Genomic DNA, 72089 nt, shown 5'->3' with positions numbered 1-72089 from the left:
GGGTCTATATTTATAGCAAAATACTGAGGGGTTTCTAAAAGCTTCTTCAAGAAACTGTAAGTTCAAATTTCGAATCAAGTAATGGGGGGAAAATTCTGGGAAAACATTTTCAACAAATGAGATGATGAAAAAGGGTGGAAAGTCTCACCTTTTCAGTTAGGATTTGACGTGTTGGAGCAGTTGGCCAGAGGATTTGCTATTATCTGTTGAGTCGAGCGAAGATAGGTACAAAACCCACGAGATATTTGCGTTCTTTTCGGGTCAAAGGTGGAAACATCTTAAACAGTGGGGGGAAAGGATTGGTCAGATATGAGAGGTCGATGGTGTAAGGGATACGGTGGTGGTGGCAGTGTCATTAAGGGTTGTTTTTAGTTGTAATGAAACTAGGGATTAGGATTCTAGTTGGGTTGGGTTCTGATTTTGGATGAAAATGAATTGCGGTCTTAAGGACTTAGTTGGCAATAGTGGGCCAGGTTAGGGACAAGTTGGGGCTGGGCGGTTTGGGCTTAGAGTTGTGGCTATTTGAGAATTAGTTTGGCCATTTCAGTAGATGAATTTAATCATCCTAATTCCTTTTCATTTTTGAACTAATTAAAATATGCTTCTTTGTCCTAATTAATTCTCAAAAATGTGTACATATGAAAATTATTATATAAGTAATTTAATGTACATATTTAGTTTTAAAAATAAAGTAGTAGTAGTATGATAAAAATTATTAATTTAGTTAGCTACAGTATTTAAAGAAAAATGTCAATACCAATATTAACATATGAATATCAATACCAAGTTCGAGCGAATTTGGTTATAAAAATATGATTTTTTTTTAATTTTTTTTTTTTTAGTTTTTTACAAGAACTAATTGAATTGATCTTAAATTTAGAGAAATGATTTCTCAAAATTATGTAGAAATTAGGGTAATATTCAAAAATTCATTTTGGGGGATTTTCAGGACTGAGAAGCATAGAAATTAATTAAAGGAAAAAAGAGGGCCAAAATTGGGTGTCAACAATGATTTTGATCGCCTTTATGATATTACTCATTTGGAAGCTGAAGACTTCTTTGGAGATCAAAATTGAGATTTGATCATTTTACTGGGGAAATTATGTTGTCATATTTGTGAGTTTTAACTTATCAAGTTCTTCCTTATGTTGTTTTTATTTTCAAGAAGTACTTATATTTTCTGTTGTTAGTTTCCGTGTTTCTCATGACGTACTTTTATTTTTATGAAGATAAATAAAATTTTCCAGTCTTCAATTGGATCAAAGATGAGTAATCGAGATATGTGCCTTCTGGATAGTGCTACAACTCACAATATACTAAGAGAAAAAAATATTTCTCTCATTTGGTTTTGAAAAAGGCCTATGTTAATACAATATCTAGTAGTACAAAACTAATTGAGGGCTCTGGAAGAGCGGCCTTATTACTACATAGAGGAACGGTATTGGCCATTAATAATGCACTATATTGTAGTAAGTCTCAAAGAAACTTATTAAGTTTCAAGGTTATTCGTCAAACTGGTTATCATGTTGAGACTGCTAATAAAGAAAAGGTTGAATACCTTTATATTACTACAATAAAAGCAGGGGAAATTTTGTGCATGAAAAATTATCTGCACTTTCTTCTTGGTTGTATCATACAAGTATTGGTTTTGTTGAAACACATGCCATAGTAAACAAAAGGTTTACTGATACTAATGATTTTATCATTTGGAATGACGGGTTGGGCCATCCCCGCTCTAATATGATATGCAAAATAATTCAGAATTCAAATGGGCATACTTTGAAGAACCAAAAGATTCTTCAATCAAGGGAATTCTCTTGTGCTACTTGTTCTCAAAGAAAATTGGTTATCAAACCATCAGCAGCTAAGGTTAGGATTGAATCCCCTGCATTTCTGGAACATATATAGGGTGATATATGCGGGCCAATTCACTCTCCATGTGGACCATTTAAATATTATATGGTCTAGATGCATCTACAAGATGGTCACATGTGTGCTTATTATCAACTCGATGGCTTTTGTGAAATTGTTGGCTCAAATAATAAGGTTAAGAGCACAATTTTCAGATTATGCAATAAAGACAATTTGTCTTGATAATGCCGGTGAGTTTACATCTCAGGCTTTTAATGAATATTGTATGGCCACTGGAATAATAGTTGAACATCCAGTTGCTCATGTTCATACTCAAAATGGTCTAGCAGAATCATTAATTAAACACCTCCAATTGATAGCTAGACCATTGCTAATGAGGACAAAACTTCCTGTTTCGATATGGGGGCATGCTATTTTGCATACAACAACACTTGTGCGCATAAGACCAACCAGTTATCATGAATTCCCCCCATTACAGTTGACTTTTGGCCAGGAGCCAAATATTTCCCATCGTAGAATTTTGACGTATGTATATGTTCCAACTGCCCACCACAAGGTATAAAGATGGGCCCCCAAAGCATAAGTTGCAGTATATGTCATATGAATCTCCTTCCATTATTAAATATTTGAACCTATGACTGGAGATTTATTTACAGCTAGATTTGCTGATTGTCATTTTGATGAATCATTATGCCCAACATCAGGGGGAGAACATAAGCAGTTGGAAAAAGAGATAGATTGGAATGCATTATCACTACCTCATTCAGATCCTTGAGCAAATCAATGTGAACAAGAGGTTCAAAAGATGATTTATTTGGAAAATGTTGTAAATCAACTGCCAGATGCATTTACTAACCTTTAAGGGTTACTAAATCTTATATTCCAACTGCAAATGCTCCAGTTCGAGTTGATGTCCCTGTAGGACAAATGGTTAATGCAAATGAGTCTAGGCCACATATGAAATGTGGTAGACCAATCGGTTCCAAGGATAAAAATCCTCGAAAAAGAAAAAGAGTAAATGATCATAATATAGAGGTAATTGCTCAAGAAGAGCCCTGAGACATAACAATTGATAAGGCCACAAAAGAGGTCTAGGTACCTGAAAATATTGAAAATGAAGAGATCTCAATAAGTTATGTCGCGATGCGAAAAAGGTGGAACCGAAATGATATTGTGGCCGATAATATTTTTGCTTATAATGTTGTTCTTGAAATAATGCAATAAGATGAGGATCTTGAGCTAAAATCTGTCGATGAATGTAGACAGAGAAATGATTGACCAAAATGGAAGGATGCAATTCAAGTGGAATTAGCTTCACTCGAAAAACGTGAAGTTTTTGAATCAGTAGTCCGAACAACTGAAGATGTCAACCCAGTGGGTAGGGCTGTTCACGATTTTGGTTAAAACCAAAAACCAAATCGAAAATTCCCCTAACAAGGGTTTTCCAAACCGAATAAAAAATCGACATTTGGTTTGGTTTGATTTGTGTTTTAAATTTTAAAAATCGATAAAATTTGGTTTTGTCACGAAGTATTAAAAAATAACCGAATAAATAACCAAACCAAACCGATAAATTATATACATAAATTTTATAATTATTTATATGTATAATATTAGTTTTTCATAAATAATTATAAATATTTTATACCTTTTAATCATTAATTTGATTTTTGGTAACTTATTTCATCCCGTTTAAGGCCCCGTTTTTAAGAATATGTCCAAGCCCATGTCTTTAAGTCTTTTAACTCTTTAAGTGTTAAGCGTAAACCTACTAGTAGAAGCTCATGAAAAGTCTAATGTCTTTAACTTAAATTTTTGGCCTTTCTTTGTCAGACCGATTTTAGTTGTTTCTTCTTCTTTATTTCGAATTTATACCTTATCAATCAACATGGTCCTAAACTTCTAATATTTTTCATATAAAAAGGACAAGATTTGGAGGTTCCTATTAAGATACTTGAACAATAAAGCATTTGCCGCAACTCAAGCACATGGTAATGCCCTAATACTTGTTCCGTGGGTAAATCTCATAAAAGCAAATATAACAACTCGTAGTCGAGATCCTAGCCTTTGGGATAATGATAGAACAACATCCTTTTTTGGATCGTTACACAAAGTTTTTTTAATAAAATGGGAGAATTGAGGGCAAAAAGCATATATATTCCCAAAGTTTGGGATCATTACACAAAGTTTTTTTTATTTCATATATTTTCATTTTAATTTTACGTAGTCTTTATATTTAATTAATATGTATGTTTGTAACAGCAACTAAAAGCTCCTATGCTATACTTTATTTCCAGATATGTGTATTAAGATGACAAAAATGGTGCAGCCACTACTTAGTTAGTATTTAGCTCTATATGTAATAGTTTAGCAACTTTAGGTAACTTGAGTACGACACAATCACTAATAGTGAAAATGTTTCTATGATGTATGTTCCACCTTAAACGATAAATAAAAGCTATCCAAAGGCAACAAAAAAAAGACATGTCTTTTTCAACTTTTTAATATTTTAGAAAGATCTTCAAAATAAAACCGAAAATCTAACCAAACCAAAGACAATAACCAAACCGGTGCGTTATTATTTTATTTGGTTTGGTTATGGTTTTAGACATTTAAAAAGTTGACTAAATTTTGGTTAAGTGATTTTAATCAATAACCGACCCAAACCGAATCTACCAAACTGGACAAAGGGGGTGTTTGCGAAAACGAAATAAAAAGTGCGAAGTCGTAAGAAATAAAGCACGACTTCGTGGCACAAGGGTTTTCACAAAAGCCTTTTTGATTACATGGAGACATATTTCCGTGATGCAATTACATATCTTATAATGAGTAATATATGTCCAAAATATTGATACGCATATATATGGATGTTATCACGAATTATTTATATGGCTCACTGGACAACGATATTTTTATGAAAATCCCTGAAGGATTCAAACTGCCTGAAGCATATAAAGAATCTCGGGAAGCTTGTTAAATAAAGCTGCAAAACTCTTTATACCTGATTTAAAACAAGATCAAGGAGCATGTGGTATAATAAGTGAACACCTATTTAATAAGAGATCTTCTTGTTGACCCAATCGCCCCTTGTTTCTTTATGAAACGGTAGATCAAAATTTGTCATAATCATATGTTGATGTTTTGAATATCATCGAACTCTTGAAGCGCCTCCAAAGGCAATAATGTTTGTAAAAGGAATTTGAAATAAGATCTTGAAAGACAAAATTTTGTCTTGGTCTATAGATAGAACATTTTACTAATGGAATATTTGTCCATCAATCAACATATACTAAAAATATTTTGAAGAGGTTTTACATGGATAGAGCACATCCATTGAGTACCCCGATGGCTGTAAGGTCACTTGATATTAATAAAGATCCATTTCGACCTTGTGAAAATGATGAAGAGCTTGTTGGTGCTGAAATACCATATCTTAAAAATGAACCAATAATTCTAGACTAGATATAGCTTTTTCGTAAGCTTATTAGCAAGATTTAGTTCTTCCCAACAAGAAGACACTCACAACTAATTAAGCATATATTCGTATACTCTCAAAGGAACCATTGACATGGGATTGTTTTATTCAAATAAGTCCAACTAACAACTAATCGTTAAGACAGATATTTGTCCGATCCACATAAAGGTCAACGCATGTGTTATTTATTTACATGTGGAGGTACAGCCATATCATGGCGTTCAACGAAACAAACTATGGTTGCTACTTCTTCAAATCATTCAGAGATAATAGCCATTCATGAAGAATGTCGAGAATGCGTTTGGTTGAGGTCAATAACTCAACACATCCAGAAGACATGTGGTCTTACTTTTGAAGGGGATATTCCAACAACATTGTACGAAAACAATGTTGCATGCATAGCTCAACTAAGAGGAGGATACATCAAAGGAGACAGAACAAAACACATTGCACAAAAAATATTTTTTACTCATGATCTTCAAAATAAGGGTGAAATAGATGTTTAACAAGTTCGCTCAAGTGATAATTAGCAGATATGTTCACTAAGGCATTGCCAGCTTCAACATTTGAGAAGCTGATATACAAGATTGGAATGCGTCGTATCCGAGACATTAAGTGATGTTTTCATCAGGGGGAAGATAATACACGTCGTACTTTTTTTTCCCTAAGCCTAGGTTTCGTCCCATTGGGTTTTCCTTTAATGAGGCAGCTATTAATGCGTATTCACGGATATGTGTACTCTTTTTCCTTCACTAGGATTTTTCCCATGTGGTTTTTCCTAGTAAGGTTTTAACGAGGCATTATCTAGTCTAGTAATGGAAAATATATCCAAGGGGGTTCACCCGAACACTTCGGCAAAAAATTACAGTCAATTTTATGTTTCATGTACATATATAAACAATATATTTGTTTATATATCCGCCACTGTATATGTATGTCCATTTTATATTGTAAATATATATATGAGTATATGTACATCTTATATTACTTGGAGGGTAAGAAGTTTTTCTCCTATAAATAGGAGAGTGTTTTCTTCTATTATGGACACGACCAAAACAAGAAGTGAAATACAAAGTTTCTCCCCTTTCTCTAAAACTTTTCTTCTTTGCAATTATTTAGTTTTATAACAGTATTCAACTTTTTCTCTCCTTTCTTAAATATTCATGAACAATAATTTAATAAGAGATCTTCTTGCTTTGAAAAACCTAGTCGCGGTCCTTACTTACCAAAATTATCCGCACGACATTACTAAATGAAGTCCAAGTAAAAATCAACTCTTACTCGAGATGAAAATCCACTCGATTACCAATACCAGTTAGGATTAGAAAATCATTAGACTCTTTCAACATTAGTAAGGTACGAGCAAACTCTAACCAAATTTTAGTCTTCAGTTTTATCATGATACTGAGCAACTTAGTCTACCTGATCGTGCATACTTTCTCATTATGTACACTCCAACCAAGTCTAATTTTAATTCCTTAACTACAATCCATCACACAATTTGTTAGTCAGAATTCACTCCAGGTTTAAGGTCTATGAACTACACAAATAATCTTCTTTTTTCTTTTTTGGTAGAAACGGTAGATAATATTATATATTAAGGTGCTAAACTATTGCAAGTTGCATGGGTAGCTGCATGAGCAGTAGTAGTACTTCCACAAATATTCTTGTCTCAACACAAACTCCCCTAAATTCTTAGCATCGAAACACAAAAATCGTACCACATATGAATGACGATGAATATTTGGGAATTATAAGGTAAGGCTGTCAAGTGGACCGGACTGGACCGGATTGGCCGAGCTATTTAAACGTGGGCCACAAGGGGTCAATGGCCGTAAGTTAAGGAGCCGGGCTTGGAGAGGGAAAAGAGTGTCCGGCCCTACCCCTACCAGATAGTACACCTCCAAGCACCTCGCCGGTCAAGTTATAGTTAGTGGGCCGGTCTTTTTTTTTTTAAGTTCTAATACAAAAATAGACATTTACACTTACTACTAATAATAAAATTAACATTTACAACTAATGATAAAATTGCTAAATTAAAAAAAGTTTAGTCATAGTCAAATTCAAAAAAGCTAGCCATTGTAAATTTAAAAACTAGTCGGTCAATTTTATTTAACCCCTAAATTTATGAATAACCGCACTTTGGTCATATTTTCAAACTATAAATACCCCTCCATTCTTCTTCATTTTCACACAATTCTCTCTTTATCCAAATTGTCATTGCTCAACTAGTGTACATTACTTCACCTCCACCTTCTCCTTTAAGTTCAAGATCAACTTCAAGTGCTATAGATGCATTTTGAGCGAGTAACGAGGAACATGTTAAATGTCAACATCGTGGTATTTCCATGCCTCCGAGCTGCCGGTATTAGCCTATTAGGTGGGTGGGGGAGGGGGGGGTACCCGTGTGTTGCGAGATAGACACTTGTGAAAAGGCACGAAATTGAACTTTGAAGTTTATCTCTTCTTAAATTTGTCCAACTTTGATGTTAGCCGTTTAATTTGTATGTTTTGAACTTTGCAATGTTATCAATTTAAGTTTTAAGTTTTATTTTAAATTATTTACGTAGATGTTAATACGTCTATTTGACTGACACGAAGTTTTTTAAGAAAGTTATAAGACTTTCAAACTTGTGCAAGGTTTCAATGAGTCACATATATTTTGTGCGCTTATAAATCATTGCATAAAAAGGTAAATCGTTTCAAATATAGAAAGGGTCACTTTTTATCACCGATTACTAAAAGAAATAGGTTCACGTAAATTGGAAACGGAGGGAGTATTATATTTGATATAATCTACGTATTCACCGTATTTATGACATGCCAATGAAATTTTACTTTATATAAAAATATCACAATCTAATATATACTATATAATTAAAAATGTATCAAAAGTATATTTGTTGAGAAAACAAGATTGTCTAGCTTTAAAATACAATTTTAAAGAAAAACTAAAGTGCTCGTAAAAAAGAGACTCCTAATTTATTTGATACAATGTTTTTAAAATACTTATTATTAGTAATAAATGTAGTAATTATCTCTCTTTTTTTTTTTTTTTTTGGAAGTGGGCCGAGCGTGCAGGCCTCCGAGCCATCACCCGAAGCACGGCGCCGGGCTTCGGGCGATTATCCACCTTGTCCCGGCCCATCCCCCTAATACACTAGCCCACTGCCCGCCCCTTACTTGAAGCGGGTCCGGGCCTCTGTGAGTGGGTCGAAGCATCGGGTCGTGGGTTCGGTCGCCGCCCACTTGGGATGTGCTTTATTATAAGGTGCAGAGATTTTAGTATATTTTGTTGTTAATAGGCGTGAGAAAGAAAGAAACAAGGAGAGAGAAAGGGAAGATCGAGGGTAAGTTTACCAAAATTTGAGCATAAATCAAGAGATACTTATCCTTTTTAAGTTGCTATGACTTGAAATTATACTTTTAGTGGTTTTAAAAGGGTAAACAAATGCCCTTAAACTATTCGAAATCAATAAAAATGTCCCTATTGTTACTTAATTGGGTCAAAATTTGTCCGCGCTTACTTAATTGAGTCAAAATGTCTTTTTCCTAATAAAAATATTATTTTAAAATCCCTTTAACAAATAAAAAAGTGAGAAGTGATATTTTTTGCTTCTTAATCTCGTTTCATCAATTAAAATAAAATAACTCCATGTACTTTTTTAACTCATAATATATGTTATATCCCATCGTTAATTTTCATTTAGATAATGATTTCTTTTCCCTAATAAAATATGAAATTTTTTATTTCTTTGAGCAGGATAAATATTTGCTAAAACATTTGCCAATATTATTCAAGCAAGCACTATTCTTCACTCGATCCAAACATCGCTTTTGTTTATTTTTAAGTTTTATTCACTATTCTTTAAACATCGATTTTGTTTATTTTTAAGTTTTATTCACCATTTTTCACTCGATTTAAACTTCGCTTTTTTAGTTTTAAGTTTTCTTCTTTTATCCTACAATCGATTAGAATACTTTATCTTATGAATTCCAGCACTGTCCGGTGGAGTTTCTTATATACAAAATTTAGCATATAGTGTTGGAGTTTCGCCTATAGGGAATTTTTGTACTCCAAAGATAATGTGTGAATTTTCACTTGTACAATTTTGAACTCTAATATATTATTGTAACACCTCATAAATTAGGATTAGGTTTAAACACGCTAAATGCTTGTGATTAAATCCGATTGGTAATTGATATGTAATTATGTGGGAAAGTCAATATCTAAGCATGTATAAAATCTACAAGAAAATTGGAGTCGAAAATAATTAAAAAGAAGCAAAGTTGGAAAATTGGGTCAAGATATGGTCGACTTAGGAACCGTATGTTCAAATACGGCCATAGATGCTACACCGTATCTTAGAACCAAGATCGACTCGTATCGCCGAGTTCTAGCGGAAATTTTGCAGTTTGATCATTTTACGAGAATGCTTGATAGGCCTACTTAGGGCACTCGTAACCCTGATTAGTTAACAACGGGAAAAGGTTCCTTAATAAAAGTCAAGAAGCATAGAAATATCTTTCCATCTATATAAAGATTAGGCCAAATCTGAGATCGAGCAAGAAGGCGAACGTCACAAAATCACTCGCAGGTTTCCGTACATTCGCATTTGCCACGCGACGCGGAAGCACTTCCACGTTGGCCACGCGTCCCGGCCCGCAGCGAAAATCGCTCTCGCACTGAGGTCCAGACAGACTCGCATGAGTCGATTTCCGGTAAGATTTCTAAGTTTCGCGTTTTAAATGTATTTAAGCTTGGCTTCATTCCCTAACACCCCCATATTCACGAAAAAATCATCCTAAGGCAAGGAGAGAACAAGTCCCAAGCCTCAAGAACCCTATAAGGTAAGTTCTATGATGATTTCAAGATAATTCCAACTCTCCAACATCTTATTAACTTGATTAAACCCTTCTAATCCATGTAACCTCGAATCGAGACGTTATTGGGGACGGGGAAACCCTAGCATTAGAATTCTAGACGATTGAACTTCAAAAAGGTAATGCTTCTACTCTTTAATCATTTATAGTTGTGAATTTATAAAGTTCTTGGTGTAATAGTAAATGGGTTTGATAAAGAAAATTACACTAACTATAAAGAGGGTTTGGATTGTTGACTTGAGGTTGTTGTAATCATTTGGATGATGAAAAATGGTGCGAGTATATCTATTTGGGATTGTAGAATCGGCTAGAAGCAAGAGGATGAGAATTGGAGGGAAAAAACACCATTAAATAAGGACTATGAAGCTTTACGCCCATAAGGTGTTTGAAAAAATGCTTAGATGACCAAAGCCTGAATATTAATGTTAATATTGAATCACTTTGACTTGTAATGCTATAGATTAACGAGGTTGACGAATGTCGTATTACACTCAGAAAGCAGGAAGTTAAGGTATGTGAGGCTAACTCTCTACGTTGGGAATGTTAATGATTCTCCCTATGCAACGTTTCTTTTACAATATTACGAATTGCCTCAGAAATATAGTTCAGCTTAGTCTCCTTGAATAGTTGCAGAACTTTTATTCCCTAGTTTCGTAGTTTGTTCATGACTTTCATTCCTAACGTTGTGAACCCAGAGCATAATCTAATTAGACTCGTGTTTTATACCCATAAGTCTCAGTCTAGAAACTCAGCATGTTTATAAACTAGTTAAAGTTTAAGTTCTCATAATCAGTACATAAATTTATGTCTCTGCTAGTATAGTAATAGTCAAGACGCATAATGCTCGCATCTCATATCGCATTTCAAGATGACTCTCAAAGCCATGTTAGTATGAATTCATGTCTCAAGATAGTAATGCTCAAATTACTTACCAACAATTAATGCTTTAAACTCCATAATCAGTTCATGAATACATGTCTCAGACTAGTTCTACTTAGTATTCCAGTATTATGTAGTCCATCATGATTTGGTATTTCAGTATTATGCATTACAGTATGACTTTCTGCCTTTGATATTCCATGAGTCTCACCATGAAAACTCGCAAGTTTATATTCCATAATCGCTCCGAAATACATGTCTCTTGAAGCCGTTGTACCGCAGTTCAAAGATCATGTATTACACTATGATTCTCGCTCCTCATTTTAAATTCTTTAAGGCGTCAACACTTGTATTTGGGCCTGAGGCCGTAGTTTATGCTTTGTGCATCTTGGGCCTGAGTCCATAGTTATGTATACGTATATTTGGGCCCGAGGCCATAGCTTGTGCACTTATATATTGGGCCTGAGGCTGTAGCTTATTTACTCAGATAAATAGATGGTTTCTCATTCGGTATCAGGAGTACTTATGTTCGCTCGCACTTATTACATGTTTATCGATTTAGGTTGCCCTTTTCCCCGAGCAGCCCACTTACGCTTCTTCTTTCATTCGCTTGCTTTACATACCAATTCAAATGTACATCGACGTCCCTTTCGCCTCGGGCCTCGCATCTCACCATACAGAAACGGTTTGCATAAAAGTCGATGATTCAGAGCGCTAGGATTCTCTTACCAGCTATATGGTGAGCCCCAGTTCTTTTATGGCATTTATTACTTTATAGTCTTTCAGTATTTACAGACAGTCAGTGTTTTCAATACTTCATTAAAGGCTTCATAAACTAAAGTAACAATTAGACAGAGTCGCAAGCTTTTCATGTTAAGTTATGTTGGCTGCAGTTATGCTTCAGACTTATATTAGTGTTTCCGCACTTTGATCATGTATCATTCGTACTTTCGCATATCAACATACGGTAGTTTATTTTCCGCATTCAAAGCATGTTATGATACCACATGTTGATTCACGCCATTGGTTCGCCTTGGCCATATGTAGTCGCACCGGGTGTCGTGTTACGTCCAGTGCCTGTGTTCGGGGCGTGACAATATATCAAGCCATATGTGGGGTTCTAAAAACCACTAAAGGTTGGGGATATTTTAGGTCTCTCGGTTGTCTTACGGAGCCACATACGGACCATATATCACCGCATATCAATCATATACCACCGTCTATTGAAAGTACTGAAAGCTGGGAAAGTTGGGTTGAACCGTAGGTACAACATGCGAGTGGTATATTTCACATACAAACTGTATATTATCCGTATGTTACAGTTACGATCTATATATCGTCTGTATATCAGATGTAAATCCAACATAGTAACCTTCAGGAAGTGACATACGAAACCGTAGATCCAACATACGAACCATATGTGGTGGCCGTAGGACGATAATGACAAAAACTCTATAAATATGACAACTTTCTAGATTTCAAATCCTATTTCATTTTTGTGAGTTCCTATTCAATTCTCATGATTATTAGATCGAATTAACAAAGATTAACACTAGAATCATCATTTTAATCCTTAGATTTAAAGAATCGAATTCAAAAGCAATTGAAGAGAATTTTTTTTAGGGAATCTTTAGAAGGTAAGTCTCTTGATTAATTGCAGCTATTAGAGGGTTATATTGGGTTCGTGTAGGCAATCAAAATGTGTTGTTGACAATGGGTAACTATTGAACTTTCCTATTAATATGAATTTGACCTAGACCCTAGTTGTTAAAAAATGATGGGAATTGATAGGAATTGATCAAAATTATAAAATTTATCATCACAATAGATTGTAGAAATATCATTGAACGTTGTGGAATACGTTTAGGGCATTTCAGCGAGATTTGAGGTTTGTCTCTTTTTTAACATACTTTGACTACAAAGTTGGTGTGATATGGCTTCATGGGCATGTGGACAAGCTCGCATCGAGCTTTCATACTTTGATCATATACATGTATGAAAACGTAGTTTCCTCTTAATGGGATAGTTGAAGTCGCATTTAAAGTAGTGATCTTTAACATGATTTTTGCTTTGTGAACAAGTCATTGAGTTGAAACATGATTTAACGAATTTGAATATGATTTCTAAGTTGATTCATGGTTTTTGATATATCCCTATTCATGGGATGATGAACATAATTGATGATGAACGATTCGGCTATTATGCCATGATTTATCATTCTATTTTTATGCAATGATTGTTATTGTTTGCGTTGGGCCTATGTTGATAACCTTGCTATTCAGGAGGATGTGTGGCCTCACTGAGTTGCTTCTCTGGTGCATCAGTTTTGAGCACTACTTGGGCCTGTATAGATATTATGGATTGGGCTTGTATTGGCATGACTGATTTGGTTCACCCACAGCTGGAGGAATAATCACTTGACTTGATATTTTCTTTCATTGACACGATATAATTTTTTTTTAACATTATGAACAAAAATTGACTAATTTCTTCATTAAAGATCTTACTGAATTCCATGATTTTACTCTACCACCGAATTTGGACTATTTCATCGATATTTTTTTATTTATTATTACTATTACTATGATTATTTCATTATATGTGTTGACACCTAATTTTTGACCTTCCCGTAATTCATTTTAAAAGCTCGGAGTCCTTGGACAATAAATAAAATCAACTGTGCACCTTAAAGGGTTTAGGAAATTTTTAGGAAATTATTTGGAATAATATTTTACCCTTTTAAATTGATAAAGCAACCTCCAGGGTAAATTTAAATTTTTTGTGGAAATTAATGATATTCAAAGAATTGTTTTTGTTTAAATTAATCAAAGGGGGGAAAAAAAACCCATTTTAGATAATTATTTGCTTAATTAATTAGATCAAAGAAAATTAGATTAATGGGTAATTTTATTCCATTTTATTGTCCAACACACTTTGAGTAATTAAAAGAATTGATCATTTTACCCTTTAAATTTTGATTCTGTGTGCGTTTGCATAGTTGATTAATTTTCTTTTATCTGGTTAATTAATTCAAAACCATTATCTGCAAAATGATTTTTATTTTTATTTATGAGTCATGTTTTAAATTAATTAAATGGACTAAAAATTAGTTTTTCTTTATTTATGTAATACTTTATTTTTTCCCGACCCTATATATATATATACACACACCATGTATATATGGTGTGTGTATATATATATATATGATAAGAAAATGGGCCGGCTTTTTTTTTTTTTTAAAAAATAAAGGACCTCGTACCCAATCCAAAGCGACTGTGAGCTAGTCCAATAGCAATAATTAAGTGGAGGAGTATATACTCTACCCAACCCGTCATTTTAGACACCCTAAAGGTCTGTGGGCAAAGAAAGAAGAGGGGAGGCGGCTAGGGGTAAAACCCTAGCGCCGCCCCCTGTTCCACCACTTAGCCCACCTTTTTTTTTCGGGCCGTATCTTATCGTCGGAGCGTGTAACCTCGAAGGGGAGAGGACAAAGCATTAATAGCTTCGTCCTTCTCTCACCAAAAAACTAGCCAAACAAAGTTCCTTAAAGGTACACCCCCCCCCCCCCTCCCTCCCATTTTATATGTATTTTCTCCATTAGTGTTAATATTAAGGTATTTAAACCGTTGATTTCATTTACTACTTTAGATCTGGACCATATGTTGAACTTGTGAGTGAGACTTGCATAAATTTGCAAGTCACACATCGTTGGTTGTAGTTCTAAGAGGCATTCTGGAGTTTCTATAAATAAAAACCCCCATTTGTTCGAGAAAAGGGGGTTGTTAACCAAAAAGAGGTATCGAAAATCATTATTTTAGCCTTAAGAGTTCCATAAGTTAAAAATTTTAGTTTTAAAACCTAAGGGTTTCAGTTTGTTTTTTTGTTTAGTTCTAAAATTTGTTTTTCTCATTTGTTTGTGTGGTGTTGTGGTGGTCCGAGTTTGGCATTGGAGCACAAAGGCCTCCAAATCCATCGCTTTACCCCCGTTACACTCATAAAAGGTAAATACCTTTTAGTTTAATGCCTTATATTTATGTCATGTTTAGTTAATAAGATTATGTGTGGTTTAAGTTAGTGTTTTAGTCCATTGCTTTCATACTTAGATTTTGCTTATGTTGTGTTTAGTTAATAAGATTGTTGGGGTTTTATGATAAGGTTTAAGTAGTTTTATTGCTTTTTTATTCTTAGATTCTGTTTGTGTTATGCTTAGGTAGTAGGATTGTGTGGTTTATGATAGGATTCAAGTTGGTGCATTAGCTTATCACCTTTATATCTTGATTCTGTCTACATTATACCTAGTTAAGATGATTGTGTGTGGTTTAGGATAGATGTTTGAGTCAATGTGCTGGTCTATTCCTTTTCTTTTCAGTTTATGTCCATACTATGCTTGGTTAATATGATTGTTTATGGTTTAGGACAAAGCTCAAACCTGATATGCTTGTTATGATTCCCTTTTAGATTCTGCCTACATTATGCTTATTTAAGGAGCTTCATGTGGGTTAGAGGTAATTTCAAGTAGATAGGTTGTTTTAACTTAATCTTTTATTCAGAATTTCTGTTCATGCTTTGTAACTAGTGGTTTCTCTTTTCTTTACATATAATTAGACTATAACATTAAGCTGATGAACTTGCTTGACTTAGACTTCCATTTGACTTTAGTGCTTGCACCATTGGTTGTTCAGTTGTGACTAAAGGTATTTAAGTGTGGTCTAGACTATGGTTTTGAGTTTGAGGAGTTTTATCTGGTCTAGGTGTCCTTTTTGTATTTTTTGTTCTGTCATGATTATCTAAACACCATCAAATCCCTATGCGAGGTCAGGATGTAGTCTAAGTTAATATATAAGCCTGGGTGAAAGCATGTGTTACAGTGAACCAGGTCAAGGTAGGTCTGTTGAAATCATGAGTGGTCTAGTCCTATGTGTCCCATGCGATAAACTTAGTTCATGGGAGTTAGTTTGAAGTCACAAGCTCTGTGAATGACTGATTTGCCTTATGTCTTGGTCATTGTTCATTTGGAGGTGCGTCTTAGTCTGGAGGTTAATTAAGGAAGGAATCAAAAGGTCTGTTTGAAGTGGTTGTCTAATCTGGTCATTGTTTATCCTATGCTCCTTGTGTGCTCATCCGTTATTCGGGAGCTCAAGTCTGAACCCAGCTCACTCATGGTTTATCCTGCCTAATCATAGGCCTGTCATGGGAAGTTGAAGTCTTGTTATGCTGAACCTAATCTGATTATTGCTTGTCTTATGTGGTTATTTGTCACGGCAAAGTCAAGTCTTGTTATGCTGAACCTAATCTGATTATTGCTTGTCTTATGTGGTTATTTTTCATGGGAAAGTCAAGTCTTGTTATGTTGAACTATATTCTGGTATTGTTGTCTCACCTGATCATTTACTTGTTTGAAAGGTTGAAAGTCTAATAGGAATTGGACCTGGTTTGGCTATCATTTTGTCTTTCTTAAACATGTTGTTTCTTGGGAGTTGAAGTTTGTCATGTTCTAGACTTAGCCTGATCATGTCTATCCTACCTAATGATGTTTTGACTCTAAAAAGTGAAAGTGTATTGTGTGCTCTTTGTGTAATTCTACTTGTCTAACTTAGTAACCCGCTCGCGTCTTATGGTGTCGGTGATTTCAAAGACCAAAATGCCTGTTGGGCTCCTCGATCTCTGTCTACTCCCTCTAAGTCTTACTTACTTGATAAAACTTAGCATTTTGAGTCACATTAATTTATATTGAAAACAAAGGTCTTAAAAGTGATCCTGGGGAGAAGAAGAGTTTAACTTGACCAAAGTATTTCACTTTGCTTTGCTTCTTGTCTGATTGTCCTGTTTGTGGTAAGTGTGGGGAATTTTGTTAAACTACCTCTGAGTAGAACATGCGGAGTGTGTGATTGTGATGTGTTTGAGTCTAAAAATGTTTCTAATGTTGCTATAATAAACTTGGCTCAAAGCAGTTCTAAGATGGTCTATGTTTGATGAAAAATGGGCAAATCACCTAGTGTTAAGAAGTGGTTGTCATGTCTGTTTTCACTAACAAATTAAATATGTCTACTTTAATAAAAAAGAAGGGCATAAAAGAAGGGTTTAAAGACTGGTAGTCTGGCCAGAAGTGTGTGTATGTGTGTGAGTCTTTGGTCCCTCATGTGTAGAAGTTGCTTATGAGTCATGTTTGTGTGAAGGAAACCCGTGTTTCTTTTTTTGAAGACTTATCATCCAAGTTATACTAATAGGTAAGTATAGAGGATAAAAGGAAGGGAGGATAATGGGATCGTTGTTATAAATCTTGCTTAGCTTGTCTTTGTGTGGCTTTTTCCTGGATGTTGTTGTGTTTCCCTTTGATGTTGAGAGCCAAGTTCCTTTAAAAAGAGTGATGATAAGGCTAAAATAATGGTATTTGAAATCGGTTACTTGTTCCTTTGTGTAGTCTGACCCTAATGGAAAAGGGGAGTAGGTTCTCTTTCTCTTTTGAACTATGATGTAGTTAAAAACAAAGACCTTTCTATGATCATGATTTTTAGTTTGGAGTGGTAAGGGAACACTAGCTTGTTTGCAGTTTTGTTATATGTTCAGAGTGGGCCTGTTCCCAGTATACCACATTTGAACTTGATAACTAAGGTTTATTTTTTATAATCTAGACATAGCCTTTATGAATTAATCAGTTTGTTACTGTGTGCTATATGTCTAATAGGGGTCTGTTCCTAGTGTTGATAGTTGAATTTGGTGACAAAGACTTTTAAAATCTGGATATTAGTTCCATGGGTTCATTGTCGGAACTGTATGGTAGAGTTAAGTTGTTCTAGATCGTCTCATGGCTCTTAGTGGTGTCACTGAGGTATGAGGGGGAGTGCATAAAGGAGAGGAAAGAGGTCTTGGGAGAGTAAAGGTGAGCCTGGGCATGAACCGGAGGTAATGACCAGTGGAACCCATGATCCCTTTGCTGAAAGGGGGATTCATGAGGAGGAGATGGAGAGGTGATGACCCCACCCTATCCTACTTCCCCTTTCCTTATCCTAAGACCCCCATCCTTTTCTTTTAGAATTCCTTTTCATAACCTTGAGACACACAAAGGCCACAGGTGGTTTGGAACAGTTTAAGTATGTCTAGTAGGGAGGGGAGGATATACCTAAAATTAAAAATATTGTTGTTAATGTTGAAAAGTTTAGGCAATGTGAGGTTTCTACCATGTCTCCTAAATTTGTGTCTATGTGTGACCTCCAAGTGTGCTTCTTTTATCTGGGGGATCTACTTGCATTGGGTCTGATTGTTTAAAGTTAGTTATGTGTAAAGGAAAATGGGGGGGGGCGCTGGTGAGTGTATTACATAGGCATAAGTTTACCTATGAACAGACTGAGGGTCAAGTGTGTTATGAGCCATTTTACTTCCACTTTTCCTAACTTGTTCATCCATGATTAATGTCTGAGACTTGCCACTTGGTTTATTGGTTTAGACTTGTCTTTTATGTGATGTTTGGTCTCCTTGTTTGCCAAAACTGGGATCATGCTGTAAATTCATTTCTTGCTTTTCTCTTCCTCCCCTTCTGGTCTTTAGGGAAAAGCCTTGGATTAGTCTAAAAAATGTTAAAGGAATACTTTTGGGAACTAACACTGTTGTAAGGCTATTTGGTTGAGTGTCCATATGACTTGTCCATTGGGATTTCCCTCTCTTTAACAAAGATTTTCAAGGCTCACTTGTCTATTAACCAATAGCCTTGCTTTACGCACCGCCCGTGTGTGTTCAAGTTAATAAAGAGGAGTAGTTTTAAAGGATGCCATTTGCGAACGTGTACTCTAAAAGTCCTAAACATGGCCACGAGCTCGTCGTCCTGCGAGGTCTTCCCATGTCCCTTTTTATGAGAATATTGTGCTTGTTTTGGACTTGGTTGTGTGCAATCTTGAGCTTAGTTGAGATAGGTGAACGCCATCACTTGAATTAGTGTAACCAAGTCTTCTTTCCTCTGGGCAAAGGGCTTAAACCTTAAAAAATGAGTAAGTTTGACTGTCTGAACATGGGCATTTGGAACCTTTTTTTTTTTTTTTTTTAGGATTCCTGGGCTGAGTGATTGTCTAAAAAGGGACAAGCTTGTACTTGACCATAAACCTTCCTGTATTTGGTTTGATATGTCTGAATTGTTCCAGCTCATTCTTTCTGTTACCATGATTGTCTTAACAATTCCATGTCTTGACTGATCATTATCTATGTTTCCTCTAAAACAGTTGTGTGCATTATCTTTAGTCATGAAACTGAGTTTCCCCCTCATTACTTCTATACTTGCTGATTATCTAGTCTCACTTAGGTGCTGTTATTTGCTATGTTTGATATAAATGCCTCCCTTTAGAGTATGGCACTTGGTTGTTGTTTGTTTATGAGTTTGCTTGAAATCTGTTGCCACTCCCAAGTTCTATACTCCCTTTTCCCCTTGCTTGGGGTGCATTGGTTGAAGATAAACTATGGTAGTTCGGGGTCATCCAGCCTTCTCTTAGGTTAGGGGTTCTGGGGTTTCGGAACTTGTGCGACATCAGGAATATAAGGCAAGGACTTAGTCCGCATGCCATTGCAAAATCTCCAACCAAGACAAATCCATTCAAAGAGAAGCGGGGTAAGTATAGAATAATATGAGTACCTTTCTTGTTTTTTTTTTATAAATACTATGTATAGTTTTATTATTTTAGTGATAAGTTCAATGTTTATAAACTAACCGAGTCCCTTCCCTCCCCCCCCCCCCCCCCCCCCCCCCTCTCTCCTCACTTGCATGGCCGCTGGGGTCCCGGTCCAAAGCCTATCTATCGGGCCAAAGGCCTATTAATTCAAAATCGAGTCCACGAAGGCAAAGCAAATAGCAAGGCGCGCAGAAGGCCCAACCATGGGTGAAAATGGCTCAGCTAGGGGCTTGGTACGTCCCTAGTCTAATTCTATTTCATTTCATTTGCATTACTTGTTTTAAGGCTTTTGATGTACTTGTAATTTGTACCAGACTCATATTATAGTGGAAAAACGTCATGGTTAGAATTAGCGGTCTTAGGAAAGCGGTGCTTATACCGTTTAGATGACTTTAGGTCCCCAACGAATTTCCAAAACCCCGACCAAAATTCAACGGTCTTTGAGGCTAAGTATAAAAACGAGATTTTATGAAACTCCTTTTTATAGAACTTGAGGTTTCTTAAACTCCAAACGGGTAAAAGCGATTATTGACAACAAAAGCATTTTTAGGACTTAATAAAGTTACAAACCCTTTTTAACAAATTCGTTTTTTTAAGTTTATACAAAAGATCTTTTCACAACTATTTGAAACAAATTTTGGGCCTCAGCCCACGGGTAATCCTTAATCAAAGCCAACTTTTTATTATTTTAAATTTTAAGAAAAAATGGACCAACTCCACTTAAGCCTTTTAAACAAAGACCAGAATTGGATAAAGGGAATATGTACACAACTCTATTTTCCTCTAAAAAAATAAAACAGAACAAAAGCTTTTCCTACGATAGCAGTTTTGGGCCAAGGAAAAGGACATAAAAACGAGTATATACAGCCAAGATATACTCCTTTGAACATACAAAAAAACATACAAAAACGCTCTTTTTATAGCATAAAAACCAATTGTAATATAAAGTTCTGAATAAGACTGAACGTACCAAAACGAATCGACACGAGCCAAAGTATGAGTATAACATAAATTTAACACTATGAAAAAATCAAGAACTTCACCTTTCTCTTCATTTATGAAAAATAAAATATTTTCTTCATTTATGAAAAATAAAATATACTCCTTATTTATATAAAAGGAGATTATTTATACACGGATATTGTAAATCCGAAAACTACGATACCCTATATATAAGAGGACATATTCAAATTCTTTCCAAAATGATATGTAAATTACAAAAATGACAGTTTCTTTAAATGCGAGAATAAACACAAAATAGACAGTTCAGGCAAATACTCATACTTTGGAATTCGAAGGTCAACCGTATAGTACGGATCCTTAATACTGGGGTGCCTAACACCTTTCCCAGGGGATCATCAAAACCCTTACCTAGAACTCTGGATTACGAAGGTTTTGTCACGGTATTTGAATAAACCCTTCAAAACTGGTTTTTCTAATTTCCTAAAAATTAGGTGGCGACTCTTTTAAAACAAAGTCCGAAAGAGCACCAACGAGTTCGTAGTAGCCTTTTACGCCTTAGCTGTCATGTGAAAAACGAAACATTACGATATGAACTCTTGCATCTAAACATTCATTGAGTACCCAGTACTCAGGCATATCATTATTGTTTTTGATGGTATGTTAGGTAACCAAGAATAGCAGGTACAGGTTGATCACACGGGTTAGGAGTACTTGGTTTCCGATTCAACTTTGGTGAGCTCGCATGCTTGTTCGTGGGACTCAGACTGTTTATCTTTATTTCCTACTAGTTTTGGGTTGTGTCCCGAGTTAGCCAATTCTCTTACAAGCTCCATAGACATATGTCATATTGTGGCTAGTATTTGTGCATGTGACAGTCATTGCTTGACTTGTTGAACATGCTGTCGTGCTTAGTTGACATACAGATTTTTAGTAGTTGTATCATCCTCGTATTTCATTTAATTATTGAAACTTGACTTTAATTATGCTTAATTGATTATAATGGAGCATTTGGTGGCATATTTCTATATGTATAAGGTACTTCCGATACGATTTTGTAGCATCGAATGCTTGTTACACCCATGTCGGGTTTGAGGCGTGACAATTATAGTGGAGTTCTTCCACGTATTAAGTTGGGTATGTTTGTGAAAAAATTATTTTCACATTAAAGAGTGGCTATTTTCCAATTACATTTCGAACAGTTGCTAAATATTCGCAAGCGATCGAAAGAAGATTCTCACCAAATATTTACATATAAAACTTCTTGAACCGGCCCCGGAAAAAGAGGCCCTTAATTGTCCCAATTTGAAGAGTTGAACCGAAATCAATCTGGAGCGAAGAAATTGCACGAATTGGCCTTTAACTGGGCTAGTCTATAATTTTAGGGGGGGGGGGAAATACCCCTAAAATGCAAAATATTTACCCACTCATGCACCCTCCTAAACAAATTTCGCTTTTACCTAGTTGACCAAAAATGTTTAGCCGACGAGTACCCCCTCGCCTAAAACCTTTCGTCCATGACACCATCACTGTATTTTTATATATCATGATGTTATCATTGAGACTAAGATAGGATCGGCGCCCTCCATGATACCACTTCAGTATATTTATAGACCGTGATGGTATTATAGAGGATTAAGAGAGTGTCTTATTGAAGGACTAAAGCAGCCGTCCATGATACCATCTCAGTATATGGTATATATTATTATGGTATCATGGAAGGCTGAGGAGTGTCTCATTGAAGGATTAAAGCAGTCATCCATGATACCATCTCAAAGATATGTATATAAAATGATATGATACAAGTGTTTTTAGGAAAGTGTATTTTTGAATAAATGAATAAGATCATCTATCATACAATGTCAGTATATTATATATAGAGAAAAAACATAAAATTTTCCCTTAACTTGTCTCTAAAATTCACTTTAGCAAACGTTTGAGTGCTCCACACCCCCCCCCCCCCAAAACACACACACAATTCTTTTCGATAGTGTATTAAATATCCCCAAAAAGTGACATGGCAGAGAAAATGCACTCATTTCCCTGGAAGCGCGTGAAAAGGAAAGAATGACACCAAAAATGGCCCAAACGTACATGTCTCATCTTTTAATTGGATGATAATTAATTATAGTTACTTATATTTTTAAAAATAGTTTCATTTTTCATTTAAGGATATTCTTTTTTTTTTTTCTTTTTTTTTCGCTTTCTTCTTTTCTCGGTTTCATTTTCTTTACTTTCAGGCATTTGTAAGCTCAAAACATCCAGAAGGGTAAGAAGAGATTTTCAGTTGAAAAGACCCATTTTTCCACGAGGTATACGACTTGAAAAGGTGAAAAAAGTTTGGAGATGATGAAGATATAGAAAGCAGTGATGCTCTAGATAGACATATTCATGGCCATCTCACCGCTACTTGTGTTTTCATTACTCCAAATTTATATGATTTTTTCCAGTCTACCCTTCCTAATATAGAGAAAGGGATTTAGTTGGAAACTCGTTTGGAGATAACTTTTTGAGCTTAAAGTCGAATCTATTTACTAAAATTGTAGCTTGAGGTTGGAAAGAATAAAGTTCGAAGTTCGAAGTTTGCGGTTATGGACCGATTCAAATGTCAAAGAAAATTTTATGGAACTGAATTTTAATGAGTTGTTGTTGATTTGGAGATCATTTGTGTCGGTTTCCTTCACCTGAGCTAGAAGAAGAGAGCCTGAAACTCCATTAACGCCATTGAAGAAGATTGAGATCAACGGCGTCTCCCCATTCCCCGTCTTCTTTGTTTCTTCTTTGTAACAAAATTAGTTGATGGGTTAATATTTACACATAATTAAATGAAAATCAATTTATTTCTTAGATAAATTAGATGTGGGTTTCGTTGGCCGAAAAAAGTGTTCGCCGGCGTTATATTTTTATGATGAAATTGACAGCGTTGAGAAGACGAGAAAATCGGTGATACTACTGCGGAATGAATTCGACATTTTGGGTTTGGTTAGGAGACAAAGTGATACTATGTTAGTATCATAATTTTGGAGCATTTCGGGGAAATAGTTTGGGGCAATGAAAGTAAAGGTATGGGTAGATAATTATGTTATTTTCAGGGTGCGTTCTTTCCCCTTTAATTTTTGCCGTTCAAACGGGTTAGTCTTTAACTTTTTCCATTCAAATAGGCTGGCATTTAATTTTTGCCTTTTAGCAATCTAACTTATGGTCAATGGTGCATACGTTCATTAGTCATGAGGACATAACTTGTGAGATATTATGATGCGAAAATATAAACTTATGTCCTGCGAAAAATTTGTTTATTATGCGGGGCAAACATTAAAGACCATCCCAAAATAGGAGCATCAGTGCCCATGACCCATCCGGGTAAACTACCAGGCTTGCGCTGGCTAGAACCGATACAAAAAATTTACATGAGTGACCAACTTTAAAATTTTAATAACCAAAATATCCAACCTTTTTAATACATGTGTTGTCCTATTTATGACCACAAATATTATTTTTTTAAAATGTTTTACACTTTATTTAAGGGGAAATTTCATAAATGTACAACTCAAAAAAGTATATTTCATTTATATAGCCAAATTAAAAAATTAGAATCTTGTAGCCTTACAAGCTATGGCCCAAATGCCCAAAACTTAGTTTGTTCCGCGTATCCACCTGATCTCACCATGACCATTCCTGTCCAAAGTTCCCACATCTCCATTTCACCTACCCTCATACCATTAGTTTGATAATTTTTTCTTATTTTATTTTCGTTTTTCATTCCTAAATCATATTGTTTTTTTTTTGCTTCATTATTTTTCTTTCATTTTCTTATTTTTCATACTTATTTGTTCTGAAATTCACCAACAAGGGAAAAAAAATATTATTATTTGAACTTAAACAACTCATATACATTCTTATACACAATTATACATTAAAATATACGTTCTTATACACTGATGTATACATACAATATACAATATTATATAGAGTCATACACAATTATACACTAAAATATACATTCTTGTACACTATGTATATATACAATATACAGTATTATACAGAGTCATACACAATTATACATAATTATACATAACTACACAAATTTATACACTATATATATAATGTTTAATCAATGTATCTACATTGTATAAGTGCGTAGAAACATGAATTATACATATTTACAATAGAAAACACCCGTTATTTACCATTAAATCTCCACTTCAATACCAAATTCACCACATCCAATAGGAAGAAGAAGAAGAAGAAGAAGAAATGCTACCCATTTTAGATTTCAGATCTGAAAGTTTATCCATAACTTATTGACGAATCAAACAAAAAAAAGGATCTTCTGATGATGTCACTCCTTTTCTCCGACGCCGGTGATGGATCTGGCCGGAAATCGTTCTCTCCGACAATGTTGTTGTTTCTTCTAGATGTGGCCGTAAACGTTTGCTCCGGTAATGTTCTCTTCTCTTTCAGATCTGGTCGTCCGAATATGGTGTGAAGATGAGATTTTTCTGATGTTGGATGATTTAGAGAGGGGGAAGAGAGAAGGGGTGCAGACCTAGAATTAAGTGTTGAGAATGAGAAATTTTTGGGCCTCTTCGTGTAAAAAAAAAAATATGGGCTAGAGCGGGTAATAATTTTGTACAAATAGACATACAGTGTTATTTTCCCTTTATTTAAATCATATTTTTTCATCCCAAATTTTTTACAATTCAAACGTTTATTTTCTATTTCTCCCCTTCACCCGGCCTACTTAATTTTTCACTTTCTTTATTTCTTTTTTTATGTTGTTAATTTTTTTTTTTTTTTTTTTTTTTTTTTTTTTGGTTTGCTCTTTCCAGGAAGATCTTTTTTTTCACTTTCTTTCTTTGTTTCCTTTCCTTCGTGTTTTTTTTTTTTTTTTTGTGTTCTTTCTAGTAAAAATTTCTCACTAGTTTTTATTTTATTTGCCTTCTTTGTTGTAATTTTTTACATTGTTCTGTTCTTTCTGGTAGATTCATCACTTTTTCGGTACTTTCTTGCTTTTTGTTGTTTTCTTCACTTTATTTTCTTCTACTTTTATTTATTTCCTTTAAGTAAAACAAAACCATCCAATTATTTTCACTTTTTTTGTCGATCACAATTGTCGAGGAACAGTTAATTATAGCACTATTTTTATGTGTTTTTAAAAAAAATAGTTACTTTATATTATTGAGGTTTATTTTTAAAATTTTAGGCCTTTTTTACTCAAAGTTGTCTTGAAACCTTTTAATTTTTTTCATACAATTAAATATAGTAATATATAAGTTGTATTAAAGTTGTCTTGAAACATTTTAATTTTTTTCATACAATTAAATATAGTAGTATAAAAGTTGTATACTCTGTGTATTTTTAAATAAGCTACTAAAACTAGCAGTATGTAATGCGTACTAATAAATATACTAATGTTCTTAGATATAGTAGTGTATACTGATATGCTATTAAACATACAAATAGTATATCGTATATACTGTTAATATATACAGATACATTATTAAAAATAGAAGTAGTGCAGTGTGTATACTATTAAGTATATTGACATTCCATTCTTTTAAAGGTAACTGATTGACCTTTTTAATTTGTCAAAGGCGTAAAAACATAATGAGAGTACGATAAAACAGGATTGAGAGTGTGAGGAAGAGAGGTGATGCACAAAAAGTAGAGCTTTATTTTATTGGATTGAGTTATGATGGATGATTATTAACCAGTAATGAATGGTGGCTTGACTTTCCATTTTACCAACGAACGTCATGACATTAGAGATGATGGAGACGGACCAAAATTAAATCTTTTTTTGGGGTAAAGAATCAAAGTAATGTATTAAAACAAGAAGAACATTTCTATCTTTAGCATATATTTTTATACACTAGAGGGTCTCGCTAACATCCCAGCCTAACAGACATTTAGTCAGGTTTGACCAATATAGCGCATGTAATTCATGCTTTATACATGTCCATTTCGTAACCCGTTTTCCTACATTTCTGCTATAAATTGCTAATTTATAATCAAAAAGTTCATAGCGGTTAAATTTAATGCGCTATATGTCCAATTTTTTCCGCAAATATTTATGCATCCTTTACCTACATCAGATTTCGTATGATGTAAAAATGCATGACTTGAGGTGCGTTAAGTCTTATGCTTCTTGGGTGATTTTCTCTCAATGCATGATTTGAGCTAATATTGAGATTATTTGGAAATGTGCTTTCATGCAAATGCGAAGGTAATATATATATATATATATATATATATATATATATATATATATATATATATATATATATATATATATATTATTTATTATATATAAGAGCAAATGTGGGACTTTTTGTAGTCCTCACATTATGCTTTGCCCTGTGATGCTGCATCATGTGGCTGCTTACTTTTGCTTTCTTTCATAGCTATGCCCACTTGGGCCTCTCTAATTGGATCATATGTCTTTTTTTCCTTTTTCTTTCGTGGATGTCTAAAAATATACTCCTCCCGTTTCAATTTATGTGAACATTTTCGGAATACGAGAGATCAAACTTTATAACTTTGACTGTCAATTTTGACATAGATTTTTCAAGTTGGTAAAAATATACTTTATATATTTAGAAAAAATATAAGAAAAACGTGATCAAAGAAGCATCTCATAGACTCTCCAAACAGTAAAAGGTTCACATAAATTGAAATAGGGGAGTATTTTTTACTTGTTTATTTTAACAAATCACAAAAGCTTTATTGATTCTTCCTATATTACCCTTATCATTAAGTAACTATATAGAATATTAATAATCAAACTTATTTTCAAAGCATAATTAATAAGGGTAATTAGTATATTTTACTCCTAATAAAAAATTGCTTAAGCGAAGTGCTGAGTCAACGAGAGACAAGTAAAAAAGAATCGAGGGAGTACCTTTTACATTATTTGTTATTACATATTTTCCTAAAATTTATGCAACTTTGGAGTCACTGTTTCATTTCAATCAGAGCATTTATTATATCTTACTACTTAGTACCCCAATTCTTTTCTTTGGATGTGTTTATGAAGGAAAATATTATGTTAAAACTATTTTTCATCAAAAATAAGTGTGTTCTTACTTATTTTCTTGTATTGGTACGCAAGCAAAAAATATTATCTTAAAATCATTTGTATATAATCTAAACAAGTACTATGGGATGTGGGGTTGGGGCTGGGGGCGGTGGGTGGTAGGGTTGGGGCTGGGGGTGCGGTGGGTGGTGGGGATGGGGGCTACGGGGGTGGGGGTACTAAAAATGAGGTGTATTAGAGGGCGGGGAAGACACAATGAATGTGGAATTTCATTTGTGGAACTTGATTTTCCTGCTTCTCCTAGAGAAAATGTTTTTAAATAATTTTGACCAGCCCAATATGAAAAAATTAAAAAATATTTTTTGATAAATATTCTTCTCCATACCAAACACACACTTTATTTGTTTTAAACCTCTAAAAATTTTCTTGTTTAGTGAATATTGAATATTGTGTCCCTTTATATTTGCTAATTCTCCGTCAAAATTATTCAATTATGACTAAAAAACTTTAATAATTACCAATAAGACACGATTAATGTGCTGTTAAATTAAATTAATTATACAATAGGAAAATGTGATACAAATAATTTATATTTTTATAATTAAATTTTGTTATTTTTAGATCATGAGTTTGGGCCCGGGCTTAGCACGGGCCTCACGCAACTAGTATATATATATATATATATATATATATATATATATATATATATATATATATATATATATATATATATATATATATATGAAAGAGGTACGAACACTGCTATCAAATATTGTACTAGGAGCAATGTCAATTGTACTATAAACTTGGACCAATCTCGTTGGTCATTGAATTTATCATGCCACTTTTTACACACATGTATTGTATTTTTCTGTTGCAGCACAGCACGTGTACACACTCACAAATCATGTTTCCTTCAATTTTCCACCTAACACCTCTTCCCTTGATTTCTAGGGGTTTTCTTCAGCAAATACTTGCTTCCTTCTTATTCATCTCGACTCTCAAGAATATACATTTGTTGCACTTTTACTTATTCACTTTTGACTCTTCACGATCTTTAAGAATTAATAAATGATTTCCTATTATATGTAAGTGTCCAAGAGAAACTAACACAACAATAAATGCTTGCACTAAAAGCTATATATATTGTACACTTTAACCCAGAGGCGGATCTATGATTTAAACTCTAGGGGTTCAAACTTTTAAATTTTTTTACCATTGAACCATTTTATTTCTAAAGTTATGGGTTCATATCTACTATTTATTATAATTGTAGTAAATTTTGTATATAAATTTATACGCCGCATCGACAGTTTGGGGTTCAATTGAACCCCTAACTATAATGTTCCATCCGCCTCTGCTTTAACGAACTACTTTTTTATCTCACGTGGACATATGTCATAATACTGAATATTTATTCTCTTCTCATGTATACACGTATGCACTTTAATTTTAATTCTCTAACACATTTATTTCCTCCATGCACTTTTACTTGTTCACTTTTGACTTTTCATGTTCTTTAAGAATTAATAAATGAAGTACTCCCTCCGTCTCATATTTCTCGGCCACATTACTAAACTACTTTTTTTTCCCACGTGGACATATGCCATAATACTGAATATTTATTCTCTTATCATGTATACACGTATGCACTTTACAACCTGTCCAGGAAATTTACTACAAACTGTAACCCTTGAAGCAAACAAAACGTGAAGCCTGTGCACGGCCATATGCCCAGTGTAGTTGCGTGCATTATTTGTGTAATTACAAGATCACAAAAAAGGTTCAAAGCTGATGAATAAGTTAAGCTAAAGTAACTCTATTGCTGAACTACAACAATTTAGGCAAAAGATATTTATATTCTATCACTTTAGTTGCAATTACACAAACATGGGAGTTACCAAACTAATACTGTAATCCAATGTCAATGCAAGCGCATTTTCATCCATCTATATCATTTTTCTGCTTCAAATACACGTGCTAGAAGATCTGAACTTTTCTCCTACAAGCGGGTAACCTGCAAAATATAAATTAGAAGGATCAAAACCGCTATTGGAGATCACTGGTATAAAATATTCTTGTCTGGGGAACAATGGAAGACAGGTGAAGATTCAAATTTATAACATAGATCAGATTGGAAAAAATTAACACATGTGATAGTTAAATATAATCTTGCTTCCACTTCACATACAAGACATCCAAAAGATACCTAGCTTGTGGACTGAGGCATCTTTCAATGACTAAAAATTAAAAGGCAGGTATGCTCTCCGGGAAGAACGTAAGCTTTTAAACTCCTCTTTTGGAAACAACAGAGAAAATATAAGTATCTATATAGATTTCAGCTGCTGAAACTTCTGCAGCAGAGGCAACTTTCAAATAGAAAAACAAAAATGGACTGCCACTGAAGGAGCAATAACATGTGTTCTACAAAAGTCTAAAGATGCCAAAGAAAAGGCTTTAGCTATAGCTGAATCAGCTGCCGACCATACAACAAATGTCATCGCTGCATTTCTATATAATATGGATCAGGTTGATGAGATCATATCAGTCCAGTCCCAGAATATTAAGTTAGGCAACACTGTGAATGACTTGAGTCTCAATTACTGGTTTACAGAAATGAGATCGACAGATTGAAATTAGAACTAAAGCAAATGATGTTGAGAAATTATTACTTGAGTTTCAGGAATCAAGCAGAAAAGCAGCTCTCCAACAGAAGCAGGAAATAAAATCATCATTAGAGAAAATGAGAAAAGGTGCAACAGAGAAAAAGAAGGCAGCTTCAAAGGCATTAATCTTGAGCTAGAGAGGATGAAGGTTGACAAGATGAGGCATCTATGCGAAGATGTGAAGCACTGCAGAGATCTCTAAGAGCAGCTTAAATTGTGTAGACAGAGCAAAAATGGCTGAGAATTTGTTACTTAAGAAAAGTTCTTCAGAAGAAGGGGATAAGGAAGATATTTATTTTATTAATGGTGGAAGAATAGATTTTCTTGTGGATGATGACGTATCCCAAAAATGGAGACTTTTAATTGATGGTCCTCGCAGGCCAACACGTGAGTGGATGGTACGGAGGATATGCTATATCAGTCCCAGGTTTGCACCTATGTTTTGTCTTCTTTTCTTTCTTAGTAGACATAACAACATTCTGGTTTGAATTGCAGGCTATCCCTCTCTTTTGCTTTGGCATTTATCATCCTAGATTTTGCTTGATATGCTATCATTCAGATGAAGTTCTATCAGATGCAGCTGTTAAAATCCAAATTTTTTCCCATTATCAACTCCTGTATTAGTTGGACCACCAACATGAACATGAATAATTTGCTTGTTTGCCTTTCTGGCAAGCTCAAGAATGTGGAGTGTAACTCTGTTCTGCAAATGAATGTACATAGGAGTATGTAAATATTTAGTTTGATGGTGTTATTTCCTTTGTCTTTTTTGGGTATTCTTGCTAAATAACTAGAACAATTTTGAAATTACCTATCCCAATGCCGAATCTCCTTGGTAAAATGCTATTGGAAATGCCCGTGCAGTGCACAGGGCCCAACATGATTAATTTGATTACTCACTTTAGTTAGTCTTTATGATTTATATATTTTGCAAAGGATACCGCGATTCTCCTTAGCGAATCTCCATATTTTGTTTCTTTTCCTCTTATTTTTCCCCTTCATTTCTCAATTATTGTTAAAATTTATCTTATTTTGATTATGTCCGCCTCTTTTTATATTTAGTAAGTTGATAATTCAAATATCCTACATGTTAAGTTTATAATCACAAGATTCATAGGATATTTTATTATATCATAAACATTTTTAGTTTAGAACAACAAGATTCAAAAGTATCTTTATTTCTTAAACTCTGTGTCTAGTCAAACTTAGACACTTAAATTGAGACAGAGGAGGTTTATGCCAAATGAAGGATAATTTAGACACTGCGTTAGATCTAATTAACAAAGAAATTTGTAGAATAAACTCACCAAAATTAATAGCAAAACTCTAATTTAAATAGGAAAAATTAAAAAAAAAATCTCAAATTTAGAGTACCAACTATATGAACCACCAAGTAGTATTTTATTTCTTTTCCTCTTATTTTCCCCCTTAATTTCTCAATTGTTGTTAAAATTTGTCTTATTTTGGTTATGTCTGCCTATTTTTATATTTAGTAAGTTGACAATTTAAATATCCTGCATGTCAAGTTTATAATCACAAGATTCAAAGGATATTTTATTATATTAGATATTTTATTATATTATACACATTTTTAATTTAGAACCACAAGATTCAAAAGACTATCTTTATTTCTTAAATTCCATGTCTAGCCAAACTTAGACACTTAAATTGAGACAGAGGGACTATATGCCAAATGAAGGAAATGAGAGGACAATTGAGACACGTGAGGACTTAAAAAGTAAACACACAAGAGGTAGAATTAATGTTAAACTTCTGAAATGTACACATGTTAGTCCCTGCTTAGAGTACAATTTCATGTGCTTTCTATAATGGAGTAATAAAATGAAGTGTAAAAGTAAAGAAATATGATAACGTAAAAGTGGAATACATGTGTACAGAGAATAGGTGGCAAACCAAGTAGCAGTACTTGTTAAATGAAGTAGACCCACAACTGGAAAAAAAAAAAGGAAAGAAACCAAGTACAATTGAAATAAGTCCAAATTTAGTGTACAACTCAGACAGCTTTTTGCACAATTTGTTGTTGCGGTGTTCGCCCCTCTTGGACACTTATATGTATTAGAAATTTTTAGTAATGTGACCAAGTAATATGGGACGGAGGGAGTACTTCATTTATTAATTCTTAAAGAACGTGAAAAGTCAAAAGTGAACAAGTAAAAGTGCACGGAGAAAATAAATGTGTCGGATAATTAAAATTAAAGTGTATACGTGTATACATGAGAAGAGAATAAATATAAAGTACTATGACATATGTTCATGTGAGATAAAAAAGTAGTTGATTAAAGTGTACAATTTATATAGTTTTTGGTACAAGTGCTCAGCTACTACTTAATATAAGAGTCTAGAAGCACATACCTGTGTGTTGACATATGTGCTTCTAGCAAGGGTAGTTTAGGCTTTTCTTACGTTCTTTGCTCTTGTTGATGAGGGTAGTTTCGAAAATTCAAGATTTATATGCTTTGAATCTGTTGTACCTCATGATGTTATGTATGTACTATTTCCTGTTTTGACAGCTTTCTATGAAATTTGGGTCCCACCTAATTACTTACTTTTCCTGCTGGCTTTTGGAGTACTCCCTGGACATGTGGGATCCATATGTATCTTAACATTTTACAGTTTTTCGCAATACCCCTGTTTGTACCATTTTGTGCTGCACATGGAGGACTAATACAGCTTCACCAACTTGTACCAAAAGCTTTACAACTTGTACATGCAATGAATGCTAGTACAATAAGCTATATAACTTGTACACTTTATCCAACTATTTTTTTATCCCACGTGGACATATGTCATGGTACTTAATATTTATTCCCTTCTCATGTATAGACGTATGCACTTCAATTTGAATTCTCCGACATATTTATTTTCTCCATGCACTTTTACTTGTTCACTTATGACTTTTTACGTTCTTACTGAATATTTATTCTCTTCTCATGTATTTATATATAAACGCCCAAAGTGGACTAACACAACAACAATAAGTTGTACAAAAAAACAACTGAAATTGTACTCTAAGCGGGAACTAACATGTGTACATTTTAGAAGTTGAACATTAATTCTACCTCTTGTGTGTTTACTTTTTAAGTCCCCACAAGTCCACAATATCTTAATTGTCCTTTTATTTCCTTCATTTGGCATGTACTTTCTCTGTCTCAATTTAAGTGTCTACGTTTGACTAGACGTGGAGTTTAAGAAATAAAGATAGACTTTCAAATCTTGTGGTTCTAAATTAAAAATGTGTATAATATAATAAAATATCCTTTGAATCTTGTGATTATAAACTTGACATGTAGGATATTTGAATTATCAACTTACTAAATATAAAAGAGGCAGATATAACCAAAATAAGACAATATTTTTTTTATTTTGTTTAACAACAAACACCCAAGTGGACGAATACAACAACAATAAGTGTACAAAAAGCAACTGAAATTGTACTCTAAGCCAGGACTAACATGTGTACATTTCAGAAGTTTAATATTAATACTACCTCTTGTGTGTTTACTTTTTATGTCCCCACATGTCCGCAGTGTCTCAATTGTCCTTTCATTTCCTTCATTTGGCATATACTCCCTCTGTCTCAATTTAAGTGTCTATGTTTGACTATACATGGAGTTTAAGAAATAAAGATAGACTATCTTGTGGTTCTAAATTAAAAATGTGTATAATCTAATAAAATATCCTTTGAATCTTGTGATTATAAACTTGACATGTAGGATATTTGAAATATCAACTTATTAAATATAAAAAGAGGCAGACATAACCAAAATAAGACAAATTTTAACAACAATTGAGAAATTAAGGGGGAAAATAAGACGAAAAGAAAAAAATATAGAGACTCACTAAGAAGAATCGCGGTATCCTTTGCAAAATATACAAAACATAAAGATTAACTAAATTGAGTAACCAAATTAATTATGTTGGGTCCCGTGCATCGCACGGGATAGTTAGTGCTTATATATATATATATATATATATATATATATATATATATATATATATATATATATATATATATATATATATGTATGTATGTATGTATGTTTTTATCTATTGGTTCAAACGAAGACTTATCGACAAAATGACACATAGAGGTAAATGTTATAAGTTTTACTAAAACTTGCGTAGTTGATAAAGTATACGAAATCTATTGATATATTTCATGAAAAGTATGTCTTTTCATAAATTAAATAAAAAGGCATAACATGTTTTATCTTTAAAAGATAGATCTTAATTTGCTAAAAGGCGTTAACATGAAAGATTTTTATTTAAATGGATTTGGATTGGTTATGTACATCATGATTTGGTAAGAGAATATATACTTCAGGGCCATATGCGGTCTATTTTTTAAAATCAAAATATTTTGGAGCTGCTGGTTTTCTTCGAGATGGACATGGATGTATTTCTTTTATTGCCATAAGACTCTACATATCAGTGTAGGGACGTACCGAAGAAAAAGTGTTAAAAAGTTCACAGGATAAAGTCCCCCCAAGAGGGGAAAATGTGCTATGTATAATAACATGGCTGAGTCAATTTGTAGGATACTACGAAGAGATAATCTAAGCAAGTAGGGTATACAATACTTATCACTAAGCTGATCACCTAATCGACCTTGAATCATGTGTCGATGTTGATAATACTCTCGGTAATATTATTAAAAATTTAAACATATTTTATGCCTAAGAAGCCGAAAGATTTTTCCAATGAATTAATTAATTTAAAGGGGTTTCCAATGAATTTTTAAAAATCATGGGTTGATATAAAATATTTTAAATGTTTATATCATGATTTTCTATTAGACTTGGATTTTCATTTTAAACGTTGAAGAATATGATTTAATATAATTGTTTATTGCTTTATATCAAATGTTGATTGCATTGTTTTTAAAAAATATTGTCCCAAAGACTTGAGTTAGAGAGAGCTTGTGATACTTATTGATGGCTCAGCTCCTGCATCTCGCTCTTTATTTTACATATTTTAGAATGATGTGTAACACATAATGAGCGGACAAGACTAGAATGACTTTTTTTTTGAGGTATATAGTGAAGCACCAGTTCTATTTTGTGGTAGCTATTATGTTGCTCCTAATTTTTTTAGTCGAGAATTGTCCCAAGTGTTATGCAATTTTCTGGTATAGAGCTCTATTGATAGTTGTGTTGGGTTGTAATAATGGGAGCGTAGACGACATATATGAAAAGAACTTATTTTATTTCGATTTCATTATTCTTATGAAATATTCCATGTATGATTTTGAATATATATATATATATATATATAATTTTCAAATGGTTTTTGCGGTTAATATAGCGTTCATGCATATGGTCAAGGCATATCACATGACTTTGATTTGCCCGGGTCGGTTAACGTGTCGGTGCCGATCACGTGAATTTAAATCATGGCACCATTAGTCCAACTCGTAGGTCGTATGAAGATAGTACAAGCAAATGGCATGAATTGATTAATATCTCATGAACCAGTAACACGTACGCCAACGTCATAAAATTCTAGCATGCTTCAAATAATGAATACTAGGATATTTTTGCAACTCAACAATACCATGTATAGTCGTAAGAGATAAAAACATAAAGTAAATAGCTCAAAATAGTATACATATCCCAGTTACACTCGTCCCACAATAAAATGGGCAATTTAAAAGCAATTTATGCACGTTACAAATCACGTCTTTGGGAAAGCAAGCAATCCAAAGGCTAAAGTCTAAGTTACATTGAATTCGGCAAACTTCTTAAATTAGAAATGTGAAAATCTCCTCAAAGTTGATCTCTATTGGCCTCAAACTATGCATAATATCGATTAACAACGTTAAATATACTAGTCGGGTCAAGCTCAGGTCAAAGTCAATGGAAAATCAACAAAAAATCAACTATTGATCAAACTAGTCAAAACCCAAAATAAATTTAAAATAAAATTACCCATAAGCATATGATCACAATTCTATAATCAAATCTTATTCAGCTTTATCTTACTTTCTATAGTATTTTGTCATGCCTTTTATACTACTTTGAATTGTTGGTTCTTGTGCCAAGGGTCTACCGGAAACAACCTCTTTACCTCCCAAGATAGAGATAAGGTCTGTGTACACTCTACCCTCTCCAGACCCCACTTTTTGGAATTTCACTGGGTATGTTGTTATTGTTGTTGTTGTTCTATAATCAAATAGTAATTTTGACATAATTAGCTGGGCCAAATTCCTAATTTCCTAGTTGAGAAGTTAGGTCAAAATATATTCCCAAATTTAGCCTCTTGAAACTCATGATTCTATGGTTAAAAGATGTAACAAATCAGGTATAATCATCATAAAGTGTTAGAAAATTCTTACTTTAGTTATCTAAGTAGAACTCCCTTTAATGGATCATCACCGTGAGCTTCTCTTTTCCCAAAATGACAAACACTATGTCCGAAATTCGCCATGATTTTAATTTATACTTAGATTACTCCTTCGGCGTGATTGTTGTTCTCCGCCTCAATTGTAATAATTAGCTAAAAAAAAACCATTAAGCATGACCGTGGTCCGCAAATGTGATAGCACTGACCCACAAATTCCTTTTCTTGCGAGATTGCAATCAACTAACGATAACGCGAACCACAATATCCCTCACGATGCGATCGCGCCTAGTGCAGCGCGGTCACATCTACACCAAACTCAGTTGTTGACAACTTCTAATTTTTAAAAAATATTGTCCCGAGAACTTGAGTTAGAGAGAGCTTGTGATACTTATTGAGTATTGTAACTGTGATTCAGCCCCTAGATCTCCCTCTTTATTTTACATATTTTAGAATGAGGTGTAACACATAACAAGTGGACAGGACTAGGATGACTCTTTTCTTGAGATATATAGTGAGGCACCAGTTTTATTCTGTGGTAGCTATTATGTTGCTCCTTATTTTTTTAGTCGAGAATTGTCTCAAGTGCTTAATGCAATTTTCTGATATAGAGCTCCTTTGATAGTTGTGTTGCATTGTAATAATGGGAGTGTAGACGACATATATGAAAAGAAACTTATTTTATTTCGATTTCATTATTCTTATGAAATATTCCATGTATGATTTTGAATTTGATTTTAATATATGTGTAATTTTCAAATGGCTTTTGCGATTAATATAACGTTCATGCATATGGTCAAGGCATATCATATGAATTTGATTAGCGCAGGTCGCATAACGTGTCAGTGCCGATCACGTGAATTTAAATCGTGACACCATTAGACCAACTCGTAGATTGTATGAAGCTAGAACTTCAAGGCCAAATGATGATCTTTTGCAAATAAGAATGTTAGATCGCTCACATGTGCCCTCATCAAGAGTATGACTAGACCAAATTCATGGACGCTCACCGTTTAGACGGATAGACCAAAAGTCATGATATTAGTATCAACTTAACTCAACAAGGCACGACATTTAGTACAAGCAAATAGCATGAATTGATTAATATCTCATGAACAGGTCAAAACACATATGCCAATGTCTTAAAACTCTAGCACGCTTCAAATAATAAAATACTGGGATATTTTTGCAACTCAACAATAACATGTATAGTCATGAGAGATTACAACATAAAGTAAATAGCTCAAAGTAGTATACATGTCGAAGTACGCACTCGTCCGACAATAAACTAGGCAGTTCAAAAGCAATTTGTGCACGTTACAAATCACGTCTTTGGAAAAGCAAGCAATCCAAAGGCTAAAGTCTAACTTACTTTGAATTTGGCAAACATCTTAAATTAGAAATATGAAAATCTCCACAAAGTTGATCTCCAGTGGCATTAAACTATGCATAATATCGATTAGCAACGTTAAATATACTAGTCGGGTCAAGCTTAGGTCAGAGTCAATGGAAAATCAACAAAAAATCAACTCTTGATCAAACTAGTCAAAACACAAAATAATTTATAAAACAAAATAATCCAGTCACGCCCCGAACCATGGCCTGGGCGTAACACGGCACTCGGTGCCTATCTGCATGTGACCGAGCGAACCAACTGGCTGGCTGGATCAACATGTGGTATACTGATATCTAAATATGATAAACACATGCCAATCGAGTGAGAATAACTGACTGAAATATATCTGTGCGGAAGAAATACCAAAAGTCTGCAATACTTAATAGGTAGTAGCCAAAAGGGCTAACTCCATAATCCAACAAAATACTAAAATATCTGACCGACTGTAATCTATGAAGCCTCTACTGAATAAGGAAATACTGATTGACTACGGGGACAAGGCCCCCGGCATACCTTAATACGGAAATACTGTCTGCTAACTGACTAAATATAAAGATAAACATAAGGCCTCGGAGAACTGAGGCTCACCACTGACAAACTGAATATGAAGGCCTCCTAGCAAGTCGCGTCGCACTCGTATATCGCACCGTACATGCGAGACGGTGCCCCGAGCAAATGGGACGTCAGTACACTGGAATTGTACTGGTATGTAAAGCAATTAAATGAAATAATAAGCTGAACGGAAACTGAACTGAAATGCTGATAACTGGACTAAACAGAGAAGTAAAGATATGGATAATCCCTGTCCTGAATAATGAATAACCTGTTTACTGTCTGTGACTTTAGGTCCAATAATAATAATATGCATGCAAAATCTGTGGCATGATGCCTAAGTATACGTATACATAATATGTGACCTTAGGTCCATATCTGTGGGCTTGATTCCCTAATACAGTTATTCAATAACAAGCAGTGAGACTGAGATATAACTGATAACATGATACTGATTATGTAGATAAAACTGGTAACTGTTCATAAAAATCCTAACCATTCATACTGAGACTCATGAGATACAATTCACAAGTCTATATTGATTATATACTGAGTTCATGATATTAAAATTAATCATCATGAACGAATTCTGAAACTATAAGCCTATAAGATAACAGTTCTACAACTATTCAAGAAACTAGGCTAAACAAAGATTCGAGTCAATTTACTGATAAGTATGAAGAATGAGGCGTAGGGAGAATCATAAACATTACCTCACGTAGATACTTAGCCTCACATACCTTATTAGCTTCACAATCCTCAATTCGAAAGTCTGAATTCTGAGAAGAACCCAAAAGCCTGTGTCTCAAACCTTATCTGTGGGTTTTCAGGAAAACCCTAGGTTACGAACAATGAATTCTATCTTAGATTATCTAAATACATGATAGAATTTGATTGGAATGGGTAGAACTTGCTTACCTTAGAGTTCTTAGGGTTGGAGAGGAGAAACAAGTCGTGTTAGGGCTTTAAGAACTGGTAAAAATAAAATTAGAACTGAAACCGGGTATTTATAGGTTCTAGTGCGGGCTGAGAAACACGGACCAAAATACAGTCCGTAAACCTGGACCGTAAATTAATATATATTCAAAATAGAAGCACTGCTTTATTTTTCCTCCTCAAATGCAATCACAATTTATGGGCCGTATTCCAAAATACAGTCCGTATTTAACAATATAGATTCCCCAAGCCAAATTCTAGAGTGCACAGTGATTTAGATGCCATATTACGATTTGAAATGCGGGTCGTATACTAAAATATGGTCCGTATTCTGGGGCGTAAATCTCCATCTGACAACTGAAGAGAAATTTTCAATTCCCACATTCTTTATCTATTTTTTTTAAGTCTAGAATTATGGTAAAAGCTTAAGTTAAAGGTCTGAGATATTACAATATCTCCCCCTTGGATCATTCGTCCTCGAATGATAGATTTTGATTACAGGTAACTGCTGAAACATGTGCACACTAACAGGCATGAGCACATGCAAATTAAACTGAAAGGGGTTGAACTGAATTATCTGTTGAACTGAATAACTACTAAGCTGACTGTCTAACTGGCTGAATATTGAGAACGTAGAAACTATAGAAGGATAAATTTTGAGAGGAGAAAGTACGTTACCTTCACCAGTTTCTGTTAACTCGTCAAAAAGATAGGGTATCTGGACTTCATGTTTTCTTCGGCTTCCCATGTAGCCTCTTCGACTTTCTGACTTCTCCACAAAACATTTACTGATGCTATTTCTTTAGTTCTCAATTTGCGAACCTGACGATCAAGGATTTCCACTAGGACTTCTTCATAAGTCAAACCATCTTTAATTTTAATGCTATCAGTTGGGACAACTAACGACGGGTCCCCCATACACTTTCTCAACATGGACACATGAAACACTGGGTGTACAACAGCCAACCCTTATGGCAACTCAAGTTCATAAGCTACTAGACCGACCTTCCGCAGAATTCTGTAAGGTCCAATATATCTGGGACTGAGCTTGCCTTTCTTCCCAAATCTCATAACACCCTTCATGGGTGAGACTTTGAGGAACACCCTTCATGGGTGAGACTTTGAGGAACACCCTTCATGGGTGATACTTTGAGGAACACCTAATCGTTAACTTCAAATTTTAGATCCCTCCGTCTCACATTTGTGTAAGATTTCTGGCGACTCTGAGCCGTTTTCAGACGCTCTTGAATAAGCTTGACCTTTTCCATAGCCTGATAGACCAAATTTGGTCCCAACAATTCTGCTTCACCAACTTCGAACCAACCAATTGGTGATCTACACCTTCACCCATACAAAGCGTCAAACGGTGTCATCCCAATGCTGGCATAATAATTGTTATTATAGGAAAACTCGATGAGAGGAAAGTGCTCATCCCAATTACCTTTAAAATCAAGAACACAAGCCCTCAACATGTCCTCAAGAGTTTGAATTGTACGTTCTGCCTGACTATCTGTCTACGGATGAAAAGCTGTGCTGAGATTAACCTTGGTACCTAATCCTTTCTGGAAGGATTTCCAGAAGTTCGCTGTGAACTGAGCACCACGATCTGAAATAATAGACACTGGGTCCCATGCAATCTGACAATTTCATTAACATACAACTTGGCGTAATCTTCTGCTGAATCTGTGGTCTTGACTGGCAAAAAGTGTGCTAACTTAGTAAGCCGGTCAACGATCACCCAAATAGAGTCATGCCTCGTAGCTGAACGAGGTAGGCCTGATACAAAGTCCATATTGATCATTTCCCATTTCCAGACAGGAATGTCAATGTTCTGAGCCAAGCCACTGGGCCTCTGGTATTCGGCTTTCACTGGCTGATAGTTGGGGCACTTAGCCACAAAGTCTGCTACATTTTTTTTCATGTCATTCCACCAATAAATTTTCTTAAGGTCATGATACATCTTAGTGGAACCTGGGTGAATGGAATACCTGGAGTTTTGAGCTTCTGTCATAATTCGCTCTCTGAGCCTATCAACATCTGGGACACATAATCTACCTCGGTACCTCACGGTACCATCATCTCCCCCTTGTTCAAAAGCCATCGTCTTATGCTTGTGAATCCCCTCCTTCAGCTGCAAGAGGTAGGGATCACGAAACTCCTGAAGCATCACAATAGACTACGAACCTTTCGGTTCCCTCTGGTAGCGTCAAAACTGGAGTAGAAGTCAACCTTTTCTTCAAATCTTTGAAACTCTGCTCGCATGCATCTGACCACTGAAATTTAACCTTTTTCTGAGTCAACTTGGTCAACGGAGCTGAGATTGAGGAAAACCCCTCTACAAAACGCCTGCAGTACCTGCCAGATCCAAGAAACTTCTGATATTTGATGCTGATGTGGGTCTGGGCCAATTCTTAACAGCGTCAATTTTCTGATAATCAATCTTAACACCCTCTCCTGAAATTACGTGGCTCAGGAATGCCACTAACTTTAGCCAAAACTCACACTTTGAGAATTTTGCATAAAGTTGGCGATCCTTGAGTGTTTGTAATACTATTCTGAGGTGTTCTGCATAGTCAGCCTCACTACGGGAGTATACCAGGATATCATCAATAAATACAATGACAAACAAATCAAGATACAACTTGAAGACGCTGTTCATAAGATCCATGAAAGCTACTGGTGCATTCGTCAACCCAAAGGACCTGACAAGAAACTCAAAATTACCATAACGGGTTCTGAAAACGATTTTCGAGATATCAACTCCCTTAACCTTTAACTGATGGTAGCCTGATTTGAGGTCAATCTTGGAATAACACTGAGCACCCTGAAGTTGATCAAATAAATCGTCTATTCTGGGAAGAGGGTACTTATTCTTAATGGTGACTTTGTTCAACTGACGATAGGCTATGCACATACGTAAGGACCCATCTTTCTTTCGGACAAACAAGACCGGTGCACCCCAAGATGAGACACTTGGCCTTATAAATCCGTTAGCAAGAAGATCCTTCAACTGGACTTTTAACTCTGTTGGGGCCATTCTATACAGCGGCAAAGATATCGGCTTAGTGCCGGGAAGCAGGTCAATCCCAAAGTCAATTTCCCTATCGGAAGGGACTCCGGGTAGGTCATCTGGAAAGACCTCTGGAAACTCACTGACAACTGGTACTGATTGGAGAGTTAGAATCTAGGCATCTGCATCCCTAACTCGGACTAAGTGGTAAATATACTCCTAGGAGATCATCTTTTTTGCTCTAAGATAGGAAATAAATCTACCCCTGGTTGTTACTGAATCACCACTCCACTCTAAGACTAGTTCATTAGGAAATCTGAACTGAATTGTTTTGGCTCTAGAATCTACTGTGGCATAACAAGATGCTAACCTCTCCATGCCTATGATTACATCAAAGTCTACTATTTCTAGTTCTGCTGTGGTGAGATGATGATAAACTCTGATTAGACAACCCCTATAGATGCGTCTGGCTAAAACTAATTCTCCAACTAAAGTGGACACTTCATAAGGTTCATGCAACTTTTCGGGTTCTACCCCAAACTTTTTAGCAATGAAAGGGGTTACGAAAGAAAGAGTAGAGCCTGGGTCTATAAGGGAAAAAACACTGAAATTGAAGACTAATAGAATACCTGTGACTACGTTTGCTCGAGCCTCTGTGTCCTGACGATCGGCTAAAGCATACATGCGGCCTGTGTTACCAGACTTAGCCGCACCGCTCCCTGACTGAGCCTGAGAAGCACGAGGGGCCGCTGAACTAGTGGACTGTGCTACACTGCCCTGCTTCACTGATGGGCAGTCTCTCAAGTTCCCTGGCTGCCCATATCTGAAGCAACCATTCATACCTAAACGACACACTCCCGGATGCCTTTTGTTTCACTTACTACAGACGGGGTGTTGAAAACCCTTGTTACCCACGCTGGACTGAGATTGGGAGCCTGTTGCTCCATAATTCCTATTTTTCTGATCATTCCTGAATTTCGGGACTGGGGCACTGGCTACAGATTGGGCAGGTCTTGCTGATTTACCTTTCTGAAATGGTCTGCCACCACCTTCCTGACTGAAATGGCCTGTGGACTTGGCTGGTTTTGCAAACTCTCTGTCTTGTTCTTTCTGTCTCGCTTCTGCTATTTTCAGATCATCTCCGCTCTCTTTCACAAAAGTCAACATCTTAGTGATGGCCATGTCTTTGTTCTGGGCCACTATTTTTGCCAGATCGTAAAGCTCTGGATTGAGTCCCAACACAAAGCGCCGGACTCGGGCTCTCATGTCTTTGACCATGTGAGGAGCATACCTGGCCAGTGATGAGAACTTGACATAATATTCGGTCACACTCACGCCATCCTGTCTCAAATACTCAAATTCCCAGGCTTTAGCCTCTCTAGTTTTCTCTGGCAGAAAATGGTCAATGAAGGCGATCTCGAGCTCCTCCCAAGTAGCGTGAGAAGCATCCTCACCATGGGACATCTCCCATGACTTATACCATAAGTGAGCTACATCCTTGAGTTGGAAGGTACCAAACTCCACTGCTTCCCTGTCTGTAGCTTGCATGACCCTAAAAATCTTCTGCAACTCATCGATAAAATTCTGAGGGTCTGCATCTGGGTCTGTTCCTGTGAACTCCTTGGGCTTCATGCGCAAAAATTCCTGAGTCCTAAAGTTGAACCCTAACCCCCCGACCCCGGGCTTCGAGCAAATACCAACCGAGTGAGCAACCGAATAGCCCGCCAACATCCGTCCCGAAGAGCGGGGGAGTCGAGCCGGCGCCGGGGAGGTGCGCCCCGGGCACGTGCCCTCGAGGGTTCCCCTGAGTTGGGAGGTCTGAATCTTGAGCCCTCGTGCGCATCTCTCGAGCTTGCGAATCTGTAGTTTGATCGGCTTCGGTGAAAGCCTCCTGACTAGTAGTCAGCCTTTTTGGTACTTTCTCTTGCATTTTTCTCGAAATATGAAATTTCGCAAGGTCGGCGTTGACCTTCCCGAAGTATCGTTCTAACCGCACGATCTAGAGTAGTATGAAAGAAGTGAAACAATCCCCGCATGTCTTCGTGGCCAACTATCTACATGTGTGGCGCGCACACACACATAAACGAGACCCCACTAGACACGCTTCATAGACTCCCTAAGACTTTTGAACCTAGGCTCTAGTACCAAGCTTTGACACGCCCCAAATCATAGCCTGGGCGTAACATGGCACCTTGGTGCTCATCTCGTACGCGGACCGAGCGAACCAACCGGTCGGGCGGATCAACATGTGGTATACTGATATTTAAGTATGATAAACACATATCAATCAAGTGAGAATAACTTACTGAAATATATCTGTGCGGAAGAAATACCAAAAGTCTGCAATAGTGAATAGGTAGTAGCCAAAAGGGCTAACTCAATAATCCAACAAAATACTGAAATATCTGACCGACTGTAATCTATGAAGCCTCTACTGAATAAGAAAATACTGACTGACTATCGGGACAAGGCCCCCGGCATACCTTAATACTGAAATACTATCTACTAACTGACTAAATATAAAGATAAAGGTAAGGCCTCGGAGAACTGAGGCTCACCACTGACTAACTGAATTTGAAGGCCTCCTAGCGAGCTGCGTCTGCACCCCGTATATATCGGTGCACCGCATCACGAGACGCAGCCCCGAGCAAATGAGACGTCGTATACTTTTGGAATTGTACTTTGGTATGTAAAGCAACCGAATGAAATAATAAGTCAACGAAACAGAACTGAAATGCTGATAACTGGACTGAACAGAGAAGTAAAGATATGGATACTCCCTGTCCTGAATAATGAATAACCTGTTTACTGTCTGTGACCTTAGGTCCAATAATAATAATAATATACATGCAAAATATGTGGCATGATGCCTAAGTATACATTTACATAATATGTGACCTTAGGTCCATATTTATGGGCCTGATGCCCTAATACAAGTATTCAATAACAAGCAGTGAGACTGAGATATAACTGATAACATGATACTGATTACTGATTATGTAGATAAAACTGGTAACTGTTCATAAAAATCCTAACCATTCATATTGAGACTCATGAGATACAATTCACAAGTCTATTGATTACGTACTGAGTTAGTGATATTCAAATTAATCATCATGAACGAATTCTGAAACTATAAGCCTAGAAGATAACGGTTCTACAACTATTCAAGAAACTAGGGCTAAACTGTATTTTGAGTCAATTTACTGATAAGTATGAAGAATAAGGCGTAGGGAGAATCATAAACATTACTTCACGTAGATAGTTAGCCTCACATACCTTATTTGCTTCACAATCCTCAATCCGAAAGTCTGAATTATGAGAAGAACCCAAAAGCCTGTGTCTCAAACCTTATCTGTGGGTTTTCATGAAAACCCTAGGTTAAGAACAATGAATTCTATCTTAGATTATCTAAATACATGATAGAATTTGATTGGAATTGGTAGAACTTGCTTACCTTAGAGTTCTTGGGTTGGAGAGGAGAAACAAGTCGTGTTAGGACTTTAGGAACTGGTAAAAATAAAATTAGAACTGAAACCAGGTATTTATAGGTTCTGGTGCGGTCTGAGAAATGCGGACCAAAATACGATCCGTATTCTGAATTACGGTCCGTAAACCTGGACCGTAATTTAACATATATTCAAAACAGAAGCACTGCTTTATTTTTCCTCCTCAAATACAATCACAGTTTACGGGCCGTATTCCAAAATACGGTCCGTATTTAACAATATAGATTCCCCAAGCCAAATTCTAGAATGCACAGTGATTTAGATGCCACATTACGATTTGAAATGCGGGCCATATACTGAAACACGGTCCATCTTCTGGGGCATAAATCTCCATCTGACAACTGAAGAGAAATTTTCAATTCCCACATTCTTTATCTGTTTTTTTTTTCTAAGTCTAGAATCATGGTCAAAGCTTAAGTTAAAGGTCTGAGATGTTACAAATCCATAAGCATATGATCGTAATTCTATAATCAAATATTACTTAGCTTTATCCTGATTTTTATAGTATTTGGTCATGCCTTTTTTACTGCTTCGAATTGCTGGTTTTGTGCCGAGGATTTACCGGAAACAACCTCTCTATCTCCCAAGGTAGAGTTAAGGTTTGCGTACACTCTACCTTCTCCAGGTCCCACTTTGTGGGATTTCATTGGGTATATTGTTGTTGTTGTTATATAATCAAATACTCCCTCAGTTTCAATTTATGTGAACTTTTTCGGAGTACGAGGGTCAAATTTTATGACTTTGACCTTAAATTTTGACATTGATTTTTTGAGTTTGTAAAAATAAAATTTAGAAAAAATTATTATAAGTCAAAATAATTTATAAATCAAGTAATTTAGAAAAAATGCAAGGAATATTTGGTCAAAAAATCACCTCGTAGACTCCCCAAATAGTAATACGCTCACATAAATTGAAACAAAAGGAGTATTAATTTTGACATAATTAGCTAGGCCAAATTCCTAATTTCCTAGTTAAGTTAGGTCAAAATATATTCCCAAATTTAGCCTCTTGAAACTCATGATTCTATGGTTAATTAAAAGCCGTTACAAATCAAGTATAATCATCATCAAGTGTTAAGAAAATTCTTACTTTAGTGATCTAAGTAGAACTCCCTTTAATGGATCATCACAGTGAGCTTCTCTTTTCCCAAAATGACAAACACTAAGTCTAAAATTCGTCATGATTTTAATTTATATCAGATCAGTCCTTCAACGTGATCGTGCTCCTCCACCTCAATTGCAGTAATTAGCTGAAAGAACCATTAAGCATGATCGTGGTCCACAAACGCGATAGCACTAGCCCACAAATTCCTTTTCTTGGGAGATCGCGGCCAACTAACATGTCTGAAATCATCTCGGTCCTTCCGATCACCTCCTGAACTCTCCCTTCAAGTCATAAATAGTATTATGCAGTGGCGTACGTAGAATTTTTCATAAACAGTGTCGCATTTAAAGATGTGACAAAAGAGTATATCATTATAACGACACAATATTAAAAGGCTACATCTTTTGTAACACTAATACTCCAATCTGTCATACTCAACAAACCATCGAAGATTAAAACGACACAATTGACAATAAAAGCTATTTTGAGAAAAATTGTAAAAGCTATTTTGAGAAAAATTGTGATTCAAGGTTGAAAATTATGTGTTTTAACATGTGTTTTTATTCTTGCATCATGGTCATATTGATAATATTTTCGAATGTGAATCTTTTACGGGGATCAACTTTTAAGGAACTTAAATCAACTCTCACTTATCAATGTTTTTAAAAAATTAAAAAAAAAAAAATTATTTCCTCTTTCTTCCAAGCAAGATGAATTTTAAGATGTTAAATTTGGTTTTAAAAGTTCGCAAAATATTATAGAAAAATATCTCCACTTAATTACAATTTCAAAAAAAATCAATTTAGAAAAAATTTAAATAATTTCACAAAGTTCACCAAACAAAGGAAAAACAATGAATGTGAAGAAACTCTAACGGGAGCTTCGCACCAAAATATTACAAATTTAACAGGAGAATGAATAATTAAATTAAGTCATATTTTAAGCATGCTTGAATAACCAATATCTTTTTAATTTCCTTATCAGTCTCCCACGAAATGTAGGTCAATTACTAACTTTAGTTTCTCAATTAATATTCAATACCAGGCTACTAGCTATAAGGCTATAAATATTTTTAAGAAAACTGGGGAAAAACAAAAAAAAAAAAGGTGCTCACTAAGTATTGAACCCCCGACACCTCAGACGCATTAGGCTGCCGTCACCGCTGAACTAACTGGCCAACGTTTGTCATTTTTTTTTTTTTTTTTTTTTAATATATCTACGAAAATTTTCGGACGAAGCCGTGTCGAATGACACCCCTTCATACAAGGTACGTCCGCCCCTGGTATTATGAATGTATATACATTTTCAAAATTCAATCTGGAACGTGAATACTAGAAAAATAAGGTAGGATAGTTATATATCTAGTACCCATTGACCAACTAAATTGCAAAAGGAAAATCACTCATTGCCCCAGTTCGAACCCCCAAAATAATTAAGGATGGAGAGATATCTCTCTCACCACACCTATTAACGATAAGATGATAAACAGAGAGCATTAAATGTTTTAATATATGACATCAAAATACAGACAAAGACAAACACAAACACAAAAGCACCTTCCTCCCCCTTGATGTTACAACATTCGTAATGTCGTATTATATAGTCCAAGTAGACGAGAATTATTCTGCCAAGATTATAGCAAGCATTTTATAGTGGCCACTTGAAGTTGGAAGGATTCGAAGTTGGAAGGATTCCAATAAGTTGACTCTTGCTGTCCTCATAAATGCCTGGAGGCTTTGACCTTCGGTTTTTGTGCTTATAATTAATCAGCGATGTTGCTTAGTTGGCGAGAAGATTACAAAAAGGAAAGCGTCCTTTCCCTACAACGAAAAGCCTTAGCTTTATTCTATCAAAAATCGAGAAATAAAAATAAAAAACTGGTATATATGCACAGATTCAGTATTATTTACAATATGTATATAGAAGAAGACATGGCTATTAATTACAACATGGAGTTGCGCAATCCTAGGTTTACTTTAATATTTGAAGTCTTTGTATCTTGATGCTATCGCATTGTCTGCTATTTTGGTCACTTTTAGTTTTTAGAACGAAAACAAATTCTTTTGTCAAATAAACTTTTGAAATCTATTTAAACTTTCGGTAATTGTTATAAAAATAACAAAGCCATCCATAATTAAAAAAATAAAGTTTTAGCTTTTACGTTATTGGTTCACCGTTTTGAATTGAAATGAACAATGTACGTAGGATAATATTGATATGCATATCCAAAGAACGGAAAATGATCAAAAATATCCCTAACGTTAATTTTGATATTAAAAATATGCATCCTTGAATTTATTGGACCCAATTGCCTTTTATAGTTAAAAACACCCCTTTATCTTAATGAAATTATGAGATGACATATGTGGAGCTTTAACTAAATAGGTGGTACTTATTATTGGTCCACGCTGACATTATATCGAGTTCGAAGTTCGAACCATAAAAATAAAGCAAATTTTAATAAGTGACAATTTCTCTTTTAATATATCCAGCCCATAAATAACATAACTCATCCGAATTTATTTGTTTGGTAATTATTAGCCTAGCTATCTTAGAATCACCACTGTTAAACATGAAGAATTTGAGTTGAACGTAGATGCAAAATCGATTGGAGCTTGTTTGCACTAACTTTGAACCAAATATTGTAGCTTCAAACGAAGAAGACATTTTTGTCTTTTGAATTCATTCATCGAAAAAGTAAAGCACCAAAGCCCAAAGGAACAGGTACAAACAAACGGTTTTTAGTTGTTTTGGCCTTACCCGGATGGATCGAGTTATTTATGGTTGGGGCCACGTGGACCAAAAAATCAGTGACACCTATTTAATTAAAGTCACTACAACACAAGGCATCTATTGCTACAGAATACGTTGTAGCTAAAGATGAAATTTTCCGTGGCTAAACACTTCAGCCACATTTTTTTTTCCCGGTAGCATTCGTAGCAAAATGTAGCATAGCTAAAAGTTAGCTACAGACTTTACATGGTCCGTGGCTAAGCACTTGTACTAATTGCTACGAGTTTTTTTGTATTGTAGCTGCGAAGATAGAAAATTCCTGCCACGGAAAATATACTCATAGCAAGTGACTTTAATCTTTTGCCACGACGAACAAATTTTGTAGTTGTATTCATATTGTAGCCACAAGGTATTTTATTGTAGCAAAAGATTTAATATGTTTGCCACGCAAACTCAAATTTTATGGCTATTTCTATAGCTTAGTTTCGTGGCAACAACAGTCATATTTAGTTATGAACTAAACAATTCATATCTATGAGTTAAAGTATTTGCCTCAAATATTTTCATATTGAAGCTATGAAGCCATACCTTTAGCTACGAAATAAATAGCATTATACCTAAAAAGAATCTTCATTTGCTACGAAAATTGTAAATTTGTAGCCATGTTTTGATAAGTGGCAATTATAGGAGTATATGTCTAGCTACGAACTCAAAAGTTCATAGCTAAAAGTGTATACTTTTTGTCACGAGAGACAAAATTGTAGCAAAAGATTTTTTCATTTGCTACGGAAATAAAAATGTGTGTCCATATTCTCATTTGTGTGGCAATTATATGTACGTTTAGCTACAAATCCAAAAATTTCATAGCTACTAATTGAAATATTTGTCACCGACATTGTTAGCCACATAATGTAGCTGAGAATTCATTTTTTACATGAAATTTATAGACAATATCGTAGCAATATATCTTCAATTGTGTAATAAATGCAATATATTAGAAAAAAGACGTAACAAAGGTTCAACAATGTCATCCAAAATAGTGAAACATCACTTTATTCAAACATATCAATATACTTTGTAAGAGAAAAAATAATTCTTCATGTCCCCATCGATTTTGATGCTTCCATCACTACTCCACTAGCTGCCATAACAATTAAGAAAACAAATAAGAAAATGATACAATAAAGTATTCGTTGAAAAATTAAGTTTTGTTTCTTAATATGAATATTTTATAAAGAGATCACATATTTATTGGATTAGTAATATTAAAATATATAAAAATAAGCCACTTACGGTTAGATTTGCATCATTTGATTTTCGGCCTTGAGCTGCAACCAACATTTGAAATTTTGCTGCCCGTTGTTTCTCCAACTTTGCTATCTTATTATCCGTTTCTTTCTTCATTTCTTCAATTTGCTTCTTAGCTTCCCTTTTAACTTCTTCCACACGCTCGTTCGATTGCTTTCTTGTCGATTCTAATTGCTTTATGAGTTGTACCTTTGTTGGTCTACCCCCGAAATATTCACTAATATTTCGATCCCGTTTACATATTTTCTAGAAGGCGAGAACACAAAATAACCACCATAATGGTAGCTAATTTCAATCTCACCTTGCGTGTCCACGCTTCCTACAAAATTATTGAACATGAGTTAGCTATATATGATCAAACAAAATGCAAATTTATCTAATTGAAAATAAGAATAATAATAATGAATTCAATATGTACCCAGATAAACAAGTTCTTCCACCTGTTGTGTGGGCAAATTTTCTTTAACCGGCGCCGTTTGAGCACTCTTAGAAGGTTTCATATTACCATTATCAGTCAACCGACTAGTTTTTTTCCGAAGACCATTCCTACCCATGTCTGGTTGTAAACAAGCTTTTGTAAGGCGCAAAAACACTTTGAAGTTTCAGCAAATAAAACTGAAAATGCACACAAAACAAGACAGAAAAACACATAGATGAAAAAAAGCTTCTGATTTGAGAAAATGGCTATTAACAAATCCATTCTACTAATTGGATTCTTTTGTTTGGCTCTCCTTTTGATTTCAAGTCAAGCAGTTGATGTAGTCCTTTTAGGACCATGTGATCAATTCCCAGATTGTAATGCATTATGGTTAATTAAAAATAAAATAAAATAAATAAAACTGAAAATTATTGTGGTTAAAATTCAACTTGCTGAATAATAAAGCAGTGATTTTTAAACAAACTTGTAAATAAGAACAAGAACGTGGCCACTGTATGATATCATAAGACAAACTTTGATTAGAAAAACTCTTTAAACAAACTTGTAAATAAGAACAAGAATGTGGCCACTGTATGATATCATAAGACAAACTATGATTAGAAAAACTCTTTAAACAAACTTGTAAATAAGAACAAGAACGTGGCCACTGTATGATATCATAAGACCCAAAAAATCTTTGTTTAAATCATAATGATAAAGCAACCAACAAAGAAAAGGAAATACAATTACCTTACTGTGCGTTGAAAACAAAAGTTGAAACTAGGAAAATTGGAGATGGAGAAGTGATAGTGATTTTTTTTTTCTATATTTAAAGTGCTTAATCTTTTAGGGTTTTGGGGGCTCTAATAAGAAAAGAAATTTATAATTTAGGCATAAAAAATTAAGAGGGAAATAATTTGGAGGGAACTTTTTTGTTTTCAAAATTTCACCACAATTCTTTTCTTTTTAATTTCGTAAATTAGAGAAAATTATTGTGAATTCATCGTATTTCCCTCCTAATAGACAGAACACTAAAAAAAAGGTTAGCTAAGAATTTTCTTAATAAAAAATATATTGCAATTTAGACACAATTGCCTATTTATTTAAGTACTATTTTAAACTTACAATTACAATAAAATCTCGTTAAATTAAGTCGAATCGAACTAAATATGAGCATCCAATCGATAAAGTTAATGTTCCAACTTCCAATAATAGAGTTAATGTTAAATTGAATTAAATAAAACGATCAACACATAATTACACTAGATCGATAAAGTATTGTCTTGATCGAACAGGTCTGACTCAATAATAATTCTCGAAGCACTTGATCAAGATGAACTCGAGTGATACCATCCCACAACCACCCAAACAAAAATTTAAAACTCTTTTTTTTGTTAAAAAAAAAAAAAAATTAAACTTTTTTTTTGAAGGGGCTAAAGAAAATATTTCCCAAATTTGGAAGAGGTGGGGGGTGGGGGGTTGACTGGTGTAAAAATCAAATAAAAAAACTTTTTAAAAAAGGAAAAAATTAATTCTTTTAGAGGGTGGTGTGTCTGGGGTCCGGGGGGGGGGGGGGTTGGTGGTGGTGCAGGGTGGTGGGAATTGGGTGATGCGGGGTTTTCCTACTTTCATTAGGGAAGTCCTTTTCCTCATTCTTAAGATACTTGTTTTCCTAAAGAAAATACTTCCCAAATTTGGGGGTAGGGGTGGTGTTGTGGGTGGGGTGAGTTGGGTGGTGGGGCGTGCGAGGGAGTTGGGTGGTGGGAATGGTTGGTAGAGTGCCACTTGTAGGACTTGTTTTTCCTACTTTCTTTAAGGAACAATGCATGTATGTCGCATCGAACGATAAAAAACTCTAATTACACTAAAATGTATTATTTCGATACAATATATTCGAGCCAAATAACAATTTTCGGAGTACAAGATTAGTATAAAGCTTGAGCCGGACTTAGATAATATTTAATATTATCTATCTATTTAAATATTTAAAACTCACACTTACAAGTATGATTTCGTAAAGTTAAATCGAATCGAACTATATATGAACATTTAATTACATTAGATCGATAAAGATATTATTCCAATAACAGAGGTCCGAGTCAAATAACATGAATTCTTGAAGCACTTGTTCCGGATGAAGCTTGAGCAGCCTTAGTGAAGTTAATTTGTTGCTTAAATCCAATATAAGTAGTCAGTTAAATATATTAGATATAATCTAACTATTTATTGAATTATATTTAAAATTTACATGTAAACCATGTAAAATTGAATTAAATAGAACCATGTATTTAAATAAGAATTCTCAAAACACTTTATGAAGATGAACTTGAACAAGACTTATAGTTTGTTTAGCGAAAAGCAGTTTGTCTTTGACCAATTAATTTAAAAAAATACTTTTGAGGAGCAACTAGTGTTTGACCAAGCTTTTAAAAAGTGTTTCTAAGTGTATTTTTCTCAAAAGTGCTTTTGAAAAAGTTTTTTTTTGGGCAAAAGCGCTTTTTTTTTTTTTTTTTAATCTTCTGAAAGACAATTTCTGCTACTCCCCATAAGCAATCAATTAAAAAACTAAACAATCATTATTCATGTCCAGTCCTGATAATGATATTGATTTTTGGTGAGGCTAGTTATTCATGTCGTCGCATGTTGGCATTTTGTCATTTTAACAATGTATTTTGTGCTTCCTTATGTAATGTGCAGGAATATATGGTGATAATTTTTTTCAAAATAATTTTGGTAATGACATTGATTTTTGGTGATTGTTGTAATTCATTTTTCCATGTATTGGCATCTTTTCATTTAAAAGGACGTATTATTTTCATCCTTGTGTAATGTGAAGGTATGATTTTTTGAAAATGGTAACAGAATGTGCATGTATATTTGGTTATAATTTGTTTCAAAATAGTAAATAAAGCTAGTACTTTTTCATAGATGGCGGTTTGGAAATAGTTATAACCCTCCCTGGTATTATAGCTGTAACTTCTGAAGAATGGTGAATGAAAAAGCTACATTGAAAATTCTAAGCTACAAGTGTATTTCTGCAGCCATTTAATTTAATGTGTTTATTATGATTATATTCATACTATTTTTATGCTAACTACAAGTGTAGGAAATCAAATTATTTAATTTTGCTAAAAGATTAGTATTGCTACAACAAATTTCAATTCGTGCTAAATAATACTAATTATTAGCTATGAAATTTTATCATAACAGTAAATTTGTGGCTATATGATTTCATCATGACAAGTAATTACATCTATTAAGCCAATTATTGCCACAACTTTTTAGTACTCGAAGTAAAAATATTTATCTAGCTGTAATATTTTATTTTAAGTAACTTTTTATGGCTAAAAGGTTACTATTGCTACAATAAATTTCAACACGTGGCAAAGATTAATAATTAGCTACGAAATTTTACTATAGCAAAAACTCTATAGCTATATTATGTAACTATTGCGACAATCTTTTATAACTTGAAGCAAATATATTTATTTAGCTACAACATTTTGTTTCAAATAATTTATTGTGGCTAAAAGGTTACTATTACTACAGTAAGTTTCAATCCGTGGCAAAAATTAATAATTAGCTACGAAATTTCTTTTTAGCAAAACATTGGTGGCTATATCATTTAGCTATCGCCACAAATTTTATAACCTGAAGCAAAATTATTGATTTAGCTACAATATTTTGTTTCAAATAATTTATTGTGGCTAAAAGGTTACTATTGCTATAGTAACTTTTATCGTGTGGCAAAAAGTTATGATCAGCTATAAAAGTTTATCGTAGCAATAAAGTTGTAGCTATTTCGGTAGCTATTGCCACAATTGTTAGCAATTATAGCAAAAATGAGAAATTAGCTTTGTCAATTTGATTTTCGTGGCAAAGAAATTTTACGAATTTGTAAATAGCTACGGAATTCAAATTTTTGTGGCTATTACTAGGCAATAGCTACACTTTTTAAATTCGTAGCTTAGATATCGTAGCTACAGATGCCTTGTGTTGTAGTGAGCCCACATGTGTCATTTCATAATTTTGTTAAAAGGAGTAGTTTTTTTTTTTTTTTGACCCCAGGATTAACATTAAGGGCAATTGGGATCCAATATATAGGTGGAAGAGAATATTTGAACCCAAACATTAACATTAAGGATAATTACGATCCAATTAGTGAAAGGAGAGAAAATTTATGTCATTTCTAATGTGTTAGGGGTACTTTTGACCCTTTTTGGTGAAAGAATAGTCAATGTCTAATTAGTACAATTATACTTAGGCTACTTAGCGTGAGATTAGTACAAAACAAATCAAAGAGTTACTAAATTTTGTTTGGCCAAGCTGTGTCAAAATATGATTATTTTGAAAAGTATTTTTTGTTTTAGAACTTTGTGTTTGTTAATTAATTTAAAACATACTTTTGTCAAAGTAAGAGCATTAATTTGTGTTTAGTTAAGATTTCACAATCATAAGTATTTTTGGGAGAAAAATACCTTTTTTATTAGAAAAAAAAAAAACAGTTGCTGCTACTACTCAAAAGTACTTATTTTTTCTAAAAACTTGGTCAAACACGTTCTCTAAAATAAGCAATTTTCTATAATAAATAAACACATTTAACTTCCAAAAACTTGGTCAAACACGCTATTAATTAATTAATACGCAAGTCCACATAATGGATTAGATGTAAGATTATGTGTTCAGCCAACTTAATTTGAAAGATATCGGTGTTTAAATTAATAGTGTCTCAGAGGTGTATCAATTACACAAGAAAAGCAAACTTGTTAAGCACCATCATTAATCATTTTGCCCAGCTAATCTCATGATCTAGCTATGACTATGAGTGGACAAGATTCTTGAGACGGCTGCTCATAATGATACCAAACGTGAACCTCAAAGTTTAGATAATATGAAATCAAAAGTGAAGAAGTAAGTGGCTAAAGGCATCTTAATATCACAAGTTCCTTAATGTAGTCACAAGTCTCTCAAGGTATTCATATTCATATCTATCCCTAGCTATCGTTGTCTTTGAAATATTTAGAGTTTGACAAAAGGATTTTCTAGAGGACATGCACAAGGAAAAGTTCATTTCTAACAACTCGATTTTATGGTTTGCAATAAAGTCTAACAATTGAACTTTTGCTATAAATTCAACACTTTCTCTTTATATATGGGAAGTACACAATATATTGATAAGGCCTTCGCCTTTTCATTCATATATAGAGTGGGGACAACATGTAACACCCACACACATCTATCGCTTATTATAAGATCAGCTACTGGCTATAATGTTGTTTTGTGCATATATAAAGTTGTTCCACTCTTCATTTATAATAGTAAGGAAAAACTTTCTTTTCTATTGATCTTTAAAGAAAGAGAAATGTTTCACTAGAAGTTGACGTTAAAAGAATTATCCACTAATTAAACTATATTCAGGAATCAATTCGCAGATTAGTAGTCAAGACACATATCCAATTCGATCTCGTTAATTCTGCTAACCTCTTACATATTAGTCAAGTGTATATTATATCTGCATCATCTCATTAAGTTACGTATATTTCAATTATTGTTTCAGTGCCCCAACTTTGATCACTTTTGTCTATTTATTATTGTTCACTAAAGGAGAACTAGAGAAAACTTCACTAAATTTAAAATCGACCACAAGATTCGTTCTAAACAGAGTTATATAGGAAACGAAGTTCATTTTTCAAAATTGTATTTAGCTTTTAACATACGTATAAGCAGTTAATTTCAAGGTGTTGGTTTTTCAGTTGCTCAGGCACCTGTGTACACTTTTTTTCACGAGGCAATATGGCGAGAATATTTTCAATATATGAACCAATTGATGCGTACATATTAAGGTTACGTATTTCGATATTTAAGAAATTATCTGAATTGTGGTATGAAGCGTACGTAACAAAAGCTATATGAAAAATAAGAGAAAAATGAGTCTAAATTCTATATATTTACTTTGTAAGTAATTTTTACAATATAAAGTTAGGTTGACATATAACAACTAGCGAGTACCTTGTCCAAATATAAAAATCCAATTCAAGTACCGGATTTTTTCATGAAATGTCCACTGAAGCACGCAAGAATGCTAAATTAGAAGTAACTAACTTGCAACTTGGTAGAATATAAAGGATCATGTATGAACCCAACGAACCAATAATTCATTAAATTAAAGAAAAGAAATTGATACTCATAGTTGGCAAACAAGAACTAATAATGTAGTAACAGTCACCAAAACAAACGAGAAATAAAACTAGGAAAAAAATATACAAACTAATTTAATTTCCAATTTGCAAGAAAACGATGTTAACCACTAAGAAATAGTTTTCAAATTGAAAGAGATTTTCTTCTTTCAAATATTATTTGTAAAGAAAATTGAAGAAGAAAAATATAAGAAAACAGATACCGCCAATCACCACCAGCAGTCATCACTAGCAGCTTCATTCGTGGCCATGCAGAGCCGCCATTGCCACGACGCCAAGCTTTTGCAAGTTCAATTTCACCACTGTATCAGTAAACATTTTTGTGTCTTCCCCAGTATTTCCTTGTGGTATATCCACTATGTATGACTCCAATACTATAGTGTAAGGTTTCCCATTTTTCTCGAACTCATTCACCGATGTAACAGACCTATAATTATTCAGCCTATGCTCGCCTCCCACCACCCTGAAGCTCAGAATATGCTTCTCATCGTCTAGAATCTCTAGCCGCTCTGTGCTTGTCGATGCAGGGATTCCTGACACAACCGACACTTCTCTAATGCTTCCGACTCCACCATCACCTGCAGAGACAAATTCAGGATCTAAAGTCAATAGTAATTTTTTTTTTCTTTCTTTTTTTACTGTTACAAAATCTTTACATTATCTGGGGGGAGGGAAACAATGAGAATTGAACATGTTTTTGTAGGGAAGACTCCTAGCGATCTCACTAGACTATAAAGCAAGTCAGTAAATTCTGACGGTATGTTTTAAATTTTAATAAGAGGCCTTAAACTTTTTACCTGTCATCGTGCAGCTCTTGATGAAATGCTTGTACTTCTGGGGGTTGTCAAAGCGTCGGACGAACGGCCAGACAACGTTTGCGGGTGCCTCAATACGCTGTGTTATGAGAGAAGTGCAAGTGTTCGGTAAATGCTCAAAGGTATGGTAAGTTCGAATCAATGGCTCTAACTCTATGAATTCTTCTTGCTTAAGTCCTTGAGGAACTTGAGAAGTCCGAGACATGATTTTTCGAAAATTTCGACAGGTTAATTAGGAGGAGAAAATGGTGTGTTTTCTGATGACCAAAACCAGAAAAAGCATATGAAAAAATGGCTAATTCTGGCTTGGTTTATAATTTGAAGGTGATTGAAATAACAAATAGAAGTCAGCTTTCTTTCATTTGCTTTGGGAAATAGAGAAGGAAAAAAAGTAGTAATGGGAGGATATGGGGTTTGGTTAGAAGGTGTTTGGTTTGTTTATTTAGCTTTTCAGAATTTTCTTTTTTTGGAATCTTGGACAAATATGACCTTGCTTTGCCATATTATAACCAACCTGTCAGAAGTGAGATATTGTCTTTTTCCAAAATAAGGGATTTAAAAATAAATGAAGATTTATAGTAGTATGATTGACCAAGACATGGCTAGATTTAGGAAGGACATAACATGCACACAATTAAATGGTAAAAGCCTAAAAGTATATTTTAGAAAGATGCTTTACACCTTGCTATTATAAGTAAAGTATTTATAGTGAGGGGTGGGGGTGTATGGGGCCTTAGATTCTTCTGCTTACTACTTAAGGTATACTTATCTTTACACTTATTTTAAGCTAGTATTAGCCAATAATTGATAAAGATTACGCTAATCACACATTTTAAGACGAGATAGGTTAAGAAATTTTCTCTTTTTGTGCATATACATACATGAAAAGAATAGAGCACATCATAGTGTTTAATAAATTAAATTAAAGGATTGGATTTAGCTCAATAATAGAGTGTAGTAGAGCTACTACTTTACATCCTACGTGTTCAGGCATTCTAACCATGTACTCTCCAAAAAATAAAGTATCTTAAATCATACTCTTGTTTGTGATTTTGTACATATAAAATACATTTATTAATTGTGTCCACGAAAACACTAACAATTTAATCTTTCAGTTATAAAGTACATAAACTTATATTTGAGTCTTTTTGTTTTAATTTAAGGGATGAGAAAAATTATACTGGCATCGAACTCCGCATTACTTATACAACATTTACTGTTCGGTATAAAAGTCTTATCATTAATATAATCTCTGTATAACTAAGCAATGTTCGGCTTCAATATTAATTCACATAACTTATATATAAAGTTTAATATCAAAAACCAAATTTTGAATTACTAATACTGACGTAACTTATGCTAAAATTTGTGTGTTGTCTAATGCCAAGCGAACAGAACATGGATAAGAACACACGTATTTGCAATAACTAACTAAGAGTATATAAAGATAATAATACTCTTTCATGTAACAATTCTTATATTATAATACTATAATATTATTCATACCTATAGTAATTCCTATATCATTATTTATAAAATTACATTTTTCAAATTATTATTTACCGAATAATAATTTCCACTCCATTATAGTACTTGCCTAACTGAATCGTGAACCACGCAACCCTCAAATTAGTAGATATTCCTAGCAGTCAAGGGTCTACCAGGTAGGAATCCTGTAGCTCAGTTGGTTGGCTACCTGAACTTTCATCTTGTTGGTGAGGGTCGAATCCCCACATTATAATTCCCTCCCTCATTTCCCTTTCCCCTACCCCCTATGTAATAATTTTTTTTTTTTAAAAAAAAAAAAAAAAGGTCTACCGTAAAACAACCTCTCAACCTCTAAAAGTAGAGATAAGATACATTCTACTTTCTCATACCCACTTTATGAGATTTTACTAAGTATGTTGTTGTTGTCCTAGCAATTGAGTTTGTGAATTTTTTATGTAAAAGAAAAGGGTAAACAAGTCAACATAAAAAGGAATACTGGTATAGCAGCTATCGTTGAAAAGAGGGGAAGGAGTGTTGTAGATTCGCGGATCATGTGAGAACAAACTGCACTCGCGTGATCCAAACTCCACTTTGCAGGATTCCACCCCCCATTCAGCTTTTGTATTGAGCCTGCTCTTTACCCATGGTGTCATCGCCCACATATTATTTTTAATACTACTACTATATTATTACGTACTCAAAAATTATAATTATTGAATCGATGTCTTTTTTTTTTTTTTTTTTGGTCTAAACGTCCTCTTCTTGAAAATATATATTCTTAGGGAGATCTAGATCTTTTTCTAGAACTCTCTAATAGGTTTTATCCTACTTTTGTTGTTCTTGGGCCTAATTGTCATATTCATTTTATATGAGTAAAAATTAAAGATATGTATTTTGAAGGACTTTAATTAGATGACCTTAGTTGAAAATTTATAACACATTAAATGTATCTATATACTTTTAATAGTTTATATATATTGAATAACCTACTAATTTGTTAAAGACATGAAATAGAAAATTATGAATTTTGGAGTATCTCAACCAAGGTAAAGTTCTGTCTGATATCAGATAAAGCATTCATCTAAATTACGTCTGTACTTGTTATCGTATTGTTTGATAATGGATCGTATTACATTGTATTGTGTTGTATCGTTTTGATGAATACAATGTTTGGATAGATTTTATTGTTTCCCATCTTTATATAATGTTATACATCAACAATTTAATTTGAAGGATAAACCTACAAGAAAAGTAGAGTATGGAGTAGAACTGCTATAAAAAGGTAGGGCAAAGAAGAAAATATAATTATTAGATAATAATAAGTAAAGATAAAATGAGAAAGAGAAATAACGTAACGACGGATCAAACCAAATCGATCGTTACACAAAATTGGACTTTTTGTCGTTACATAACAGTGAATTTAACGATACGATACAACAAAACTTAAGTAACAATCAAAACAAACATATTGTATTTAAAATAACGGTACAATAACAATTTCCTTTCCTTCTCTCTACTCCATACCTATGTGAGATAACCAGGATCGGTGTTTGTTTTCAGAAAGTATTGAAAGGAATATTTGCAAAGATTTTTCAAAATTTTCAAGAAAGATTTTCTACCGCACATCGTTATAGAGCGAAAAATTTCAGCTCTTGCAAAACTAAAAAGCACCTATGAGGTAGTTGTTAGAACTTTTCTCTAATAGCATATGATTGCAAATTTGCCGAAGCAAAAAAGAAAAAAAACGCACACACACCAATTTCTAGAACCAACATCAACATAGGTATTTTTTTTTTATTCTTTGCACGATTAGTTTTTGTGTTATGTATCGGAGGGTGTGACCTAATAATTAATGAAGTGGATTTAAAACAATGAAACTTTAGATGGAGGCAAACCTTGGTGGACATATATCTATCTGATACTTATATTGGTGGAAGATAATAGGTGTCTAGTAGTTGAGGTTTGCGCAAACAGGCCCAGACATCATAAGAAATTTGATTAATTTTTTACCTCCAACCACCATTAGAAAAATATAAATTAATGACGGAAAATTTATGTAGTTAAATAATAAAAATCTGTCGCTAATCCTATTTAGCAACAGATTATCAAAAATTTATGTTAACTATGCAGCAATTTGGGCAATTCGCAGGAATGCCCTTATTTTGGGGTGGTCTTTAATTTTTGCCCCTCAAATTGGTGGTCTTTAATTTTTGTCCTTCGCCTAATACCATGAGGTTTGGGGTTCGAACCCCGGCTCAGTCAAAAAAAAAATCGCAAGTCAGAGTTTTATAGCAAAGTTAGGCCTATTCGAGCTAAAGTTAGGCCTGCAAGCAGAATTTTGCCTGCTTCAGGCAGAGCTTCAAACGCTATCTTAAGGTAGAGTTTTGGCCAAAACTCTGCCTTGCGAATCCAAGTTCTACCTCGCAATTTTTTTTTAAATTTTTTACTGAGCAGTGATTTGAATCCAGAACTTAAGAATTTTAGGTGAAAGGCAAAAATTAAAGACCAATAATTTGAGGGACAAAAATTAAAGACCAAAGGCATTTGAAGGGCACTCCGCACAAAAAAATGTTTTAACGGCGGGTTAGATGACAAAATTTGTAACTAATTCCCGTCTGCCTTTTTTTTTTTTTTTTTTTTTTAAAGTAAAGTCCAAGCAAGAATAAGTTAATTGACATGAAGGTGGTGCTCGTAGAGGTAGAGGTATGACTCAATTGTCAAACGTAACTTGGTTCTCTTTAATAGATTTGACTCTTACCAACACTTTACTATATATGGAAATTTTGACTAGTTTATATAATTATTCCCCTTCACAGTTATGCATAGCGCGGTTATTGTAGAAACTCAAATTGCTTCTGTATGACACAAAAGGATATACAAAAACAACTCATAGTTGCTTTATATCAAAGAAACAGCCCAGAATTCTAGATGCAGTAATGTCACTTAATATAATCTCAATTTTATCAAAGAAAAGAGAAAAGCAAAATGTTAGATATTCAAATTGAGAATAAGAATTTGGACGGGATTCATCTGACAAAAGTCTGTCTTAATCTGGATCCAAGAGCTGTTGTCTGCTACAAAAACACCCAAAAATATTTAACACATAGTAACAAGTAAAGGGATAACAATTAGGACTATTAAGTGTTTTTGTGTACACTCAATAAATCGTGTCAAGTTTAGGAGTAATAAAATATCCTGATCACTAATAAAATATTATTAAGAATCCTTTACTTCAGAGTTATTTATAAACAAATCATCGTCTACCGACATAGGTATACGAGATAAGTATAATGATCTATATTTATCGGAACTTATACAAATAAAAAGAAAGCATCTGCTAATATCTTTTTTTATCGCTCACAAAATTTGAATGCCAACTACAATATTTTGTTCTCTTGGTAAGAATTTGAATGCCAACTCTATTTCTTATATTATTCCCTTCCCATACGTACGTTATATATTGTGACAAAGAATGACAAAACAAGAGAGAGAACAGCGTTTGCAGTTATCAAATCAATTATAGAAAAGTCCACAGGTAGGGTAAAAAGAAAATTAAAGCATACTTCTGGCCATGGAACAGAAAAACAGAAGGATTTGACAAGTTATGGTTGCATAGTTTGGCGTGTTTTCCTTTTTACCTAAGCAAAGATGTATATGTGAAAGCGGCTTCAAACTATTGATTGGCTCAAACTCTCCATGAAAATCGGTGCATTCCTTAGCCACTTGCCAACTTGTATCTCTTAAACAATGCTACTATAATACCATATGTCGTCACACTGGCAAGAAAAAGTTCACACTGAAACAAACACAAAAATAATAAAGGGAACTCAATTGTTATTGGCTTTCCAGGGGGTGAACACAGATTTCTTGTTTGTTTGTTAATTTATGATGTATGCATTTTTGTGTATTAATGTCATCTTGCAATAGTTATTTTATTTTCTCTTTTCATTTACTTTTTCCTTTTTCCCCTTTAGGTAGTAATTGTTTTGGTTTTAGATCTTTTATCCAAAGTAAAAACAACTCTTTGCAGATCAATTGAGTCAACTCCACATATGGTCACTAAACTTAAGCAAGTTATCTACAAAAATTATTTATCTGTCTTTTGTTTCTCATATGGTCATTCAAATTTATACATTTGTCTTACAACGTAAATGGCTAAAAGTCACTTTAATTTTTTTTTTTAAAAGGTCAAAATAGCCGCTTAAGTTTGGACTTTGAGTCAAAACATCCCTTAATATTTTTTAACACAGAAAAATAATAGTCCTCCAACTATTTTTCACTTTTTTACTTTGTAAATTAGATTGTTTTGATCCTATAGGCTATACGGAAGTCCATAATATAGATTAAAAAAAAACGTAATATTTAAAAGAAGAGGAAATGAAGAGGGTTAACGTTGATGGAAAAATAGGCCCTAAAATTTTTAAATCGGATAAAGGGGAGGAACAGCTATTGTTTGAAATTGAGAGAGATATTTAATTTTTTAAGCAGGGTTGGAGGGAAAAAATAATTTTCACCAAAATAACAACACAAGATTGACAAAAATTATATTTGAAAACTTAAAAAAAATAAAAAAAAATAGTACACATGATATAGAATCTCCTCATATGATGTCAAATGATTTATACAAGGGAAAAGGGCCAAATACACCCCTCTACTTTATTTTATTAGTTAAATATACCCTCTGCTAGTAAAAGTTAATAAAAATACCCCTAAATTTGTTCAAACTTCACACTTATGCCCCTATTTGGATGGAAATCCCCAAATCCTCTCAAATTATCCAATTTCAAAAAAATTACCCACTTTTTTTTTTACCCGATCCGCCTATCATCATCATCAAGCTCTAGCTTCATCTTTTTTCATGGAAAAAAAAAAAAAGCAAGAACACACCTAAATAATAAAATTTCAAAACTCACCTCAAATTTCATCTTTAAATCCAACTCCAAAGGGCATATTACATAGAAAAGAAAAATATACGTTCATAGTATTGATAGATTCTGTTTTTTATGTGTGAATTTTCTATGAGTTGGAAACTAGTTATTCCGTTGTTGGGTTTTTATCTGACAATTATTTGAGTGATGGTTTAAGCAGGAATTATTCTGTTTGGGAAGGGGAGCTAGTTTTCTTAGAAAAAGTTTTCAAATGTTCATATGATTTTTATTTTTGAAATGGAAACAATGTCAATTGTCAAGATTAAGTCGTAAATTCAGGAAAAAATGGTAATGGCATAGCTGTAATTTTCTATACCCTGAAGACGTTTCAGTGCTGAAAAGGGAATTACATTTCTTCTTCTTTTTTCCTTTTGGTGAGTTTGGACGTATATAAATGAGGGACGTATATAAATGAATCAAAGATTCGCTCCACCAAGATTTGGAGTTGGATTTAAAGATAAAATTTGAGGTGAATTTTGAGATTTTATCATTTAGGTGTGTTCTTGCTTTTTTTTTTTTTCTCCATGGAAAAGGATGAAGCTAAAGCTTGATGATGATGATAGGCGGGTCGAGCGGGTGGATAAAAAAAAAGTGGGTAATTTTTTTGAAATTGGGTAATTTGAGAGGATTTGGGGATTTCCATCCAAATAGAGGCATGAGTGTGAAGTTTGAAGATGTCAAGTGTATTTTTATTAACTTTTACTAGCGAAGGGTATATTTAACTAATAAAACAAAGTAGAAGGGTATATTTGACCCTTTTCCCTTTATATAATCATCTTTTTTTTTTTTGGTTGGAGATTTATATAATTATCTTGATGTCCTTCAATATGCATCTATGTCTTTTTCTTTACGAAAACCCTTTAAAATCTTTATATATGATTTTTTTTTGCTAGTAAGACCTATTATGTTTGTTTGAAGGAATTCATCGTCTTCCTTATTAATCATGAATTTCCTGACAATAATTTCTAGCGTAGAAGAAACTAACCACTTTAATTTATTTTGTCAAAATAAAGAGTACTCATAAAATGTATAAGTTGGGTTGTTGAACTCCTAAGTTTCCAAACAAATGGAGTGTATATAGGCTATTTCATTTCTAATTTTATCAATCACATGTTTTTGTGTGTTCAGTTACTTTTAATACAACAGTTAGACTTGAACTATAATTGTACTATTTTATATAATAAAAGGTTGTTAGTATTTTATGTTATAAAATAAGGACTATTTTAATTGAAAAATCAAACTTAAGGGACTACTTTGGCCTTTTTTAAAAATTTCTAAAGTGACTTCTAGCCATTGTAATTTTGTAAGGCAAATGTATAACCTTGAATGACCATATGAGGGGGAAAAAAAACTTTACTAGATAATTTGCTAAGATGAGTGACCATTTGAGGAATTGCCTCTAGATCGAGTTATAGTTGTTTTTAGGTAACATTACAACAGAGAAGATTTATTATAAACAACTTGAAAACTTATAAAAGATACTCCTTAATAAACAGGCCAGTACAGTTCGGATCATGTCTTGGTGATCCACAAGGAACTTGTTTTCGTAGGAAAACTAACACTGTCCTATCAGAGTTGAAATCAATTTAAGCATCATTAATCCTGACCTTAGTTCAGCTTCTACACAACTGACATTATCTTCAATAGTATGTATCTTAAATTAGTCTAAGTAAGACAAAGATATTTCAGTACATTCTAAGTCTTAATACAAGATAAAACGATTGACTCATACCACCTAACACTTTCACCAGGAATAGTTATGATCAAGGAGGAATTGTCTTATCATCTCTAACATCTATCACATCTGCAAATTTCGATCCAAACATGATTTTAAGCATTTATGACTTTAAAATCATGATTTTAAATGGTCATGTATGACTTATAAATCTAATACTCTTATAATCAAAGCTTTAAAGAGCACTAGGTGTCAGACCGTTCATCGCGAAACACTTTTAATAGTTCTAGTTGTTGGTATGAGATAGATAGACCGTACGATCTAAGTTCAATATGTACAAAAACTGAGCTTACGGGATAATTCTAAATAAGTAGTCAGACTACGTTTTGTTTCTTCCACTTTATTCTCGTTGATGATTGTCGAGACATAATAATTAATTGGTAACTAAAAATGTGCTATTTCGGTTTGACTTTTAATTAGATGAGATAATGACATACTTCAACATGGTTCAGAACACACGAAGAGGTCTTGGGTGAGTCTCATCACTGATCATTATAAAAATAAAAATAAAAATGTTTATGCGTGGCCTGTTAAAAAGAATTGGACTAGGGAACATGTTAGGACATAATACAACTGGCTAATTAAAAACATACTCTCTCTAACAACTTACACTTTTACATGAAATGATCACACACTTCAAGAGCCAGAAAAAACTCATAACATTATTGATTAGTAGAGAGTACATGGAATTTAGTTGTTGTTATTAGCAACCTTTTTGTCCATTGTTAGCGGCACTTTTGAACTTAGAGCTATGTCCCAAATAATTGAAAGGAATCCGCTATGTGTAATCAGCCAGTTCAGCTTGAGTGAGAGTACTCATGGCCCCCACAATCGAGTTAGCTAGGGTGAGCGCACCCTTGGCTCTACATATGGGTTTGAGCTTGAGTGATGTTTTATGGCACCATCACAGCTTAGCAGTTTGTATATCATGTCTAATTTCATTATATGTATTCATCATTTCAATTCAGTTGCTTTACTTGTATTTCATACTTATACTGGTATTGCTATGATGAGGTATTTGCATGCACTACTGGCAATTTTTAAAGATTTTCCCCAGTGACAGGTTGGGAAGCGAGTCGATGATATTGCTAGGTCTTTAATTAGACTCACGAACTACGCGTACACAGGTACAGTAGGCGGGGATTTAGTTGCTGACCGGTGACTCAATCTAGTTGTCAGTCCTATCAAGTCGAGGTAAGCCACCACTAGACAACGGAGGTGGTTTTAAATTCCATCTTTTATTTTTAGTTTATTTCCTTTATCGAGTTGCGTCTTAAATCAACTTTACTCAGATTCTAGTGCTTCAGGACTTAGTCTCAGTTTGGGTTGTATGTGTTGGCTTTCTCTACTTTGTGTTACGTTTCCTCAATTATTTCTATTGAAAAGTAGTATTTCTTTCTTCTCTACATCTTGAGCATGCTATAGCTAAGGTTCGCGTAATAGATAGTGGCTTGTTGAGTGTCTTGTCGTCAGAGGCGGATTTAGGATTTAAATTCTAGGGGTTCAACTTCTTAAATTTTTAGCACTAAACCATAATATTTTTAAAGTTATGGGTTCATATCTACTATTTATTGTAATTTTAATAAATTTTTACACATAAATTTATACCCCGCATCGAAAGTTTGGGGTTCAATTGAACCCCAAATTATAATGCTCCATCCGCCTCTGCTTGTCGCGACCTAGATCCAGATTTGGGTTGTAATAAATTTGATATCAAAGCATAGATTTTCAAATTTGTTGGAGTCATGGAGCAGTGTCTTGGTACAGTCTTGGTTATGGCTATGTCGCATATAAATGAGGGACTACACAGACATTTTAGGAAAGTTTCCTTTCTTTCATTCCCCACTCTTGCTACAAAGCTTGAAGTAAGGAAGGTGATACACTTCATGTTCTTCCCTACCCGAGGCAGGAACATACTCAGCTATCCAAATGCTAGTGACTAAGAATGCGTTACAAGGACGTTCCAAGATGTAAGAGACAAAGCTAAAGGACAGGCCCAGATACAGAGGACATCTTGAGTTGATTATTAGCCTCCATGGGTAGAAGAAGTTATTTATATGTACAAGGTACTAATACAGACCTAGGAGACTCAGAAAATTGAACTTGAGTTCGAATTATAGCATCTCAATATGTCTCTGGAAGTGGAAGCAGAGCTAGAGTCAGTTAAGTGACAATTATGTCTACACAATCAATAGCACATTTAGTGAGGCCACATGCAAAACAAGAACTATGGTCATACAGTTAATACTTGAGACAAAGTAGGCATAATCTAGTAAATTTTTCTAAGTGCAAGTAGAGATTAAAAAAAAAAAAGAGTGGACTTTCCAGCACAATCATAGACTAAGACCATAGTATCATAGCCAAATATGATAATTGACTACTACAAGTCATCGAGAAAAAATAGTTCAGTTCAGGGAGCGAGCATGTTATACATAGAGATATGATATTGACATTGCAATCATCATGATTGTCATAGTGGGATCTTCTGATTGACCTATAGCTACAAGAAGTTCAATATGAGTTCGTGAGAGAGTTCCAGACTATTGAGCAGTAGAGATTCTAAACCTTCGAGTATTCGCATTTTAAAAGTGTGCCTTAGAGAGGTGTTTTAGCTGGCTATGTGCACTTGTTGAGTACACGACCGTTAGTTGATATCATGCCTGATGAGGTTCTTTATTGTGATTTATTTTTCTGAGCACGAACATGCGCCAGGCATTTGCTTTGGGATGTGTAAGGCATAGAGGTTGATGTTTCATGGTAGCACGAGGATGCACCAACAATGTAAAACGAGATAGCCTATGCAACACTTGATATAGCATGTGCAGGGAATAATCCAGATTGAGAGCATAAAATGTAGGGATCAGCACCGCACTTATAGTGTAAGACGTATATAGCAATTCATGCCGCTAGATGGAGAGCATAGCAAGATTGACCTTACAACAATATTAGCATAAGGACATACTTTTCAGCATCTTCAGCAGTACGTTGATCCAAGGCTTAGTGCAATGGGCCATGCAATCACAATTAGACATGTATTAAACGACAGGCTCAGCATAACAGGGCATAGTTACCAACACAAGTCGGTTATCCTTTACAGCCAACAAAGTGTGGAGTGAGAGACTCATCATATCAGGGAGTACCTTCAGTGATAACTAGTAAGGCATGGAATGTGAGACTTAGCACAACAGAGCGTGATTGCCATTACAAATTTAGTAAGACATGGAATATGAGGACTTTTATGCATCATTGAGTAGGAAGAGGAATTTTAGGGAATGTTTGAGAAGAGCCTGTGCGGTTTATATAATTGTGTCTTGGATACTATAATAGAGTTTTGACTCTTAACCGTCCCACCTATTACAGTTCCAAAGAAAATACTTCGAGACGAATGTGATGTTTTTCCTAAGAAGATAATAGAAGTCTGACTTGATACATCACAAGAAAGTAAGATGTTTTGAAAGTAGCTTTTCTAAACCTATTAAGGTCACTACAAGTGTTTTGGGGGAGTCTTTGATGTAGACAATTTATGGTTAGTCTTTAAGAAATCGAGTTCAGAGCGGCATTCATATTAATGTCATAGCAGGGAGCATATGAAAATAGTTTCTGTAGGTACCAAAAGTATAGTATGTATTGAGTTTTAAGAGAACAAGTGCTACCAGAACACTATGACATGTTGGTATGAGTTGAGTTAACTATGAGATCCAGAAGGACTCTGAAGAAATTGAAATAGTTCGATAGTGGAATAGATTTGACAGATGTCATGTAGTGGAGTTGACAATCGCAGCATCTTTGACTCAGAAAATTGTTTAGTTGCAATGAATCTATGGGTGAGAGTTGAGCTTGACACTATAATGACGACAATCACAATATTTAACTTGTCTGCGGGTACAAAAAGGTAAATAAGTTGTTTTAGCTTCTAGATAGTTAAAGAAACGGGAGTGGAAATTGATCATAGCAGTTCAGTATTATGAGTCATACGAGATTTATATATATATATATATATATATGTATGGTCTTGTTAACCTACTATATGACTCTCCCCTTCTTTTAATTTCCTTAAATGCCCTTATTATTATTTTTCAACTCATTAGAAGTGAGGGCCTTTTTGTCAATTCAAACCAAAATTCCCAAATTTGAATTACCTCTCCTCTCTGTCACCCAAATCTTCGTTCACTATACAAATCTTGGCATGAAAGATGAAGCTTCACCAGAAAATGATGGAATACAGTAACAAAAAGCTTCACTTTCTTCACTAAACAAAGCGCAATACTTCACCAAAAACTATGACTTCTCTTTGCATGCTCAAAGATGAATTTTTCATTCTTTAACTTCAAGAAACTCAACTTGGTTTTTCATCACTTCAACTTGTATACTAATATTTAACACAGAGGTAAATGAAATTTGATTATGAAACAGAATGAAGGAGGAAAAAGGAATGAAGCTACAAATCTGGAAAATAAAAATGAGTGAACTGGGGAATCATGAAATGTGAATTGCGCTGGCAACTGGCAAAGGTCAATTCTTTCTGTTGAGGATCAAAAGTAATCAAACACAAAATAAGTTCTAGCTAACCCAAACTCAACTGTAAGTAATTTTTTATTTTTTGATTGGTGATGGCTTGTTGCTGGGAGGATTGTCGTTGACCTTAAACACTGATGTTTGCCTATTCAATCGGTGGAAGATCTCGGTGACATTTTATTAGCTACTGTATGTATTAATTTTTATGACTCGTAGGGATATATAATGAAATATGGTCAATCGGTACTGAAATGGGAAGCTGTCCGACCAAGTATGTAAATATATTTTTACTTTTGCATTTTCCAAGCCAAGCCTATACACATTTATTCTCGACTGTTTTTCTCATTATCACTTTTTGTTGTTCCCATAAATTTAAAGACATACTCAATTTGACGATCAACACAAATGAAAAACATGTAACCATATGAGCTACAATCTTTCGGACAAAGAAGAAGTTGTAGATAAAAAACAAAATACTTATATATATTCACTCTCCACAAACATGAAAATAAGAAAATTGAGAATCTTTCTTTTACCTGAATCTTTTTTTTACCAAATTTTATGCTTTTGTAAGTGAAAATACTTATTTCACTTGAAAGATTCAAAATATTGAACACCTTCTATACATTGTTATACATAAATATACATTAATTATAACT

At 34.2% G+C, this 72089-nt stretch overlaps 3 protein-coding genes and 1 long non-coding RNA gene across 9 annotated transcripts in view; all 4 read right to left on the bottom strand.

The window, feature by feature from the left end:
- The window catches only part of LOC132029650 (uncharacterized), an 18952-nt gene extending 18311 nt beyond the window's left edge, over nt 1-641 (bottom strand). For 2 of the 6 annotated variants that reach the window (XR_009407886.1, XM_059418952.1), the window contains exon 1: nt 1-426. This exon is cut by the window's left edge and continues 258 nt beyond it. The gene's annotated coding sequence lies outside the window, so the exon portion shown is untranslated. The other 4 variants (XM_059418953.1, XM_059418957.1, XM_059418955.1 and 1 more) reach the window with 3 other exon arrangements.
- Nucleotides 642-43553: 42912 nt separating this feature from the next.
- On the bottom strand, nt 43554-44312 carry LOC132031582 (uncharacterized). Its single transcript, XM_059421561.1, has one exon. The coding sequence runs from the start codon at nt 44310-44312 to the stop codon at nt 43554-43556; it is 759 nt and encodes a 252-aa protein (XP_059277544.1).
- A 6261-nt stretch (nt 44313-50573) lies between these two features.
- On the bottom strand, nt 50574-52308 carry LOC132069219 (uncharacterized). The gene is made up of 3 exons (XR_009417702.1): nt 51753-52308; nt 51320-51653; nt 50574-51167 (listed from the first exon to the last, which is right to left on the bottom strand). It is a non-coding gene; the product is annotated as an uncharacterized LOC132069219 (long non-coding RNA).
- Nucleotides 52309-57886: 5578 nt separating this feature from the next.
- LOC132069218 (abscisic acid receptor PYL2-like) lies at nt 57887-59287 on the bottom strand. Its single transcript, XM_059462635.1, has 2 exons — nt 58747-59287; nt 57887-58527 (listed from the first exon to the last, which is right to left on the bottom strand). Exons 1-2 carry the CDS (start codon nt 58967-58969, stop codon nt 58187-58189), a joined length of 564 nt encoding a protein of 187 aa, XP_059318618.1. The 5' UTR covers nt 58970-59287; the 3' UTR covers nt 57887-58186.
- Nucleotides 59288-72089: the final 12802 nt, after the last annotated feature.

Source organism: Lycium ferocissimum, chromosome 9 (genome assembly GCF_029784015.1).
Source record: "Lycium ferocissimum isolate CSIRO_LF1 chromosome 9, AGI_CSIRO_Lferr_CH_V1, whole genome shotgun sequence".
In the NCBI taxonomy this organism is placed as follows: domain Eukaryota; kingdom Viridiplantae; phylum Streptophyta; class Magnoliopsida; order Solanales; family Solanaceae; genus Lycium; species Lycium ferocissimum.
Note: the sequence above shows the minus strand (reverse complement) of the source record. Positions and strands in the feature narration are given on the sequence as shown.

What these genes read in the sequence shown, in the direction of transcription:
- LOC132031582 (XM_059421561.1), bottom strand. Translation starts at nt 44,312, where the DNA reads ATGAAGCCCAAGGAGTTCACAGGAACAGACCCAGATGCAGACCCTCAG.
- LOC132069218 (XM_059462635.1), bottom strand. Translation starts at nt 58,969, where the DNA reads ATGTCTCGGACTTCTCAAGTTCCTCAAGGACTTAAGCAAGAAGAATTC. An exon ending in CAAGAGCTGCACGATGACAG is followed by an intron (nt 58,528 to 58,746) that starts GTAAAAAGTTTA and finishes TTGTCTCTGCAG; the next exon opens with GTGATGGTGGAGTCGGAAGC.